At 41.1% G+C, this 69,769-nt stretch overlaps 7 protein-coding genes and 1 long non-coding RNA gene across 14 annotated transcripts in view; 4 read left to right on the forward strand and 4 right to left on the reverse strand.

Moving 5' to 3' along the window:
• Nucleotides 1–6,581: 6,581 nt before the first annotated feature.
• Nucleotides 6,582–12,332, forward strand: LOC133108077 (fish-egg lectin-like). Its single transcript, XM_061217500.1, has 5 exons — nt 6,582–6,654; nt 9,007–9,234; nt 9,332–9,549; nt 9,883–10,010; nt 12,044–12,332. The coding sequence occupies exons 1-5, from the start codon at nt 6,600–6,602 to the stop codon at nt 12,183–12,185; spliced, it is 771 nt and encodes a 256-aa protein (XP_061073484.1). The 5' UTR covers nt 6,582–6,599; the 3' UTR covers nt 12,186–12,332.
• A 3,943-nt stretch (nt 12,333–16,275) lies between these two features.
• On the reverse strand, nt 16,276–21,639 carry LOC133142545 (uncharacterized). The gene is made up of 5 exons (XR_009710193.1): nt 21,542–21,639; nt 20,952–21,005; nt 19,644–19,742; nt 18,507–18,581; nt 16,276–16,801 (listed from the first exon to the last, which is right to left on the reverse strand). It is a non-coding gene; the product is annotated as an uncharacterized LOC133142545 (long non-coding RNA).
• Nucleotides 21,640–23,121: 1,482 nt separating this feature from the next.
• On the forward strand, nt 23,122–27,006 carry LOC133133870 (fish-egg lectin-like). Of its 2 annotated transcripts, none has more exons than XM_061250139.1 (5): nt 23,122–23,253; nt 23,744–23,971; nt 24,077–24,294; nt 24,614–24,741; nt 26,608–27,006. In XM_061250139.1, exons 1-5 carry the CDS (start codon nt 23,157–23,159, stop codon nt 26,747–26,749), a joined length of 813 nt encoding a protein of 270 aa, XP_061106123.1. In that variant the 5' UTR covers nt 23,122–23,156; the 3' UTR covers nt 26,750–27,006. The 2 variants fall into 2 exon arrangements, with proteins under 2 accessions (XP_061106123.1, XP_061106130.1); XM_061250146.1 differs by lacking the exon at nt 23,122–23,253 and adding an exon at nt 23,430–23,516.
• A 1,482-nt stretch (nt 27,007–28,488) lies between these two features.
• Nucleotides 28,489–33,029, reverse strand: pafah1b3 (platelet-activating factor acetylhydrolase, isoform Ib, gamma subunit). 4 transcript variants are annotated; one of them, XM_061250507.1, is made up of 6 exons: nt 32,273–33,029; nt 31,513–31,602; nt 31,323–31,412; nt 30,935–31,051; nt 29,528–29,650; nt 28,489–28,863 (listed from the first exon to the last, which is right to left on the reverse strand). In XM_061250507.1, exons 1-6 carry the CDS (start codon nt 32,336–32,338, stop codon nt 28,603–28,605), a joined length of 747 nt encoding a protein of 248 aa, XP_061106491.1. In that variant the 5' UTR covers nt 32,339–33,029; the 3' UTR covers nt 28,489–28,602. The 4 variants fall into 4 exon arrangements, with proteins under 4 accessions (XP_061106491.1, XP_061106500.1, XP_061106473.1 ...); XM_061250516.1 differs by having other exon boundaries at nt 32,245–32,284; XM_061250489.1 differs by lacking the exon at nt 32,273–33,029 and adding an exon at nt 32,156–32,259.
• Nucleotides 32,854–36,911, forward strand: si:dkey-250k15.4 (uncharacterized). 2 transcript variants are annotated; one of them, XM_061250476.1, is made up of 4 exons: nt 32,854–32,893; nt 33,674–35,029; nt 35,609–35,772; nt 36,076–36,911. In XM_061250476.1, the coding sequence occupies exons 2-4, from the start codon at nt 33,685–33,687 to the stop codon at nt 36,664–36,666; spliced, it is 2,100 nt and encodes a 699-aa protein (XP_061106460.1). In that variant the 5' UTR covers nt 32,854–32,893; nt 33,674–33,684; the 3' UTR covers nt 36,667–36,911. The 2 variants fall into 2 exon arrangements, with proteins under 2 accessions (XP_061106460.1, XP_061106453.1); XM_061250469.1 differs by lacking the exon at nt 32,854–32,893 and adding an exon at nt 32,900–33,287.
• A 2,465-nt stretch (nt 36,912–39,376) lies between these two features.
• Nucleotides 39,377–44,294, reverse strand: tlr21 (toll-like receptor 21). The gene is made up of 2 exons (XM_061255913.1): nt 44,227–44,294; nt 39,377–43,111 (listed from the first exon to the last, which is right to left on the reverse strand). Exon 2 carries the CDS (start codon nt 42,783–42,785, stop codon nt 39,867–39,869), a length of 2,919 nt encoding a protein of 972 aa, XP_061111897.1. The 5' UTR covers nt 42,786–43,111; nt 44,227–44,294; the 3' UTR covers nt 39,377–39,866.
• Nucleotides 44,295–44,941: 647 nt separating this feature from the next.
• cnfn (cornifelin) lies at nt 44,942–50,289 on the reverse strand. Its single transcript, XM_061222473.1, has 3 exons — nt 50,166–50,289; nt 49,036–49,172; nt 44,942–45,145 (listed from the first exon to the last, which is right to left on the reverse strand). Exons 1-3 carry the CDS (start codon nt 50,287–50,289, stop codon nt 45,056–45,058), a joined length of 351 nt encoding a protein of 116 aa, XP_061078457.1. The 3' UTR covers nt 44,942–45,055.
• A 10,752-nt stretch (nt 50,290–61,041) lies between these two features.
• The window catches only part of cxcr3.2 (chemokine (C-X-C motif) receptor 3, tandem duplicate 2), a 12,583-nt gene continuing 3,855 nt past the window's right edge, over nt 61,042–69,769 (forward strand). Inside the window, exons 1-2 of one of the 2 annotated variants that reach the window (XM_061227997.1) lie at nt 61,042–61,082; nt 67,151–67,253. In XM_061227997.1, the coding sequence (XP_061083981.1) occupies nt 67,236–67,253 (18 nt within the window). In that variant the 5' untranslated portion in view covers nt 61,042–61,082; nt 67,151–67,235. Of the gene's footprint in view, nt 61,083–63,852; nt 65,219–67,150; nt 67,254–69,769 lie in introns of those variants that run through there. The other variant, XM_061228079.1, reaches the window with a different exon arrangement.

Below are 69,769 nucleotides of genomic sequence, written 5' to 3' on the forward strand. Positions count from 1 at the left end.
ACAGCAAAGTCAACAAGGGGTATTCAGAAGACAAAATACTGATAAATGTTTGTGGCCAGCTTCATGTCTTTTTGTTTTGGTAAAGCCCCCCTTTCTGGAAAAGTGTGTATAAGAGTCTTACTGTGTGATTCAAATCAGAAAGCCGGTAAGCTTTCTCACTTTCTGTCATTTCTTTGCAAATAAATGTGAAAGTTAAACTCAAGTATAGCTATCGTTGTTTTTACTGGGATCTCTTTCATCAGACGACGCTCACCTGTGAAATGTTAAAAAGGGCATCTTCCCTAACAACATATAGGAGCAATATTCACTTGTATCAGAGTGGTGGCACTTCATCCTATAGAAAGACAGTGGTCCTAAACAAATGAGTTGTGCTGGTGAGAAAACTTAAAGCAACTGGCCCTCAAAACAAGCAGGAGCTAAAAGATGGAGAGCATTGCAGAGCATCACCAGAGAAGATACTCAGTGCCTGCCAATGTCTGTGGGTCACAGATTTCAAGCAGTCATTGCATGCAAAGCATATGCCACAAAGAACTAAATAACTACTTTAAATGTACCTTTAAATCCCAAACCTGGAGCTTTAAAGGTAAAGGGATGTGCACTTTATCCACATGTGAATTGTTTCATTACAAATCTAAAATTGTGGGGTAGAGATCCAAATAAAGAAAAAAAATATTCAGTTCACTGTATATAGTTGGCCTTGAGTCTGCTCTGCATCGTTTAAAACAGAGGGAAATTTAGCTAGACACATTAAATGTACAATTAGTTCAAATCTTTCCAGAAGAAGCAAATGATGGTTCTGGGAATATGTGTGTTTTGTACAATGTGTATCACTCTTTCAACTTAAACTAAACAATAGTAAATACACTGTGCTTTCAAAACTCAAAATACATTTGTACTGTATCAGCTGACAGTAGAAACCATGTTCAGATCTGCTGAATCATTGTACAATAGTAGAAAAGATTTGTTCTGGAAAGTAACAAAGTATACATTGGAAGGCAACAATGTATGCAAATTTAGAAATACCACTGATCATAGATATCTATGCTTAAAATGTATAATTGACTGAATTCTTCCTCTTCCCAGAAATAATATACATTTCCATGTTGTGTCTACTGGTATTTACTCATTTATTATAGTTTTCATTTATTATGCATTTTCAGTGGAAACTGCAAGAGAAGTTAGAAATTAATCCATGCCATTGTAGGTTTCAAAGTATTTTAAGAATGTGTATCACAGTATCTTTCACCAAATATGGCAGCCCACTCAAGGTCCTTTTAAAGTTATTGTCTGATACATACTGCTTTGTGTTGTGTTGTTGTGGAGACTTGACGGTAATGGTGAGAACAGGCCATTCAGCCCAGCAATGTTGGCCTTTTCCTACCCCTTAGTGTATCTACTCTTTAATTTGCCTAAAAGTGAAATGGTATCTAACACCGCCACTACACCACTCCTTGGGCCTCATTTATCAATATTTTGGGCAAATGTATGTGAGATTGGAAACGAACAAACAACTTTCACCAGATTCCTGAAAGAGGCGTAGACCACGTGTGTATGTTGATAAATACCAAGTTATCGTAAATCAAGGGCGCGTGCACAAAATGTGTGATTAGCATAAATTGACGCCCTAAAACACCATATATGGAGTTTCGGCTTTTTAAAGAGATAGTCGAAAAAAGAGAAAAGGCTTCTCTGAACCGGAGATTGAAGTTCTGTTAATGGAAGTACAAGCCAAAAACATACACCGATCAGCCATATATACGATTAAAAATGCTTTAAACTGTATACACTTGTCTATAAACACTTAATAGTACTTTTCTTTGTGATTTAAATGTCTTGGTGCGTACGGGTGATCATGATCACGTCTCCAGGACCTGTAGAATATTTCATATAAAAAAAGCCCTCCATATTTAAGAATGCATGGGATCTATTCCGACATAAGTTTCACCACATGCAGTACCATGTAATTCCAACGGAGGGAGGAAGGGTGAAACTGATGTAGGAATAGAAGCCATGTATTTTCAAATATAGCGGGTGGTCTTTATTTCTTGTTAAATATGAAAACTTCTACAGGTCCTGGTGCATCTGTTAAAATAGACGTCATCGTGAACACCAGTACGTACCAATATATTTAAATAACAAAACAATGCACCCCCTCCCATCCCAATGAGCTTTTAAGACTTCCATTTTCATTTAAAAATACAAATTCTGAATGCAACTCACATATGATTATCTGCTTATATAAGTATGCATATCATAGATTCCAGTATTTTATAAGTGATGCAAGTTAGACTGGCAGGCCTGTAGTTTCCTAGATTGGTACGGTCCCCTGTCTTATATATTGGTATTATATTAGCTTGTTTCCAGTCATCCGTTATTTCTCCAGTTTCTAAAGACTGTGTGAAAACACTTTCCAGGCGTTTAAAAAGTATCTCTCTTAACTCTTTGAGTACCCTTGGGAATATGTCATCAGGGCCAGCTGCCATATTTGTATTTAGTTTATGTAATTTATCTAATATTTCTTTATCCCCTATCTCAATATTTGCAAAGACATTATAAGACATTCTGAGTATTGAGTATGCCTTCCGGCCTACTAGTAACCTCCTCCCTGGTAAAACTCTCGACAAAGTAGCCTCAGCAATAATCTTATAATGAATCTGTCCTTCCTGATGAGTTTATACACCTCTATATTATATTCATCCCCATCTTAATCCCCAAGCCATGTCTCTGTAACCCCTACAATGTCATAGCCCCCACTAATAAAAAAATGCTTCAACACATTCTCTCCTGTTCCCTCACTCCCTGCTGTCCCAAGGCACCATTACTTGAACTTTGCCATGAAAAGATTTTGTTATTGTACCATTAAATGTAGCCTTTACTGTTTCCATCTGGGCAGTCTATACCTCCCTGCCCATTACACTCTCTATCCTCACTGCCCCCAAAGTCCCTAGTTTAAGTAATCCTGTGCTACCCTAAGCATATGCTGACCCAGTGCAAAGGTTCCCCTCCGGTTCAGGTGCAGCCCATCACGCTTGTACAGCTCACCCCTGTCCCAAAAGGACACCCATAAACCTGTACCTCTCTCCTACAAAACCGTCATAACCACGTGTTAAACCTCCAGATAAAGTTACTCTGTTTGCACATGGTACAGGTAAAACAGTGCTCCTAATCCTTTCTGCTAACTCCACAAATTTGTCCTGTAGAACCTCAAACCTACCCATACCTATGTCATTGGTCCCGACGTGTACCATGACAACTGGATCCCTCCCTGCTCTGGCCAGGAGCTCCAAAATATCTCCTACATGGGTGTAACTATGGTAATTCTGCCAAAGGACAGACGGACCACATCTTGCTAAAACTCATTTATTCTCCCGAATGACAGAAGACATAAAACAGTTAGTCTTCAGAAAGTTTTGGAGCTATGCAATCAGCCCCCGAGCCAGCCCTCCAGATCAAGAATCTTGATGAAAGTTACTTCCCAAATCGAAACACAAAAACTAAAAAAAGTGTGAGGTGGCTCAGAACAGTTAGCAGCATAAAACCTTAGCGATAAAGCTTTTGTACTGGGCGGCGAGCTAACTAGCTAGTATTTTTATTTTATTCGCAGGACAAAAATGCACCCAATTGTCATCCGGAATCCGTTTACAATTAACTACGTTAACGCTAATTTGAGTTGTGTCTGGCATCCATTTTGCAACCCCTCCAACCCTAATTTTAAAGTCACTTTCTATCTGTATGCTCACATCATTCCTCCTTGTTCTGTGTCCTTTACATTTTAAAATTACAACTCTTAAACACCCAAGTGTTAAAATGGCATAATCACAAAGATTTAATATGCGCTGCCGCTATGCTCAGATGAAATAAATAACCCTATTACTTTCATCCAGAGATGTAAAATCCAAGAGTCAGAAAGTTAAAGTCCACTGATTTAACGAATTAGTTCTTACTCCTGGCTGAAGAATTATGCCAATTAGAAAATCCAGTTTACTGGAGTGGACTTTTACTTTCTGAACCAGGATTGTACACCTCTGCTTTTATCCAGGCTATACAGAATACTCTCAGATCCAATTTAATTTCCCTTGCCCAGAGTAAGTAAATTCAATTATTTAAAAGGTTTGGTCACACCAACAACTGTGTAACCCAACACTACATACACATGCATTAACTAATAATAATTATCAACAACCTCATTCCCAGGTAAGGTTGGAGATTTCCCCAAAAATTCCAGAAGCTGCTACCAATTCTGTGCTTTGATTACAATCAATATGCATGGAGCTAGTGCAGCTTCAGGGAGGTGTACAAATGCACCCGACCCTGACAGACCAGGGAACACAAGTATTTATTTTATTTTATTATTTTGCCCTTCAGACTTCTATTGTGTTTCTCCTTTTATAAACATACAGTAGTGTGCAAAATTTGGGCACCCCTGGTCAAAAAGCCTTTTACAATGTAATTGAACTGAGGTGAACCTGAACTCTAAATGGTTAAACATGACACATTTCTTCAAATTTTAAAGCAAGATGTATTTTTATTTTTTTACAGTTTTAAAATAATAATAAAAAAGACCCTGCACAACAGATTGGGAACCCTGTCAGTTAGTAACTCCATCTCAGGCAACTATAACAGCATGTAAATGCTTCGTGTTGCCAGCTCAGAGTCTTTAAATTCTCGCTTTTGGAATTTTTCCCTATTCTTCCTGGCAGAACACCTCTAACTCAGAAATATTCTTCGGCCTCCTTGCATATACGACATGTTTGAGGTATCGCCACAGATTTTCAATAATATTCAAGCCTGGGGACTACGGTGGCCATTCCAAAACCTACATCCGTCTTTCCTGGAGGTACTTCATGGTTGATTTCCAGTTATGCTTTGGATCACTGTTTTGGTGGAATACCCAACCATTCTTCAACTTCAATGACCTTTGAACATAAGCTTCTAGAATTTCTTAATATTTGGTGGAATCCATTCTTCCTTCCACTCGTACAATATTTCCTGATCCCCCAGGTACCACACAACCCAAAAGCATGACGGATTCACCTCCGTGCTTCACAGTTGGCAAGGTGTTCTTCTCTACAAAGGCTTCACTCCTTTTTTCCAAACATACCTTCTTCCAAAGCACATTGTACCAAAAGGCTTCAGACTTTTGTTTTGACTGAATGCATTTAGATGCTCGCCGTAGGTCACGTCACTGAAAATGCTATCTATTGTGTTGTCAACGGCGTTCTCACTGTTTTTCTCAGAAATATTCAATCAGATTAAGGAGTTTTAACACTTTCAAACGCCATATCTTGTTACCATAGTGATTGAATATTCAGGCTGAAAAGAGGCCTGAATAAAAAAAAAAAACCCTCACAGCCCCATCCCTAGGCTGCTGTGGCTTAAGTGGCTAAGGTATGCTGATTGACTTGGCCAGTCTAAAATCGTACACTTTTTCTCCCGAATAAAGTCCTTTGTTGTGTTGGCAGTGGTCATTGTCTTGCTGCATGATGTAGTTCCTCCCAATTAGTTTGGACGCATTTCTCCAAACTTCCTTCTTTCCTTTCCTCACCCTGTTTGATGTCTGTTGTTCAGTCCACCAGTGGTTTCTTTCTTTTCCAGGAGATTCCAAGTTGTTGTACAAGCTGTCCCCAATGCTTGTGCAATGGCTCTGATCGATCTCCCCTCTTTTTTAAGCTTCATTGTGGCTTTCTTTTCTCCCAAAGACAGCTTTCTGGTCTTCATGTTAGTTTTCTATTTATTGTTTAAACAATCAATGTATCAGGACACATCTGGACCACAAGAAACACCTGTTAGTCACATGTTCCAATACCTTTGCTCACCGTGATATGTTCTACGTTGTTTAACAAATCGAGATAAAAATACCAGGAAATGAAAGCTGAAATTCAGAGCTGTCATCTTATGTACATATTTTGACCTCATACTCAATTGTCTTCAGTGTATAGCAAAAACACAGGTATTAACCTTGCTGTTCCAATACTTTTGGAGGTGACTGTATCTCAAAAGTGTCAGTTCAGGTATATCATCCTACATTACACGGATATGTTGCATGGAGTAACCACAACATATAGCCATGTCAATAGGACAGGCTATTGCTTTTTAAATATCAGCAGAGTACCTGGCATATGCTCAGAACATTGAATGGGTCAAATAACATTTTCATGATACTGCAACCAATTAAACATAAATACATAAATAAGTGCTTAATGGTTTGAAGTTTTTTTTTTAAGTACACTATGCCCTCAGTCAATATTTAAACCCTTTCTCCACGCATGCACTTTTGTGAGGAATATATATATGAAAAATTATATATAATATATAAATAAACTTTATGATTTCTTTGCAAATAAGTGTTTTGTGTATTTTCCATCCCTTGGCACACAGTAGCATTATCCACACCCTGTTGATCACATTCGGGCTGTTCTCATGATAGAAGAATAATTTTTGAATATCGGATTAATCCTTTAAGTAAATATGCACAACAGTTTCGTGAAGCAGATGATGCAGCTAGTTATACAAAGTAAGGGTGGGTGACACAGGGTTAGAAGCTATTTAAACACAATATGGCCCTGAGGGTGACAGTTTGGACTGAGCTTGTAGCAGCTATGAGCTTGCGAACAGTCATCCTGTTGATCTCCTGCTTGCTGGGCACCAATCTAGGTAAGCACACAAAATGTTTGAATTTTGCTAAAGCCTTACTCTGTGCCCTTTTCAGTCAATAAGTTTCCGGCCATTCTAATTAATAATATAGACAAATCAAAGAAGAACAGAAGTATGCCGATTTTGGAGTGATTATGAAGTTGGCTCTATTCTACTTTTTGGGTGAATGTATTTTGATAACATTTGCAGTAAACTTTGAACTCATTTCAGAAAATGTACACCACATGCAACTGCTTTTACTTGTGCACTATACAAAAAAAGGTTTCAAAATAGTTTTTTGACCCGTAAATAGAGTATGGTGTGCTCTGAGCAAGTCACACACACAGTATTGCATGAGTATCAACTTCATTTATTTACAAAGTGAGTGGCTTTGTGAAGATTTAAGCTATACATTTGACTCAAAGTGCATTTTTTTCCAGATAACTGACACATTAAAATAAGAAACACAGGTTGACTGCCAAATTCCGAAATGTAGTAAGGAAGTAAAGTGTGAGGGTGTAGCATATACAAAAGGCTTATTACAATTAGAAAATGGGAGTGAATGTAACTACTGTTCTACAGACTTGTGGTGCAGGTAGAGATTTATTCAATTCATTGCACACATCAAATCAGTAGTTAAACTCTGGACAGAGCATTAGCCAGCACATTGAACTTATAATGGATATTTTGAATATCTAACTGCTAAGCCTCTTTTCCTGAGCATCTAATGTAGGCAGTACTTTCGTAAATGACATTCTTCTATGCCTGCCCCTTCCCTATTTCTTTTGTTGTGTGTGTGTGTATTTTGTTGGCGTGTGGGATTTATGTACAGTTTCTGTATTAAATATACTGTCAACACCAAAGGAAGAGCAAGGCCAATTCCTTTGTTTTTGCAATACGCTGAATACATGTGGATAAACATGAGACAATTTCAGATTTTATTTCCTGGTATTTACACCTAGATGTGTTAAACCACTTAGAACATCAGACCACCGAATAACTGCATCAAGCCTGCGACCCGTTGACATCAACAAACTGCTGCATCCTTCTTTTGTGATGCTTTTCCAGGCTTTCACTGCAGCCTCTGTCAATTTTTGTTTGTTTCGGGGGATTTTTCCCTTCAATCTCCATCTAAAATGCATGCTCAATTGGGTTAAGGTCTGGTGATTGACTTGGAGGTCTAAAACCTTCCACTTTTTCTCCCTTATGGTTGGCATTTATATAGCGCCTTTATCCAAAGCGCTGTACAATTGATGCTTCTCATTCACCCATTCATACACACACTCACACACCAACGGTGATTGGCTGCCATGCAAGGCACCGACCAGCTCGTCAGGAGCATTTGGGGGTTAGGTGTCTTGCTTAGGGACACTTCGACACAGCCCGGGTGGGGGATCGAACCGGCAACTGGGGGGGGACATGGCTCAGGCAGTCCATCCTTTCCTTTCCATCACTTTGGTAGAGGTTAGGTCTTATCTTGGTCTCCTCAGTCCATTAAAACCTTGTTCCTCCAGGCCCTGCGGACCTGAGATAGTTTGTGATGTCACTGACTGATATTTTGGGGTTTTTCTTTACAGCTTTCACAATGTTTCTTCATCAACTGCTGTTGTTTTCCTTGGTCGACCTATTTGATGTCTGTTGTTCAGTACACCAAAGTTTTATTTCTTTTACAACCACAAAGTTGTTTTACAAGTTGTTTATCAAATGACGATAAAAATACCAGGAAATAAAAGCTGAAATTCACATATTTTAACCTGGAAATAAATCGTGTTCAGTTTCTAGCAAAAGCAAAGGAATTGACCTTGCTGTTCCAATACTTTTGGAGTAGCCACGATAAGGTCCACACAGCTGTTGGAGCTTGAATAAGGCATTTAACCACGTATAAAAAAACAAAATATCTTTTACCTAAATTCAACTTAAGGCAAACATGCCCCACTGTGGCAAGACCACACTTGCAGTTCCACTGATAATTCCATTTCCATCAATTCTATTATGTCTGTCATCTAAATGACAACCCAAGCATTCATCGGTATCTAGGATTTCACGGGTTCATGTTTTGCAAAAACACGCTGGCTGTTTTGACATGCTGTGAACAAAAACAAAATGGTCTGTTCTCTGTTAAACCTTTTACCAGAAAACCTGGCACTGACGTTTTTACTTTGATTTATGTGGATGTAATTTCATGTTTCTTAAGGCTTCGTGTTACCTTGGAAAGCTCTGTCTGATCCCATCCAAGCTATTTTGCGGTTCCCTGAAATAAGTAATTGCCTCTAATTATGGTAGCCCAAAGGTTGACTACCAGACACACAGTACATGTGACAGTTACGTGTGTTATTGACTGGCTGCCTCCTTGCCTGTTTTTTATCTCCTCAGCAATGGATTGCCGGGAAGTTCCAGGGAAACTGAAGCAGATCGATGCAGGGTTGGGCCAGGTTTTTGGGGTGAATGAAAATGACCGCGTCTACACCCTTTACGGGGGATCCTGGACCCAGCTACCTGGGGCCCTAAAGCATGTTACCGTGGGACCCTCCGGGGTCTGGGGAGTCAACAAAAACAACCAAATCTACAAACTTGTAGGTGGTGGCTGGGTTCAGGTGGGAGGTGAGTAATGATATTTGCATGTTGAGTGTGTGAGAAAAGACATTCATTCATACAGTATATCACAAATGTCATCTCATGTCTTTATTTTCTCTTTCAGGCTCAATGAAGCAAGTGGATGCAGGAGGACACCAGTTTGTGGTGGGGGTCAACATGACTAATAATGTGTACTGCATGGGACGGTACGCCAGTGTGCGGTACAGAGGACCCGGGTCTCCTGCACCCTGGAACATGCTTCCCGGGCACCTCATGTACTACAGCTGTGGCCCCAATGGCTGTTGGGGTGTCAATTCAGCCCAGGACATCTATATGAGGAAGGTAAGCATGGAATCAGGCAGGGAGGCAAAGCAGGTGGCAGAGGAGAGGAAGGCTGGATGAAGAGTGAAATTTACAATCCTGCATTTAGCACTGTTAAAAAAAAAATTCAAAAAAATAGATGTTATAGGGAACAGGAATGAGCAATGCAATGTCAGTTTGCACTTTCTTGGTTTGGACCAGGGATTATCGGCTACAAACCATTAGAGCAGCCTATGTGCTAACCTAGGGCTAATAAGTACAGCATGTTTGGTTACCTGTACAATGGCTTATCAATACACAAGTGTGCCTCGGCGTATGCTCATAAGACATTAAGTTGAGCCTGTGTACTTTCAGTGGGTGACTCCGGCAGCATGTGAGGACAACACAGATTGGCAGTTGATTTCAGGGAAGTTGGCAATGATTGAAGTGGGGACTGATGGCAGCGTTTATGGAGTCGATGCAGTTGGAGATGTATACCGCAGGTAAGATGGTGATTCACACAGAAAAGGAAAACATACACGCATGTACATATGATATTCAAGATATGTAGCTTCTGTCCATTAACATACAGTAGATTATCTCGAAAAACTATAGGTGTAAATTGCATCATGGTAACCATGGCTAAAACCCTTGTTTTATGTTCAACTCTGAATAGCAAACAAACTGTATCAAGTGCATTATCAGAGATAGCAATGATCAAATAAATCACTTTGATTGGCACAGCAACCAATTCATCCAACCTTTCTGAAAATGTACAACTCACAGCCAGATTAATTTATCTTGTGGTATAGCCTCAAAGTAGTCAAACGTCTAAGTCTAAAAACGAAGGTCAACTACCTTAAACAAAGAATGTTAAAGACATGGACAGGCCACAAATGAGACGAATGCAACCAACAACTTGTTTCTCTCAAGATTGCCTCAATACACAGCGTGGTCACTCGTGGCGGCCATTTAGAAAAATAGAGAATGAGCGGGTGGAATCACACCTGTATTTGTAGCCTACAGGTGGGGGGAGTTGTTAATTTCTTATTCTGTCTCGTAACAAGAGACTTGCGAGACTTGACACATACGGTGGCATGCTGACCTTCATTCATAGGACCTGGGTTACCTACGCAACTAGGGTTGCCGCATTCGATTCGTAAAAAAACCGGGACATTTGACGCGCGACGTGGGGCGTTAAACCATATTTGCAAATATACTATGTTAACAGTTATAGGACTCCCTATTGCCTCTGTTACCTCTATTTGCCTTGACGTAGATGCACTCTGTGGCAACCACAGAGTGGGGGAATCAGGGAGATGTGCATTTAGAAGTACAAAGAAATGGTCATTTTCCGGGGCAGTCGCTCAAATAAGAGAACAATCAAGGGGAAAACCAGAACGTGTGGCAACCATACACACAACCATTAGTTCTGCTCGGAACACTGTCTGTTACCTCCGAGTTTCCGTTCCGCTCAGAAACCGTCGTCTGGGCCTGGACTGCCACAGTGTTTTAATTAACTTTTACATCCTTTAAGAACTCAGGTGTCTTCGACCTACTCACCTGTACTTTGCTATTTTGAACATTTTGAACTTGCAGATTACTGTATTATCGGTGGAGTTCAACTGAGTATCAACTGATTTTACGAATAATAATACCACGCTAATATAATGTGTGTGGCATTGCATTGTCTCAGTATCTACCCAGTAGTCTGCAACTAAACTGTGCATTTGCTATCAAAGCTTATATTTAATGCATGCTTGATTGTGGTTCCTCTCTCATGCTGACGGAATAATCCACCGAAGAAGTTTAACACGTGAAGAAATTAGACATGTGAATTCATTAAAGCGGAGGGAGAATTCCCTCTAAATAATATTATGCCTTAAAGTTTTGGTGGAAATGGCAGCATCTGTGATTTAAAAAAGTTCCTTGTCCAATGTTCGTTTTTTTTTTTCCTGGAAAGAAAATTGCCTCTCGACAACAATGTGCGATTTTAGGCGCTTTGCTTGTTTAGCAGTGTGCAGGCAAGTTCCTGTGCGTGTATCATCAAATTTCAATAGGTGGCGCAATTGCTGCACCCAACATGAACAGTGAAAAACAACACATAGAGCTACAAAAATTCCATCCGGAGAAGGTATCAACTGTTATTTTTTTTAATGAAAAAAAATGTTAATTTAATAAAACATTCAACAAACCACGAATACAAGGCGAACTCAAGCAAATAAGTTTAAGAACATGCTCAACGGTGCACATGTAGATTAAAAGTGTGTCTCAAGCTTTTTTTTTTTTTTTTTTTTAAGATGTTTTTTAGGCCTTTTTCAGCTTTATTGGACAGTATAGTATAGAGAGACAAGAAGAATGGGAGCAAGAGAGAGGGGAAGACATGCGACAAATGTCAGACGGTCCGATTCGGACCGCTGACGTCGCGGCTCGCAATGAGCATGCGGTCAGTGCTCTACAGGCTGCGCCACCGAGACACTCAGTGTGTCTCAAGCTTTGAGCTGTCCTGCTCATGTGTCCATGCCTCTCCCAACAGAGACGGGATCACTGCCGCAAACCCAGCAGGAATTGACTGGATATACGAGAGCCCATGCACCAAGAGCAAGCACGTGAGCTACGACGCTGGACACCTGTGGGTCGTCACCAAAGACAACAGGATCCTGGACTGTGTTGTCTAAGAGCTTCATCACATAATCACCACATTATAATCAAAAAAATGTTATGCATCCTTGAATACCTCTATGAACCTTCATACTGTTACACGGTGCCTTTTGCTTCACATGGTAATGTATCGTTTTTCAGATAGGCTACACAGAATCCGTGGTTGTTATGAGATGTGAATGATAAGATCTTGAACAAATAAAATTCCCCCAACTCTGGTGCCATTATTTCTCTGGTTTGTTTTTCCAAGCTACACCCTCCCTCTTCATCAGTAACTTGTTTTCATCAGCATTTCATCTCACTTCAACGACTCTTCGGGAACACTGACATTGGATTATCACTTTCACATATTAGGTTTCTTTGGATTTAATAACATCCGCCATCAGATGTTCAGCTTTTCCAACATTTCTCATATAGACAAGTCTTTACTTGTAAAAGGACATGGCCTTGTCCTTTTACCCCAACACACCCAGTATGACCACAAGAGCATTTTACACCATTACAAAAAAGCAGCAGTTTACTTACTAAACATGTAGGGGGCTGTACTAGGAAATACAAGAGTCTTATTGAAAGTGCCCAACCCTGTAAAAGTACCAGCACAATTTTCAAGAATAACAAAATAAATTCAAAGGCTGGCAGGTGTCACAAGATTCTCACCTTATTGGAATAAAAAGAAGAGCTGCTACATGAGGTGCTGCTACACGGTAAAATCAATTGCACGCATGTAATATCAATTACAAATACAAACAAAAAGGACTAAATACTTTTGTCATTGGAGAAATTATGTGCGAGTAGCAACAAGGGCTTTGTGGCCCATCACAATTAGAATGTACTGCATATGCAGTATAACTCTGTCTATCTGTCCTCATCGTGTCTCAAGTGTGGGAGGGAGGAGAGGTCAACCCTTTCCTCACCGAACGGATCATTCAGAAACCCAAACTCTGGGTTCATGCTCTTGCACATGAATGCAAACAAGCTGGATGGAACCACTTCCAAAATCGATGAGCTCGTTCCACGTGGGAACATGAATGCACAGGGGCCCCCTGGGTATGCTGGTTTTTGTTCCAACCACAATTTCAATCTCAGAATTTTAGCAAGTTAATTTGGCAATTCTTTGGACAAGTGAGAGGCCGGGGTTCAAATCCCAGCTAGGACTCAGGCAAATCTTTATCAAATCATCACATTGGTGCTGTGACTCGGATCTAGGTGGGTCGCAAAGAAAAAAGTGGTTGTTGCGGAGTTTTTACATTACATTACATTATTGGCATTTGGCAGACGCTCTTATCCAGAGCGACGTACAACAAAGTGCATACCCATAACCAGGGATAAGTTCGCTGAAAGACCCTAGAGGGAAGTACAATTTCATTTCAACTGCTACCTGTACAACAAAGATAAGGACGAGGGCCCCTTTTTTTTTTTTTTTTTTTTTGAGAACAAACAAACCAACAAACAGAGCAAAAGTGACCAACGTTAACTATCCAAACACTGCTTACCTAGCCAACTAAAAATTTTGATACACAAAGCAAGTCACAGAGACAACAATTAAGGTTCACAGGGAGGTAGGGAGGGATGGGGAGAGGTGCTGCTTGAAGAGGTGTGTCTTCAGCTTGCGCTTGAAGGTGGGGAGAGTTTCTACAGTTCTGACCTCAACGGGGAGTTCGTTCCACCACCGTGGAGCCAGAACAGACAGTAGTCGTGAGCGTGATGTGGAGGTTCGGAGAGGGGGAGGTGCCAAGCGGCCTGTGGAGGCTGAACGAAGAGGTCTGGCAGGGGTGTAGGGTCTGATGATTTTTTGTAGATAAGCTGGGGAAGACCCCTTAACTGCTTGGAAGGCTAGCACCAATGTTTTGAATTTGATGCGAGCCATGACAGGCAGCCAGTGGAGGGAAGTAAGCAGGGGGGTGACGTGTGAGTATTTGGGAAGGTTGAAGACCTGACGAGCTGCTGCATTCTGGATGAGTTGAAGGGGTTTGATGGCAGACGCTGGGAGGCCAGCCAAGAGGGAATTGCAGTAGTCCAGGCGGGACAGAACCATCGCTTGGACCAGGAGCTGGGTCAAGTAGGAGGTGAGAGTCCCGTAAGCACAGTGAAGTGCAGGAAAACTCAGGCTCAGGCAAAAATATCTCTCTTCACATTGGGGGCACCCCAGGACTGAGTTTGGGAACTACTGATATACATAACCTCCTTGCTGTAAGTAATTATTAATGTAAAGCACCACCACTGATCAATTCCAACTTTATTAAGAAGCGGACTTCATTTACCCTCTCATTTGGAGGTATGGTCTTGATTTTCTAGATACTGGGAAACATTACAAAATGTCAATCAAATGAGAATTACGAAAAATATCTAACTGCACAGCTGCAATGCCAAGAATTAAGGAAATATTTAAGATTAAATTGCACATACGCGTGTCTATTTGTCTTTTTTAAGCTTTTACAAGGGGAGGAAAATAATAGTAAGATATTCAAGTATACTTTAGCCAATGAAAGACTTTGAAATGTATCTCTCGTGCTGAAACACACCAAAAACCAGCAGACACTGCGGCCCTCCAGGACTGGAGTTTGACACCCCTGGGCTAATGTGTGCTGTCCTAACGTGCCACCATATACCTACCTACCATACTTGCTTCTTCACTGTGCCAGTTCCAGTCCCCTGCCAGCAGGTGTCCCCATCTCTCCAGTCTTATTGTCTAATGTGTTTTGTTTTGTCTTCCCTGTGTTTTCTTGGTTAGGCTATTGTCTGCATCTGTCTCCCCAAGTATTTCAGTTCCCCGTTCTCCACCTGTCAATGGTTTTTTTTTTTTGGTAATGTTGTCGTTGTAAATAGATGTTAGGTCATTTTTTTCTTGATTTGAAACCGTAGCCAATCGTCTGCTTAGCTGTGAATATTGTGCTTCTTGTGGGAAATATTTTATTTTCAATATCCTTTTCACAAAGCCGCGCGAATCCTAATTTGACGTCCACCTTATTTTCCATCCATCCATCCATTATCTTAACCCGCTTATCCTGAGCGGGGTCGCAGGGGGGCTGGAGCCTATCCCAGCATACATTGGGCGAAGGGCAGGAATGCACCCTGGACAGGTCGCCAGTCCATCGCAGGGCACACACACCATTCACTCACACACACACACACACACACACATACCTACAGGCAATTTAGACTCTCCAATCAGCTTATCCTGCATAACCTGTCTTTGGACTGTGGGAGGAAACCCATGCAGGCTCCACACGGAGGGGCCCCGGCCGACGGGGATTCGAACCCAGGGCTCCTTGGGGTGGCAGTGCTGCCCACTGCACCATCCGTGCCGCCCCCCACCTTATTTTATGTCCGTCAAATCGACTCCCCGGCCCGCACTTCAAAGGTTTCACCGAAAGATCCGTTTCATTCTTGTGTAATATCGCGGAAGCTAGTGCTGCGCTTTTCATATGGTATCAATTTTCAAATCTGTGTCAAAAAGATCTTGCTTTCATCGTATCTTACACCAGTACTGCCGTTAGCCAAAACTAAATCAAGTATTTGTGTCAAATTATTTGATCAATTTCGTAAGGCAATTGTGCCATACGTAATGCTGATAATGTATTTGAATAGCACAACTAGATAGCAAGCTAGCTAATTTGAGGCAGATTACATGGCTAGCTAGTTAGTGCTGATTAAATACTCTTAGTTTATTTAACGGGGCTAGTCTATCTGTGCTACTAGACTAAGTTCCATGTACGCGCATTCCTGTTTTAGACGTTTTTCCTAAACTGGCGATGTAGCGATAAAGTATCCATGGAATACCATTAAAAAGCTTTATATCAATTTCGGCAGTTTCACAAAAGTGATTTAGTATGTCACTTGGTCCAGCAGGGACCTAAACTAATGAGTATGGAAAGAAAGCAACTTGAAATTTCAAAGATTGCTATCTCTCATATTTCGCCACATGGAAATCCATAGTATGTAAACCCCGTCCAAGGTTTAACTGCGGTTTTCAGTCAGCCTCTGAAGGCGACTGCTTTTTTTTTACTCATCTCTGGATCTGTGAAGCTTCCCTTTAGAGTGCCATGAACACCAATATGTGTGATGCATCCAGTGTGGCTTGTCAACAATGATTGACAGGGGAATTGATTTAATTATCCATTTAATACACATATGTAATTATGTACTGCTTAGGAAATGTACAGTATATCCATGTATTAATGCAGGTAAGAGACAGCTTCTCTTATTGCTATAAAACAGAAGAGCGCAGCATCTGGAATGGCAGATGTCCAGTAGCCGACAGTAAACCTGCATTCAGAAACTTTTAAAAATGTACACGAAGTAGAACAAACAGTAGCGAAGAATGTGAAGAGGTGCTTATAGGTAATACACAATAGTTACAAAATATAGTAATGACAGCAATGAATTCCACGGTGACTGATGCTAGTACATGGCTACTACAACATGGTTCGTTGTTTACAAAACAAGTGCATACAAGAAACATGGTTGCATGTTAATTAATGGACAGGGGTTATAACTTGAGATAACATCAAAGATAGATCAGGTTGCATGCTTTAAATGGGGGTGCTGATGGGACGTCTGGAAATACGTTTCGTCCCTCTACGACGATTTATCGGATTCCGGGTCCTTTTCATTGGATTTTTCTTGACTGCCTCTGGAGAGTGGATTGGATTTAAGATAAATGAAATGGGAAAGCAGTATGGTCCAATTAATTAGGTAAATTGTATTGATGAATGATTTAGGATGCGTTCGTAAATTCACGTAGAAAATCTGCGTCAACGCCTACTCGTTAACTAACGTTTTAAAATATATTCAAATTAACGTTAATTCATCAGATGTATAAACATGATTATTAGGCTACCTGTTTTGTTACACAAAGATGCGCGTTGAATAATACTGGCTGGAGTACCAATCAAGCCGCAACCATCGCATTTTGCTACGACTTCCTCCGTCATTTTTAGATTGGAATGTTCAGATGCTCGGATGAACCGACTTTTCAGTTAGAGCACAGTGCTCAAACGGGGACGCTCTGAGCGCTCTGAATTTCCGAACAACCAGAGAGCAACCCGGGTGCGCTCCGGCGCTTTCAGAGCGTATTTACGAACGCACCCTTAAAGTTAGATTTTGTAAATTACTCCCATTTATCAGTTGATATTTTCTATATTAAGATAAATATTTTAATTTTGTTTGAAAAATAAACAACATTAGTGAATAAATGAACTCTACTGTAACCAAAAAATAGAAAAAAAATAAACCACAAATTTTTTTATTTGTTGGGGGGGCGGAGCCACGGTTTAAGATTTCGAGTGCTTGCATATTGAGATGTAGCAGAACATGAATTGTAATTATCAAGTTTTTAAATTTTAATCAGAGTGGTGGCAAGAGCAAAGTAGGGAGGACAAAAGGAACTGCCCAAAGACCCCATAACAGTGAAACGTGGTGGAGGTGGGGGCATGTATGGCTGCCACAGGTGCTGGTTCACCTGTCTCCACTGATGATGTAACTGCTGATAACAGCAGCGGCATGAATTATGATGCGCACAGAAGCATCTTATCTGCTCAGGTTCAAGCAATTGTCTCCAAACTCATTGGATGGCACTTCATTCTACAGAAAGACTGTGGTCCCCTAAACATACTGCCAAAGCAACAAATGTGTTTTCCAAAGTCATGCTGAAGAGAAAACTTAAAGCAAGTAGCCCTCAAAACAAACAGGCATTGCAGATCATCACCAGATAAGATACTGAGTGCCTGCCAATGTCTGTGGGTCACAGATTTCAATATGCAACAAAGAACTTAATCACTACTTTAATTTACCTAAGGTTAATCTGACCCAAACATTATGGAGCCATGAACTGGGGAGGGGGTGTGCACTTTAGCCACATTTTAATTGTTTCATTACAAATCTAAAATTGTGGGGTAGAGAGCCAAATTAAGAAATATAATGTCTTTGACCCAAAGATTATTTAGTTCACTGTATATAGTAGGCTAAGTCTTGAGTCTGCTCTGCATTGTTTAAAACAGAGGAAAATTTAGCTAGACACATTGGGTCCATTCAATTTCATGATTAAATGTACAATTAAATGTACAATCTTTCCAAAAAAGCTAATTTGCATTTGTATGTAGGATATTCCACTCTGTAAGTATTGCTTAAAAGAGGGGTAATCTAGCTATACACAGACATGGATTTGTTTGGTGATTAAATGTATATTTATTCTCTTTTTTTCTGACAAAGAACTGTGCCAATTATCTACACTGATTGGGGGGAATTTTAGTAAAGAAAAGTAGTGGAAAGGGTATGGATAAGCTGGAGCAATTCATTTGCGACCATCAATAGAGTAATCTGTGTGCTGGTACACTCACTGGAGGTCCTGCGCATTACAGGGTTGGGGGACTGCTTGCAGCGACAGCCTGGTTTCAACCGTCTGTTCCACTTCCCTGCAGTAAATAGACAGGAAAGAAAACGCATTGCATAGGAACGCAGAGATCAGAGAGTCACGCGGGAGCACTGGAAAGAGCCACCCACGCACTGTGACTTCCAATTATGAATGAGGACGCAAATCTTGCGTTTCGAAAATGGACAGAATGGATTGCTAATCTGAACACCACCTTTACTATACAGTTTACAACAGGCAGAGTGTTGGTTATGCAAATAGAGAGATAACGGGTATGTTTGCCTGACCTATGACATGGTTTATACTATGTTCCTTTTTGAGCTTTTCACAGACTATGACAGTGCATTGCTGCCACAATGAGGTACTGATATTGAGTTTTCACTCTTTCTTTTTTTTCTTGTATAAACGAGAAATTATCTCACTGTCGCCAGGCAGACACTCAAGCTAACCAATGAGATCACACCATTAGGAGTTACCCTGATTCTTTCTTCTGTAGGCCTACAGCCCCATACATTTCAGAATTCTTCTTTGTGTACACATACTTCACAATATCATAGCATGTGCCAACCCAAGACAAAAGTAAAGCTTGAATAAGTCATGTACACAAGCCATTCTCTGACATATTGTCCTTCACTAAACAAGTTCTGCATGTCATATCCGTTTAATGATATCCCTTCTCATTATAACAAAATATGGAAGTTTTTTCTTATAAAGAGAAAAACAGGTCTTAATTAAAAATAAAACTTTAAATTTTTACACATTGTTAATTTCCAAAAAGGTCTAATAAGGTTTGCATAATGTTTAGATGATTGTCATATCACCTCTGCAGCTTTGTATTAATATCTAAAATTGTATTAAACTGGATGGATAAACATACACTCAAGTTAATGGAAAAGGAGACTGTTTTTGTCAGTTTCAGATTCAATGAAAATGTGCTTTGAGCAACAACATCTGAGTGTTACTTCCCAGATTAAGTAACACACAAATCAGTTAATATACTGATTAATTTCCATTCAGCTAACATTTATTAAAAAGAATCGCATGCACGTGTGTACGCTTGCACATACACATACACACACACACACCTCACTCATCACACACCTACCATTACAGTAGCACCCTGTCTTCTTTTGTCCAGTTTTCAAGACTTGGCTCTTGTCCTTGGGAGGCCTCTTCGTGTCAGACTGAGCAGATAATGCACAAGCTGCAATAGTCAATATGGTACAATGTTAGAGCCAAAATGGCGGGCATTACATGCTGTGTTTTAGTCCTCAATTTATTTATCATTGACAATGAATTGTACAATATGGTGACGTTCAAGGACTAACTGAGAAGGTGGAACTGGTAAACACCATCAGGAGCCATTGCACTTCCCTGAACACTGTTGGATGAAATGATGCCATGATTTCAAATGTTTCATGAAAATATTTTTGAAGTTATGGGATTTTAAAAGTAATCCATCCATCCATTATCTGAACCCGCTTATCCTGATCAGGGTCACAGGGGGGCTGGAGCCCATCCCAGCATACATTGGGCAAAAGGAAGGAATACACCCTGGACAGGTCGCCAGTCCATCGCAGGGCACACACACCATTCACTCACACACTCATACCTACGGGCAATTTAGACTCTCCAATCAGCCTAACGTGCATGTCTTTTGGACTGTGGGAGGAAACCGGAGTCCCCGGAGGAAACCCACACAGACACGGGGAGAACATGCAAACTCCGCACAGAGAGGCCCCGGCCGACGGGGATTCGAACCCAGGACCTCCTTGCTGTGAGGCGGCAGTGCTACCCACTGCACCATCCGTGCCGCCATTTTAAAAGCAATCTTTCTACCTAAATAAAAAAAAGATGACAACAAATCCACTGTACATTGAAAACTCAAATACATTTGTACTGTATCAGCAGACAGCAGAAACCATGTTCAGATCTGCTGAAGGAAAACCCCCCCAAAAAAATAAAATAAAATAAAGAAATAATAATAATTGTACAATAGTAGAAAATAACACTGTTGCATTCCCACAACAATGTATGCAAATTTGAAATAACACTGATCATGGATACCGCTAAAATTAGTATCATCCAAAATCATTGACTGAATTCTTCCTCTTCCCACAAATAGTACACATTTCCACCTAGTGTCAACTGGTATTTACTTATTTATTATAGTTTTGCTTTGAATTCTGTAAGCATTAGAAATTAATCCATGTCACTGTAGGTTTCAAAGTATTTTAAGCATGTGAAACAGACTACATGTATCTTTCACCAAAAAGTTGAAACTCAATGAGACTATTAAGAGCACATGAGAGTGGACCCTGGGGAAGAACTCCATGAGCTGAGGATACTGATGATGGTCAGACATCAAGCTTTTATCTGTATTGTTTGTTTGTAGTTGTTGCCTGATACGCACTGCTTTGTGTTGTTGTGGAGACTTGGGCTGTGTCTGGCATCCATTCTGCAACCCCTACGGAAGCACAGAAGACTTGTATCTTGATTATTATTTAAGTTTAAAGTCACTTTCTATCTGTATGCTCACATCACTCCTTCCAGTTCTGTATCCTTTACATTTCATAATTTCAATTTACAATTCTTTTACAGGTGTTAAAATGGCATAATCACAAAAAATGTGTGAATAGCAAGTGCTGCCGCTGTGGTCAGATGAAAAAAATAAATAGCTTTTTATTCAAAGGTGAAAAGTCCAAGAGTCAGAAAGTGAAAGTCCACTGATTTCACTAATTAGTTCTCCTGGCTGAAGAATTATGCCAATTAGCAAATCCAGTAGATTGGAATACTGGAGTGGACTTTTACTTTCTGAACCAGGATTTTACACCTTTTACTATAGAGCTATAGAGATTATTCCCAGATTCAATTTAATTAAAAAATTTTTTTTGTTTTGGTCGCACCAACAACTGTGTAACACAACACTACATAAGCTTGCATTAACTATTGACTAATAATTCACTGTCCATGGTATCATAAAAGTATTTTAATTTACTATACCTTGATTTTGTTCAGTAATCGTTACCAGGATACAAGCAACAAGCAAGAGAATTTTTAGAGTCATCCTGTAATTTGTTACTGTCTTCACCGCTGCACTGCAGTTTTAACAGTTTGCCCTGCCTGTTTTAACACTCAACAACATAAAAGCCTGTCATCTTTTATACTGCAGTACCCGCCCCCCCCCCTCCCCCCCGCTACCCCCCCTAACACCCTCATTCCCAAATCAGGTTGGAGATTTCCATAGAAAATTCCAGAAGCTGCAAACAATGCTGTGCTTTGATTACAGCCGATCTGCGTGGAGCTAGTGCAGCTTCAGGGAGGCTTACAAATGCACCTGACACTGACAGACCAGGGAACAGGAGGATTTATTTTATTTTTTTGCCTTTCAGACTTCAATTGTGTTTCTTGTTATATAAACATAACTTCTCAAGAATATCGTAAAATGATCTCTGGCAATGTCTTGTTCTGTGATGACAAGATTGGTCATCTCTTGTGCATGACAAGATGCGTCATCGCTTGTGCATTCTATTTTTTGGTATGCTTCCATGTTGTTTATATTTTTTAACTGAAGTGAAAAAGGTTAGACAGGGGAATTAAGGGATTTATCATCCTAATCAACATATTCAATCTGTGCATTTCCGAGAAACTAAAGTATGACAGCCATTTCTCATTCTTCTATGAATTAGTATGGAGGCATGATGGTACAGTGGGAACAACGTTGGGGAAACGTCCAAATATTACACAGCAGGTTTGGTCTGGCCCAGTGATGGCCCACATATGAAAATTATGGTCCATGGGTTGCCAGATCTGGTTGCCAGATCTGAACCACTTTTTGAGCCATGACTTCAACCATTTGAGACCGAGGGTGATTTTGATGTTTTTAACTATTGTCCATTTTTTACAGATTAAAAGGGTTTATCTAATAGATAGCCCCTCATGCTACCCCAAAACATTTTTCACAAGATCTGTCCCTAACAGAAAATGCCAATTGTAGGCCTCTATATGATATGTTTAGTTCACTGATCTTCATTCCTGGTCCTGGAGGGCTGCAGAGTCTGTTGGTTTCTGTGTTTTCCTTCCTTCAAACCCCAGGAACCAGGTGAGATGACTTAACTGTGTTGATCATTGATCAATTAAGAGCTGATTAACAACAAAAGCCAGCATACCCTGTGGCTCTTCAGGACCACGAATGAAGAGAAATAAGAGATACTGCAACCAACTGAAAAAAGCAATGAATAAATAAGTGCTAAATGGGCTGAAGTTTTACGGAACACTGAAATTCCTTAGTAGACTATGCCCTCAGTCAATATTTAAAGCCTTTCTCCACACATGCACTTTTGTGAAGTAATCCAAGTCTTATCCCAGCCAAAAAAAAAAGTTCAATAAACTTTATGCTTTCTTTACAAATAAGTGTTTTCTTCATTTTCTATTGTTCCCTCCCTAGACACACAGTAGCATAATCCACACCCTTTGGGCTGTTCCCATGATAGCAGAATCATTTAGAATATCTGATTAATCCTAAGTAAATATGCACAAGTTTCCCAAAGCAGATGATGCAGCTAGTTATACAAAGTAAGGGTGGGTGACACAGGGTTAGAAGGTATTTAAACACAATATGGCCCTGAGGGTGACAGTTTGGACTGAGATTGTAGCAGCAATGAGCTTGCGAACGGTCATCCTGTTGATCTACTGCTTGCTGGGCACTAGTCTAGGTAAGAACACTGAAGGTTTCATATGCTATTTTGTTTGAATAATGATAAAGTCTGCATCCTTTTCAGTTAATACGTTTTAGGCCATTCTAAATCATAAAATATAAAAATACAAGTATGCTGATTTTGGAGTGATTATGAAGTTACCTCTATTATATTAGGATTTCATGGGTTCATGTTTTGCAAAAACAAGCTGGCTGTTTTGACATGCTGTGAACAAAAACAAAATTGTCTGTTGTCTGTTAATACTTTCACCAGAAAACGTGGTACTGACATTTTTATTTTGATTTATGTGGGTGTAATTTCATGTTTATTAAGGCTTCATGTTACCTTGGAAAGCTCTGTCTGAACCTGTCTGAGCTGTTTTACTGTTCCCTTAAATAAGTCATTGCCTCCAATTATTTTCAGGTTGACTACCAGACACACCATATATGTGACAGTTACGTGTGTTATTGACTGGCTGCCTCCTTGCCTGTTTTTTTAATCTCCACAGCAATGGAGTGCCGGGAAGTTCCAGGGAGACTGAAGCAGATCGATGCAGGGGTGGGCCAGGTTTTTGGGGTGAATGAAAATGACCGCATCTACACCCTTTACGGGGGAACCTGGACCCAGCTACCTGGGGCCCTAAAGCATGTTACCGTGGGGCCCTCTGGGGTCTGGGGGGTCAACAGAAACAACAAAATTTACAAACTTGTGGGTGCTGACTGGGCTCTGGTGGGAGGTGAGAAATTATGAATATGTTGTGTGTGTGAGAAGAGAATTCATACAGTATATGACAAATGTAATCTGTTTACCATCCATTATCCGTCTTTATTTTCTCTTTCAGGCCTACTGAAGCAAGTGGATGCAGGAGGAGACCAGTTTGTGGCGGGGGTCAACATGAATGATAATGTGTACTGCCTTGGACGGGACCCCACCATCCGGTACAGGGGACCCGGCTCCCCTGCACCCTGGAATATGCTTCCCGGGCGCCTCATGTACTACAGCTGTGGCCCCAATGGCTGTTGGGGTGTCAATTCAGCCCAGAACATCTATGTGAGGAAGGTAAGCATGGAATCAAGCAGGGAGGCAAAGCGGATGGCAGAGAGGAGAGGAAGGCTAAATGAAGAGCGAAATTTACAATCCTGCATTTAGCACTGTTAAAAGAAACAAATTGATGTTATAGGGAACAGGAATGAGCAATGCGATGTCAGTTTACATTTCTTGCCTTGAATTATCTGCTACAGACCATTAGTGCAGCCTATGTGATAACCTAGGGTTAATAAGCACAGCATGTTTGGTTACCTGTACAATGGCAAATCAATACACAAGTGTGCCTCGGCATATGCTCATAAGACATTAAGTTGAGCCTGTGTACTTTCAGGGGGTGACTCCAGCAGCGTGTAAGGGCAACACAGATTGGCAGTTGATTTCAGGGAAGTTGGTGATGATTGAAGTGGGGACTGACGGCAGTGTTTATGGAGTCAATGCTGGGGGAGATGTATACCGCAGGTAAGATGGTGATTCATACAGAAAATGAGAACACACACCAAAAAATATAGTTGCGTTCAAATAAATAGCAGTGCGTTAAAAAAAGCGAATAAGTGCTAATATTTTTTTAATGGCTTTTAGTTCCATATTTAAAATGTAGTGGAAACATTACACATTCAATTCTAATCATAGTGTTAACTAATTTTATCAAGTCTGCGTTATTCTTTTACAGGAAGCAAAGAAAATGAATATTATTCTGTTCAAAAAAATGGCAGTGTCGACATTTTTCAAACTCAAACAAGTACTGTATAAACTAAAGACATTTTTCAAGATTTAAATGACTGAACTAATATTTAGTTACATAACCAGTGTTTTTGATAACTGCTGTGCATCTGCGTTGCATGGAGTCAACCAACTTCTGGCACCTAGAAACAGGTATTTCAGCCCAGGAAGAACAAACTACATTCCACATTTCCTGTGAATTTTTGGGCTTTGCTTCAGAAACTGCATTTTTAAAGTCACCCCACAAGTTTTCAATGGGGTTGAGGTCGGGGGATTGAGCTGGCCACTCCACACCTCAATCCTTTTTGTCTGGAACCAAGATGTAGCTTGCTTACTCGTGTGTTTGGGGTCGTTGTCTTGTTGAAACACCCATTTCAGGGGCATTTCCTCTTCGGCATATGGCAACATAATCTCTTCCAAGTATTTTGATGTATTCAAACTGATCCATAATCATTGGTATACGAACCCAACACCGTAGTCTGAAAAACATCCTCATGCAATGATTTTTGCACCGTCATGCTTCTCTGTCTTCACAGTGTACTGTGGCTTGAATTCAGTACCCGGGGGTCGACTGACGTACTGTTGACTACCACTAAACCCGAAAAGAACAATTTTACTCTCATCAGGCCACAGAATGTTATACCATTTCTCTTTGGGCCAATCAATGTGTTCCTTGGCTAATTTTAACCGATTCTGGACATGTCGTTTTTTCAACAATGGTGCTTTACAGGGGCTTCTTGCTGATAGAAGACATTAGATTGAAGCTAAGCTAACTGTAACAGGACTTGCAGGTAATTGTAGATCATCTTTGATCTTTCTGGAGCTGATGAATGGCTGAATCTTTGCCATTCTGACTTTTCTTAGTTGCTCGTTTTCTTCCGCGTTTTGGGTTTTTGTTGCCATTTTGAAGCATTTGAGATCATTTTAGCTGAGCATCCTATAATTTGCTGCACTTCTTTATACGTTTTCCCCTCTCTTACGAAATGACTTAACGAAATGACGTTGTTCCTCCAAACAATGTTTGGAACGGCCCATTTTACTTAGCAATTCAGAAGGAAATATGTTTTATAACAAGGTGTGAAATATTTGCTTCCCTTCTTCCTTAATAAAGGACAATTAATGACTCCTATATATATATATATATATATATATATATATATATATATATATATATATATATATATATATATATAGAATTACACGTTTCTGTAGCAATTTATAACATAAGAAAATAGAATCTAGATATTTTTAATGTTTCACATTAAATTTTTCAGTTGGTCATTTTCTTCCTCAATGTTTTCCCTCTCCAAATTGGAATGCTAAAATACACTTGGGCCCGTCTCATCACCTTTGTCCCTTCCGGTGGGCACGCACAAGCACCCTTACAAACATCACTGTTCTGGCTGTGGTACATGGTACTCATGAGGGCCCCAAATTTCTATATTCTAACCTGAAATTGTAATTAAGCATTCAAATGCCCATGAATAAAAAGTAGAGAGAACACTGTTGTGAAATATGAACATATCCAAGAGTGCAAATGTAGTTTAGAGCTGCAGCTTGTAATGCACATGTGTCCTGCTCATGTGTCCATCCCTCATCCAACAGAGATGGGATCACTGCCGCAAACCCAGCAGGAACGGCATGGACTTTTCTCAGCATGTGTGGCAAGTGCAAGCACGTGAGCTACGACCTGGGACGTCTGTGGCTCATCACCAAAGATGACAGGATCATGGAGTGTACCGTCTAAGAGCTTCAACACATAATCACCACATTATAACCAAATAAATCTTATGCATCCTTATGAACCTTCCTACTGACATTCTGAAATTGACACAGTACCTTTTGCTTCACATGGTAACACTGTTTCAGATACATCTTTTCCCACCCAGGATGGTGCAACTGACAAATGGAACAAATGGAATTTGTAACAACACTGTTCCAGCTGCCAAGGCTTGTTTTACACACCATCCCTAAAATTCCACCAATAAAATGTTTTGACATGCATTCCATTCTGCACCATCAGCTCTTGAGGACCACTAGCATAGGATTAACATGACTCGCATTACTGTAGGTCTCCTTGGTTTTAATCGTGTTTTTACACCTGTCATTACATATTCATCTCTTCCAACATTCCACCTCCAGACAAGTTAAGGCTTTGGTCTTAGTCTTGTTAATTTACACCCTCAAGCCCAATCTAACCACAAGAACATTTTACACCATTACAGTAAAAGCAATTCACTTACAGAACATGTAGGAATCTGAAGTCAAGAGCATTACTGCAGTCAAACATCAAGAGATACCCCAGACTCAATGGTGTTACGGATCATTTGATCATGATGTCAGATGTTTTCAGATTCATGAAAGCCTGCAGGCCTGCAAAAGTGCAACCACCACAGTATAAAAAAATGAAATAAAGACAAAGGCTGGCAGGTGACGAGATTCTCATGCAATTAACATTTTTCAACCATAAAAAAAATGACTAATCCACTGCTACTTGGGGTACAGCTACATAGTGCAATCAAATAGTGTTCAATGCACATAGCAAAGCAACATGGAATGTCCACTTTCTCAGGCATGCAATTGATGAGAAAATTACAATACATACAAAAAAATTTGCTCTGGCTAAAGAGTAAACAGTTTGCTCATTGAAGAGCAGGTGAAAGTAACAAGGGCTTTTAGGTACATCACAATTCGGTTTAGTGCATATATAGTGCATAGATCATTCAGCACCTCACATGGTAAATATCTGTTGATAAAACTTCATAGTGTCACGAGTGTGGGAGGAAGGAGAGGTCAACCCTTTCCTCACCGAACGGATCATTCAGAAACCCTGTCTGCGCCAAACTCTGGGTTCATGCTCTTGCACATGAATGCAAAAGTTGTTTAACAAAACCCGTTCCTATAAAAAAAGATATAATAATACAAATAAAAAATATCAAAAGGAATAAAACATAAGAGTTGCAGGCACAGAGTGCCTCCCCATATCCGCTTGCTTCAGAAGCCCTGAGAGACAAAGAGAGAAACTGACAGAGACAGACAGACAGACAGACTGTGGAATGCAGGGCTATGACCTGCACCAAGGCGAGCAAACAGGCCGTACAGGAAGTCACAGAAGCCCTTGTTCTTCCCGCCACACCCCCGACTACAAGAGAACACATCAAAATCAATCAAACTAATGCAGTGTGTCAAGACCTTAAGGCTGTTTTCCCAGCACTCACCCAGCTCCCCGCTCTGTGTTAGAATGTTTAAGGCAGTGGTCCTCACACCTGGTTCTGGAGAGCTGCTGGGTGTGCTGGCGTTTGTTGTTACACAGCAAGTAATTGATCGATGAAAGCAGTTAATGACACAGTAAACTCACCTCACCTGGGTCTGATTTGGTTGCAGACATTACAGCAAAAACCAAAACCAGCACACCATGCAGCTCTCCAGGACCAGGGGTGAGGACCCCCCCCCCCCCCCACCCCCACCCCCCACCCCCACCCCCACCCCCACACACATAGGTTGTCATTCAACTACTTCATACAGACACCTCAATTCCTCCACCTTACTCTATCAGTCGCTCAGATGAAAACTGACAGACTTCAACGGTATGATTAGCACTCAGTTCGCCCCTGGGGCCTCCAGCAGAGCCTTGATAGCAGCATGCAGGGGCCGACACACAGCCTGGTAAGCACCTTGGGAGAGGTGCAGGTAGTCGTACATGTCCTGGTGGGATATACTGCCATCAGAGTGCACAAAGCCTGGGTCCACATCAAGGTAGGAGGCCCTGGAGAGGGTGGGCATAACCTGCTGAACCAGTTGGTTCACCTTGGCATTCTTCTCCCGGAGAGGGTTGGGGAGCCTACCCCGGGGAAGCAGACCCTGAGGGAGACACAAGAGGGCCGACAGCTTTAGCACGCCACAGCAAACAGGAAGACACAGAGCAACTCAAACCTGCACAAATTGTAATCATTTAGAGGATACATATGAGATTTAAAGGCAATTCCCAGTGTGATGTATAATAAATACCACAAATTAATAAACCTTCAAACGAGTACAATGAAAATGACAGTGTATTCATACACTTTTTTTAAATCATTATGCAACAGAGAACGAAAGAAAATGCTGTAGTCGGGATCCTTCTTACTTTTGAACTAGTTCGTGAATTTTCTAAAATCAGGAAAAAAAAAAAAAGAAAAGAAAAAGAAAAAAGGCTGAAATTAGGAAAAGGGTAGTTTAGGAAAAATAAAGATGGATGATACCAGCGGTGCATCCGAGTCAGCCTCCGAGTAAGCCATCTACTGTGTCCTGTGTACTGTTATACTGTATACTGCTTAATGAATACTGTTTAGTAAACAATATGCAGTATGTGAAGAAGTCTCATGCAGTTTCAGAAAATAATTGTGGAAGTGTCACCTATAATCATAAGATTATGGTTAACTGCAGCATAATTACATGCTCGGTCCAAATGTGCATACTGCTTGAAGCATATACAAATTGGAATAAACTAAGAGAAACAGAGAGAGTGCGAGAGAGAGGGACTGACCAGTATGAGAGTATGAGCAGAGGGGAGCTTGCTGTTGATGAAATGGACAATGGCAGTGATGCCCCCACAGATCTGCTCTGGAGTGTGGTCATGGTTGTTGGTGCCCACCCACAGCACCACCACCTACAAAGTAGAAGTGATTACATTGGGCTCTTCAAACTCACACATTCTAAAACATGCTCTGGAAAACAGCAATTTAAATACTTCTGGTAAAGTAAAGGCAGAGCAGAATCTTTACCCCAGTGGCTGAATTTTGAAAGAAATAGCCAACTCCAAGGCCTAACTTTGGCCCACAACAGGGCAAGGTCAAAGCAATGTTTGTCCATCAGTTATCACTTCTGTTTTTGTACATTTTGTCATCCTCTAGCCATGGCTTGCTGGAGGCCTTCTCAAAGGAAGCAGTCTAAACTATATCTGACAGCACAGATGGTAAATGTTGGTGACTTTTGGCCACATTTATAAACATTGTTAAATGAACCTGAAAATTCCAGAACTGAACCACATACTTCCAGTGTTAAGCCTGCATGCGAGGTTTGGAGATGGAGCTAACATGGTAGGGTACATTTTTCCTCTTTCCTTCTTAAACAATGGTTAAAAATGACCATTACGATCCACAGCCACTGGCTGTGCTCATTGATAAAAATGCAGCAGCCCATTTCTTGCAAGGTCTTCAGCCTTCCAAAGTTCCCACATGTCACGCCCCTGCTGAAGTCACTCCCCTGGCTACCAGTTGCTGCCAGGATCAGATCCAAAGTTCTAACTGCTGCAGCCAAAAGAGAGCCCCTCCCTACAGAACATAGTTCATCCCTACACACAAGCACGACCACTCCGATCTGCTGGCACAGGGAGACTTGCACATCCTGCCAGCCACATCAGCAACTCTCACTTGCCAGGTCCGATTGACCTTCCAAACACAGATCACATCAGGCGGTGACTCGAGAACAGTTTTGGGAATCCCTGATACAAGAACGCATTCACTAAATTTAAACCTAATGCAAGGCAGCATCATTCAAAGCACTCGACTAAAGGTCAGTGACTTAAGTCAAATATAAAATGAAACCGAATAGCCAGAGTCTTTGTTACGTAGAAGTGCAAACAGTAGTTCCATCAGTCCACAAGTCAGGTCATAACAATTACGATTTACGGTTCATAGTTCACAATGATATTGTTTTAAGTTCAACATAGTGCCAATATCAGTATGCTACTCCTAGGCGATACAAGGTTAGCAATGTACAGCGCACGTAGCTATGACTGAACCCATTCAGGTGTAGTTTGGAGCAACCTAGAAGGACGGAAAAGACGTTTGCCACATTTGACTGCACTTAAGTCAAACTTGTTTACACACAGCTGGTATAATAACACAATAAGCCTGAGGCGTTTTGAGACTTGTCTTGTATGGATTTGTACCTTCGGGCTGATGTGGTCCAACTCTCCATTAGCAAGTCTCCAAAGGACGTGCTGCGTGGCATCACCCCCCACCCCAAAATTCAAAGCATGTAGAGGGCGGAACAGCTCTCGCCACACCTGCAAATAACACATACACAATATATATATATATATATATATATATATATATATATATATATATATATATATATATATATATATATATACACACACACATATATAAATAAAATAAATTAATTGAAGTGTCCTAGAAAATGACCATGGCCATGGATGCATTATCAAACTTTTGTGGCCCAGCACTGGATCAATCCGATTACGCACAACACGAAAATGGAAAAATAAATAAATGCATATCACTGATTGATACTTCCATTGAATAGAATGTTACCTCAAACTGGTGCAAGAGCTGCACCAGCGAGTCTCCCACAAACAGAACATCGGGTTCCTTGTCTTTACTGTCAGAAACAAAGCGGTTGTGCTACAGGAAAACAAACGCATACAACATTACTCCTCAAACATAAAATAATGACACGGCCGTACATCTGTCAAAGAAAGTCACTGTTTACACACGCACACACCATTGCCATCCAACGCCCATCTCCTTGAGGGTCCAGGGAGGGTGTAGGAGTTGCTGCTGGGTTAGAATCTCCTCCTGCACTCATCATTATCTGAAAGAGACATAACCACATAAAAACAAACGTGTTGAGTCTTCTGCAGAAAGCGTTGTACAAATAAAATCGACTTGAATTGACCAGTATTAGGTTAAGAAAACGCTGAGACCAAGTAATTTACTTGTAACAGTCCCTTCCGGTGTTTGTTGTTTTTTTATGTAGAAGTAACGTTATGCAATCGAAGCTTATGCATGTTTAAATCTTAATTTGCTTTTATGAAGATCCCATTTATAGTAGATACCAGCGAGTTCAAATATCGATAGCTCTAGACTGTCTAGGCGTTAACCTGGGGCTAGCGCTAATTCAGCTAAACCACAGATATGACTTGTGCATCCTAAACAAACATGATGGCTGTCCCATTGTTTTTCACCAACCCAACGAAAACTACTTTGCAGTACCAGCAGCAGTAGCAGTAGCAGCAGTAGCAGAAGCAGCAGTAGCAGTAGCAGTAGTACGGATGCTCTCGTCTTTTTCGACATTTGTTGGAGCTAGTATCATATAGCTAGCAAAAGAACACGATTAGCGCTAGTCACGTAAGCCAATAATATACCTAGCTTGTACGGCTAAAATCGATAACGAGTTCGTGCATTCGTCAACATGTTGAGACATTTGAAGGAGCTATACGCGAACACATATTACCTATTATAACAGCAATTATACTAGTTACCTCTTCTGGAGCAGGTCCGGCAACTCGAGTTGGAAGCCGTTCAGACAAAAATTCTGGGCAAACCATTTTCCAATGGGTGCGTTTCTTCACATTAGGTTATATGAATTTAACGTTACGTACCAATAAACATTTAAAATGAGTATATGGAGTGGCCTACTACAGTAATAACAGTTATTAAGTTATAAAATAAGTGTGGCAACAGAAAAAAAAAAAAGTTTTAGAATAACTTGCTGTCGTTTAGATAACCGCCCCCCATTCTTCCATCTTTTAGGTAAATCCAGGAAGTAGACGAGTCTTTCCAAATATAACCAGTCCAGCGAGTTTTTTCTTTCTCTTTTTTTCGAGTCCAGCGAGTTTAGTTTGACCACTAAACTCTAAATGACGTGTTTCTTATACGTTATGAGTTTAACGGGCTTTTCCCGATTAGCTTTTTAGCGCATATTAAAAGTCATTCAATAAATGTTCGTTACTGTGCTACACACGTCAAATAATTGAATTAGTTAGACTAATTGGCGCACCTTATTTGTGCCAATTAGTCTAACTAAACGTTCAAACGATAGCTCATTTAACTAAGTTAGTTAAAAGGCACGGCGGTTCCTAGCTAGCCGGACTCAATTTAAGGTAGGGCTCAGCATTGTTAACAGCTAGCAGCATCCCGCCACGGATCAGGTGACATGATTAGCTGCCATGGTTACTTTTTTCTACAGTCTTACTAGCAAGCTACTAAACCAGGTAGCTAATTAGCAATATAAGGCTAGTTTGCTCCTGGTGAGTAGTCTGGAATGTTCAATACGTTCCTAACTAGCTGGAAACGCCATGTAGCTTAGCAACTGAGTTGCTTAAATACAAACAGACTGAATTAACACCAGAGTACTAGCTAGATAGTTAGCTCATATTTGATCAATAGAAAAAAAGGTAGATAACGTTAGTTGCTCATTTGCTGAAGATCGCCCACAACGTACCGGTGCATTCCTTAGCTAGCTAATTAGCATTTTTTGGGCTAAGCAGTTGGCAGGTGAGGTCAAATTTTGTTTGGGGATCTAAATAGCTATTAACTAACTTAATTAACGTTAGCTAGCTAACTAATAATGTGTTTACCTTAACATTTTGTAATACGTTACCTTGCAATATTCAATTAGTTTAATAGCTTTGCTTAACCAGTTAGCCATTTGGTGATAGTTTAGTTAGCAATTGGGTATATATGAACTTTTTATAATATTATTACATTACATTACGTGGTATTTAGCAGACGCTCTTATCCAGAGCGACGTTTTTTTTTCCGTTTATTTGGACGACGATAGGTACTTATTTTAAGATTTATTGTAGCTAAGGGGGCCCAAATGAAATATCTCCTCAATGCCTATTGATTAGTTGTAAATTATGCTGATTCCATTTTTGCAGAACCCTTCAGGATGAATCATAAACATTGCAGACTTTTGACAGACAGGCAAAATGTCCTACATGTTTTTGCTAAACACACCAAGTCCCAAAGAGACGTCCGAGTCGTCCCTGATTGCAACTCGGATTCTAGTCGTGCCAAGAAGACAGCACGGTCTGGGAACACAAGCAAAGTAAAGCGGCTTAAGACGCGTAAGGAGAGGAGCCGCATGACAGGAGAGAGACGTCAGGACATACACCCCCCCTGCTGCCACCAAAGTAGGAGAGAAAATAAGATGGAGCATTCCAATAGTTGCAGTCACAATCGGCCATCAAAAGAGAATACATTTACTAAGGCTGACCACGGTCCAGGACCCTGTATCATTACTCATGGCCGCCTCATCGGGCACCGTGGCCTCTTCAACCGCGAGGTGAAGTCTGTGGACATTGAACGTCTGGTGAGCGACGAGATGAAAATTAAACTATACTGCCTTGGGGCAGCTGGAGTCCACAGTGGGGGCAGCGAAAACAGCAGGGCTGTTGCTTTGCCTTCTTGTCCTCCATCTCCTGCTCCTGGTCGACCTGACTTTTTTGCTTCCAACCTTGGCGAGGAAGCCTGGCTTCCAGAGAAAAAAGCTAGGACACAGACTGGTGAGAAGGCAGGGCTGCCTATTGATTGCAAACATAGAGCAAGGGCCAGAATTCAGACCAGTGGAGAGTTGCAAGAGAATGTGGGAAAGAGCAAAACATCCATTCAAGTTTGTGTGGGAAGTAATACAAGTGATAATGTGTCTCACAGCAATGCTAATGTTAATAATAGTGCTACGTCATGCGCCACACCACTGCAGAGTGCAGTCCTTCTGTCTTCTAATAGTGAACCTGAGCTTCCCTCTTCAGCTAGCTTCAGAGGTCAGTTAGTGAGTCAGAGAGAGAGGTCACAGGCTCAAACAGGGGACCAAGAGTCACCCAAATCTGCAGCTGCTGAGAGACCAACGGAGCAACATGCTGACTCCAGGGGAAGGGAGCATGGCTGTACACCACAGCAGCCCTCAAAAGACCGTAGGCCCTTAAAATTTCATGGACCGTCATGCCAACCTGTCGCCGGGCCCACTGCAGCGCCCGGAAGGCGAGGCTACGCGGAGGACAGGCCGCGGCCCAGGGCTGGCGACTGCGCGGCCCTGGCGGCTCGTCTCTGCAGCGCTCTGCAGCTGCCCATGCTGTGCAGGAGGAATCTGCTGTCAGAGAGCCGGGAGGCCCTGCTGCAGGCCCTGCAGGGGAGCCACGGCCCGCGGCTGACGGAGAACCTCCTCAGGCTGCGGCAGCATGTCAGCCTCCGCCGCGGCCCCAGTCCTGAGGTCCATGGTGGGGACCATGGAAACGGTAGGATGCAGCCCCTCACACTCGCAAAAAGGACTCCGTTTGTAAACCCGGACTGTTCTCTGCTCATCCGCTGCTTGACACAGGCCACAGTGGTAGCATACAGGAACTTACATTGCATGAATCACATGCAATTTTTATGGTCACATTGCATAGAAACAATGTTATATTGTTACATCAACGCAACACAGAACCGAACACAGAACAGCAAGCATTAGTGACCCACAAACACTAAATCAGTATTTTGTAAGTGAAATGAATGTTACCAAGTTGACAGCATTTTACATGTAACAGTTACGTGCTGCCCTGTCCCTGAAGACTTGTTTCAACCTGGGTTTCATCCTTGCAACAGACATGACTGACTATCAACTGAGAGAGATACCTCCTCATCCCAGGCTCAATAGTGCATAACTCATTATATCCCGTGTCTAAATTAGATTCTAAACTCTATAACATAAACATTATAGAACTGTAAATTTTGCAATGGGAAATTCATAATAAGCATGATTGTTGCCATGGAGGGGTAAAAGAAGTTTAAATTAAGTTAATGGAATTAGTTATACAGTTTCATCATGTCCTCAGACTCTACCAGTGACACACAGACGAGTGGTTACAGAGAAGACGTAGCAGGGTTGAAGAAATCAAGGCCCAGTGCACACAGGGCAGCCTCTAGCAGGAGACGGAGAAAGCAGCTGTTCCCTCAGAAAGTGGAGCCGCACCATCCAGAACCCCAGCACAAGGACACGGTGAGAAGTGGGACACTCCTGTTCCTGGCAGAGACCTCAGCAAGCAGCCAAATATCAGCATCAGGTGTCTGTCTTAAAGGCAATATAGACAACTGTCAAAATTCAGCTGGGGTATCTGATTCTTGCTTAAGTGAGTTGTCTGTAATTATGCCTGGGAAAGCTACGTATGTGTAAGAAAGGTTATGATGCAAATTGGGGAAATGAATTGCCATTGTGATTCATGGTAATGTCAGTTGGGATCCAGCTGTTTAACATGAATGAATTGATAATTGCTCATCAGTTTCACCTTTTTTTTCCGTCTAGGCAATGCAGTGGAATCCAAGCGTGATGGAGCTGGCAGGCGATCCCTCAGGGGAATTCCCACAGACTGACTCCCCTCCATTAGTCCTGGATTTCCTGCCTTCGCCGACCTCATCGCCGCCGACATTCAGGCCTTCTGCTTGGGGGGTGCACACTAGGCAGCAGCTAACCCACAACAGACCGTTTTGGAACGAAGAACATATACAGAACGTTGCGTATAGTCCAGAGATGCGTTTTTTCAGTCAGTCAAAAAACCTGGAGGATGCCAGGCCACCTTTCTTTCAGTATTCTACCTTTCCAGTGGAGGTATCTCAGAGAGATGACACTTTTTGGCCCCAACGACCAGCTGACTGCGATGTAAGCGACTTCAAGGCCAACTCCCTTCCTCCGCTTCACCGTCCCCATGGTCATATTCACCTCCAAGCTCACAATTCCATTCACCAGCCTCCTCCAGTTCTTAGGTCTTATAGCTCTGGCAGGATATATTACCCCTGCTCTGATATGCAGGAGAGGGCGTTATCACCCCCGCTTTCCCTCTTGCCCTCATACCCCAGCCCAGACCACTGGTCCTTCCCCAGGATGCGGCTCTACTGACTCACCCTCTTGAGTTCTGCATTGTGAGGAACAGAAGAAACACTTGATGCATTGTTTCGAGCCATCAGACTTTATTAGGTATGCCTTATTAATGCTACCTCTGTATATTGTTATTGGTCACAATGTTGCGCGTAAAGCGGCACATACTGTACAGTAAATGCATTCAAATATTAGGCACTGAATTCTGACTAGTTTTCTGCAAATGTATGGTACAAACATTGAATAAACATAATTTAGTATCATCATGGTCGTGAGCTTGGATTTGCGGAATAGTATTCTATTATAATAATATTTAATTCTGATACATTGGGAAAGCTAAGAAGAAAATTTACAATAATTGAAGGAGGTTGTTCATATTTAACTTGTGTATTGATGGCCTTCCAAGTAGTGATGGCAAGATGATGGTTCTTGAACTGTTGACGCTTTCCAACCAATTGTGTTGCAAACACAGTCGATGGTTACAAATAGGTGAATTTTTTGTGGCCTCAAGTGCACAATAGTGATCCCTGCTGGGAAAATAATGCACAGCTGTAGAATAATCATGTTCCATGTGCCGTAGGGCAGCTGCGTCTTTTTGTCAGCAAAATCCTGCATAGACACCTGCCCTCCAGGAATGAGTTGCCCATCCCTAGTCCAAAGTCAGAGTTGTTCCAATGAACCTGTTTCAGCTAAGATTGCCTTTTCCCAAACCCCTTGGACTGAGTTATAATTTGTTATTGTTTTTTTTTGAGTGAAACAAAGAGGAGAGTCTTGAACCCTGGTCTATTGCAGGACAAACCGTTACGCTAACCACAACACCTAATCAATTGAGTGAATGTTGTTTTCCCTTGACTGATTAGCAAACACACAGGGGCGACATGGCTCAGGCAGTAAGAGTAGTCGTCTGGCAGTCGGAGGGTTGCTGGTTCGATCACCTGCCCGGGCTGTGTCGAAGTGTCCCTGAGCAAGACGCCTAACCCCCAAATGCTCCTGACGAGCTGGTCGGCGCCTTGCATGGCAGCCAATCACCGTCGGTGTGTGAGTGTGTGTATGAATGGGTGAATGAGAAGCATCAATTCTACAGCGCTTTGGATAAAGACGCTATGTAAATGCCAACCATTTACCATTTACACAGGCACAAATTGAAACAGCTTTGACCAGTAGCAAAGTACTGGTTTAAGCATTAAGGATTCTCATGGTATCTGTTCATGATAGTTTATGATACAGTTATCATTAGGGTACGTTTGCTGATGTAAATTTGATGTAATTATTCCCTATTAATCTATATGTAATATATTATGTCTGATTCAACAAGTTAGAAAATAGATCAATAATACAATTATGTTAAGTGACTGTTGACTACAAAATGGAGAACATTTAAAACTGAAATGAAGAGGGGTTCAACTGGGCAGTAAAAGTGTAACTGGGGACACTCGCCACTTAACGACCACTACGACAAGCCGTGCGTTAAAGTGGGGTTTTGCTTCCTCATTTCGACAAGCCGAAAGTCAAACCAGAGAAACCTGATCTGAAACCAACCCGAGCACGTGGTTCTACAGAGAAGGCATCCGTCTTGTGATTTCCTGAAAACAATATAACCCTCGAGCGGTGAAGTGCACTGACGTGCTTAGCCTGCACGACACATTCGCTGTCTTTCATGACTCGGGAATGCATGTTCCTGTGCCCACTGATGTACGTCCTGTACCTGTCCTATTTCACTGCCGTTGAAACTGCATTTGATACATCTTAGTTATCTTAGAAGAAGAGTATGAGACCTAACCTCAGCATTGTGAAAATGACAGTCATTCTAAAGCAAATTTAAAAAGCAATAAAAAATCAAATCAAACTCGGAACTAAGAAAGCGCACCTTAAAGCACATCATAAAGCCCATAATAGTATGTAATAATGAAGAGGGAAACATTTTAATTCAGATACAAATAGGTTTGAATGCTAAAGGCTCGTGTGTGTGTGTGTGTGTGTGTGTGTGTGTGTGTCATTTAGGTTAGTTGTGGCTTTGCCAAAGTACTATTAGTTTAATGTTATTTTGTAAACGGACAGTGTAACCTGCTTGTAAGTGTACAGGCTGAATGTGTAGTGCAGATGTAGCGAGGAAAAGCAGTGAGATGGAGTAATTCCTGTTCAAATGCTGTAGCAGAACTCCAGCGTTCATTTGACCTTGTTGTAAAAAGGTAATACTGAACAGCTAATATATAGACATGGCCATGTTGTAGCAGTTGACAAGCATGGGTGTGGCATGTTGTTTCAAGACAGCGGTGTGAGATGCAAACTGGCAGGCTGTCAAGGTAAGCTCACATTATCTTTCTCCTCAGCTAGCTTAACATTTTCTTTATCATTTGTCTTACTGGGGCGGCAAGGATGGTGCAGGGGGGAGCACTGGTGCCTCACAGCAAGGAGGTCCTGGGTTCAAATCCCCGTCGGCCAGGGCCTCTCTGTGTGGAGTTTGCATGTTCTCCCCGTGTTCGCGTGGGTTTCCTCCGGGTACTCCGGTTTCCTCCCACAGTCCAAAGACATGCAGGTTTGGCTGATTGGAGAGTCTAAATTGCCTGTGGGTATGAGTGTGTGAGTGAATGGTGTGTGTGCCCTGCAATGGACTGGCGACCTGTCCAGGGAGGAGTCTTCTCTGTTCCATAATGGTGGAAGAAATCACCGTGCTTTGATACCCTGTATGAATTGATTTTATTCAGAATTTTTTTTTTTAAGGAAAAAATCTGTACATTTTATATTTCACTGCAGGTGCAAAAGAGGCAGGAAAGTATTAGAAAAAATAAAGAACTCAATGCAACAACTGCATACTGCAAAAAACATTTGCGTTTTGGTGCTAGACCTTCATCAGACTGTGGAACACTGCAATGCACACATCCTAGAAACATCAGAACATCATTATCAGTCATACAGATTGACTGTAAAAAGGACATGACCATATTTGGTAATATTTATAACATGTACAAAATAAGCTGCCTCAGTAAACATTTGTGAATATAGCAAAGTGGCAAATAATCACACACATGGTTTATAGATATAACAAATGCAACAATCAGATAGTGAATGGACACAACAAATAGTTCCCATCATCATTTTACAACAGAAGGAATTAATTATTCAAACTCTTGAAAGAAAAAGGCTTAAAATCCAGGTTGGATTTGCAGATGCATGTGTGGGCGCATTATTAATATGTAAAATGTGTATATAAATGTTCACCATTAAGGCCTTAAGTAGCATGTTTCATCTTCCACAGGCCTTGGATTCGCCACACGTTCCCGCTCTCCCTCTGCCTCAACTTGGTGACTGTCACTGCCACCTCTCAGCGCTCTCCGCAGCTGGTTCCAGAACAGCTCTTGTGCCTTCTCGGGGTCTGTGCAGTCATGTCCCGGCCACTGGAGGTAGGTCTTCTTGAGCATGACTTTCCGCATACGATGATAGGCTGACAGCTGCCTCTCGGGGATGGGCTCCAGAAGGACCAGCAGCAGCACATCCCGGAGCTCGTTGAAGAGACGATAGCTCGCCAGCTGGATCTCTAGGGAGCACCATTCGCTGTTCAGGTAGTGCTGGCTCACCACGCACACTGTCTTGCGGCTCCCATACACCGCCGCCACGATGTTGTCTACGATGTCTCGTCCTGGTTCAAAGTCGCGATGATGGAGGCAGAGCCGGAACGATGACCCTCTTTCCTCCAGATTCGGAAGGAGCTGCTCCAGCACCCACTCCTCATCAGCAGAGTTGTATGAGACAAAGGCGTCATACTGACACTCCTCCTCCTCTTCCCGTAGTCGCCTCCAGTGCTCACCGAACCAGGCGCGGAACACATAATAACTGTATTTTAGCCTCCAATAGAACTTGACATAAAGCAAGGGGATTGTAGACAGCAGGATAATTATGGTGCTAGTGGAGGCAAAAAGGTAGGCACCGAGGTCCAAGTAACAAACCTTGGTGTCAAAATTGTAAAAGTAAGCACCATGAACATCGGCACACATAAGATTGTAAAGGTACACAAATTGGACTTGCCGGTTATTGTTGGTCCAGTTCTGAAACCAACTATTGGGACAGGTGCAGCTGATTGGGTTAAGGCGCAAGTCAAAGTAACGGAGATTGGAGAGGCCCTTCAGAACAGTGGCATCTACAGTCTGCAGGGCATTTTTGAGGAGCATCAACGATCGCAGCTCAGTCAGGTTACCAAAAACCTCAGCTGACAACGAACGTATACCCATATTCTCTGCACTGAGTCTCCTTAGTTTTTGTTGGTTTTTGAAGATCCCTGCCTCGAGCTTCTTCACTCCGCTATAGTTGTCGTCCAATGAGAGATGCTCCAAGCTTCCTAAATCATCAAATGTATCCGATCGAAGATAGGATATTTTGTTGTTTACAAGGTACAGGGCTCTGAGATTCTGAAGGCCTCTGAAAAAAGCATTTGGCAGCAGTGTAATTCCAAATGGCCGCTGCCCATCCAGATTGAGGTTTCTCAACTGTGTCAAATTAACAAATGGGGACTGAGTGCTCATCCTTAGGAACCTGATGAAATTCATCTTCAAGTCCAGGACTTGCAGTGTGCCCCCTAGGCTCCCAAATGGACCACTGTCAATTTCCTTGAGGTGGTTGTCATCCAGATGGAGGTTGGAGAGGTTGTGAAGCCCAACAAAGGCTTCCTGCTTGAGGTGAGTAATCTTGTTCCCACCCAGATCCAGAAAGTGCAAGAGGTTGAGAGAATGAAATGTTCTATTGAAAATGACAGAGATGCGATTGTTCCGCAGGCTGAGTCTCTTCAGACTGCTCAAATCTGAAAAGGTGCTCTCGTAAAGGTCCGTCAGAAGATTGTTGTCCAGACGGAGGGTGATGAGATCGGTTAGCCCCGTTAAGGCTTTACGATCCAGATGGGCAATGTTGTTTATATTGAGTTTAAGTGTGGTTAATCTGGGGGTTTGACTGAAAGCAAAGGCATTTATATCACGAATGCGATTGTAGCGGAAGCTTAGACTAGTCAGGTTTGGGAAAGACACTTCTTGCTGACCACGGCAGGATGTAATGTGGTTTAGCAGGTTATGTTCCAAAATTATACTTTTTAAGTGATTCTGTCCTCTCATGAATCGTAGGCAGGATGTATCATTTAGGTGATTGTGGGAGAGGTCCAATGTACGAATGACAATAGGACAATCTTTGAAGGTTCCTCCACTCAGAGTCACAATGTTATTTCCCTGGAGGGTCAGTTTGTGCAGTTTCCTTTGCCCCTTCCTCAATAGTCTACATAGTCTCATCAGATTGAGGCTGCTGTTCAAAGCCAAGCCTGAGAAGTCTACATTGCCAGGTTTCACATTGCTGAATTTCAAAAGTGCCAAGGCTGAGACATTAGTACTATGCAATCGCAGGCAAGAAATAGCCCTTAGGTCTAGGCCTATGAAGCAATTTGCTTGCAGCTTCAAGTTGTTGGAAAGGTCTAATGAACGGATTCTGCTCAGGAATGTACTGTTACACTCTAAAGTGTATAGACGGTTTTTACAGAGATAGAGGGTGCTGAGGGACGGAGGCAGGCTTAAGTTATGGTGAAGGGAATTCAGGTGGTTATCACAGAGGTCTAACTCTTTTAAACTGTGCAAGTGAGCCACAGATTGAACAATCTCAGAAAAACTATTTAAATAATTAATCCGTAAGTTTAGAGTTTTTAGTTTTTCAAGATCCAAAAAAACTTTGGGCTGGAGGTTCTGCAGAGAGTTTTTGCTCAGCACAAGCTTGGTTAGATTTAGCAGACCACTAAATGCTGAGGGCTTGATTATCTCTATCTTGTTAATGGAGAGATTCAAAGTTTCCAACTGAGTCAGATTCAGAAAAGTGTGACTGCTCACATTTCTCAAGTCGTTACAGTCAATTCTCAGGGTCTTGAGATTCCAGAGGTGAGACAAGGCCCCTGGGGGAATATGCAAAAGATGGTTATGGGAGATGTTGAGGGACGTGGCTCTACCTGGGAGGTCTTGTAGAAGTGCAGAAATGTTTGCCTTCCCTCGATTGATGCAGTTAAACCTGCAGTTTGTTGGGCTCTCTATACAGTTTTGGAAGCTGTATGCAGCTGTGAACAGCACAAGCTGTTCACCTAAAATTATTGCTACAACCAGGGCTATGATCGTGGACTTCATGTTATAAAGTCTGATAAGAAGAGGTATTGGTCAAATTAATTAATTGAGTTTGTTGTTCTTTTCCAGTATTTCAGATTTGTTCTTTGCTGGAGGGAATTCTTCCTCACCTATATTATAAACACACTGTTTTAACGTTGGTGTCTAAATTGTCCATAGAAAGAATGTGGATTGTTTTTTTTTTTTTTTAAGATATCAGTGATGAAAATATCTTATCTGGAGAATAATAACATCCATGTTCATAACAGCAGAATTTCACAAGCAACCATCCCATCAGAGAAGAAAATGTAATCCTTCAGGCAAGTATCGGGTGGAAATAACAATACAAGCTGCAAAATAAAAAAAATTATGTCACTTAATCGTTTACAAAGCTGTGTAACAATAGCACATGAATGTGTCTATTCATGTGCACATACAGATAGTGCAGATAATGGATGGTGACATGGTTCAGGCAGTAAGAGCAGTCGTCTGGCAGTCGGAGGGTTGCCGGTTCGATCCCCCACCCGGGCTGTGTCGAAGTGTCCCTAAGCAAGATACCTAACCCCTAAATGCTCCTGACGAGCTGGTCGGTGCCTTGCATGGCAGCCAATCGCCTTTGGTGTGTGAGTGTGTGTATGAATGAGTGAATGAGGAGCATCAATTGTACAGCGCTTTGGATAAAAGCGCTATATAAATGCCAACCATTAACCATAATGTCATTTTATTCCATTGTTAAATCAGATGCTTCTGCAACTGTTTACGCAGACCTGATTTATTGTGTACTGTACTTCATTTCCTGGCCCCAAAAGCTTCTTTGGTGGAATATCCTCAGTAATGCTCAGCTATTAACTTCATGATGGCTAAGTTTGTGCTTTCAAAAGGGACTACATACAAATATAAAAGCAGTCATCTGAATATACATGTTAAAGTAAGTAAACACTTAATCTCAGATTGAATTTGGATTATTCCAACAATCCAAAATAGTGCTGAATTTACACATTACCTTGGATCAATTCATTAATTATACAAAATTAAAAATATATTCAGCTCAGTTGTCAGGAGAATAGGCTCTTACTCATGGCAAGACTGATTTTAGGTTGTCAAACATTTTACATTAAACGTTTTTGTCTTATTTCAACGTACAAATTGTTTTTGATCATTTTACTACATTGACTGTAAGAATAAAAGGAACTCGAACAGGAATAACAATACACAACAAGACTGCATAAGAGGACATACAAATGCATAGGAATACCGTTCTTCTATGTTTAGCAGTGTTTAGGTTAACTGTATAGTTTTTATGGAATATTACTTGACTGTAGTGTGCTACACAGGCATTATATTGCATGGAGAAAGTAATAGATTCACAAGATGAGACCATGTTAAACATGCTGTTTCGGTTGAATTTCAGTCTTTTCCTTTCAGTATAGGAATGAATTAAGTATGATTTAATGTAAAGACTCACCTGTGTGTTAAAGCAGAATTGGACCAGTGTGCTGCTCATACTGCATCGGAGTGTGCTACTTGCTTTTTATGGCCAGCTGACACTGAAACATTTTCCTGCTCTTTCCTTGGAACAGAAAGAGGAAGATGTCCAAGATCATGTGTGTATGTGGCTGTGTACCTTTGTCTTTTGAACATCGAGAACGAAAGAATCAAACCACAAGACAAGTGTAATGCTGGGGGGGGGGGGGGGGAGGACTTTCTTTATCGAGAATAATCATTAGTGTTTTCAACATAGACTGACTGTTCAGTTTGAACATAATTTAGAAAAACATTCCAAACAATGTTTATATTACTAATAATATAATAATCATCCTCAAATCATCATTAATAAGAACCAGATTATTAGTATTATTACTATCATTATTATTAATAATAGGCACCTTTATATTATTATTATTATTATTATTATTATTATTATTATTATATATAATTATTAATAATAACTAGCACAAATAACTATGAAGATAACAATGATACAATAATAAAATATTAAATTTTTGCTTAAAGTCAGATTGACTAGGCAAAATATAATAAAATAAATCACAGAGTTTCTTAAAATCTTAGTTCTGTATGTGTATCACATTTTAATATTCCGGAGGATGGAGATGTCATACAGGGAAAGGTTTCTACAAACAGAAGGTAGGCAGGGACTATGGTAGCCAATTTGTGTCATGTTTTGCGTCTGATTGTTTTCAGTGACGTTTAAGGTCATTCAATGTGAAGTTCCCCATGATCATATTGATGTGAGAAGGGGTTCTTCTTTCAGATTTCTTTGCCAGATCACATGGTCAGCCCTTCATCTTTTGCTCTCTGGCCATCTGACAGAGTCCACAGAGAGGCAAACAGGACATGATCACCCAGTCATCACAGATAGAGCCCTGGAAAAGGAAATGGTTATTATATTTACTGTAGTTATCACTGGAATTGCCAATAGATAATACATAATTGCTGAAATGAAGCTATACTTGGAAAGGGGGGTGGAGGGGGTATATTTGCTGAAGCAATATTTACACTATACGTTTTCACAGGTTCCTCCTCATGTTAGATAAATAATACACAGATTCAGCAAATTTGCCATGCATCTCACCCACACCATTGCAGTTCTACAACTGATGTCCCTCTAGGAACAATAACCAGTTAATTTTTCTGCACTGTGCACATATTGCATGTTGATATGTATGAATGTAAAAACAAGACAAAATTACTTTAGTTCTCATTGAAACATTTTTGTATATATTCACAGCTACTGGCTTGCCAGCTGGCTAATTCACAGGAGACACCATCTTTGTTTCCATGTTTGTATGTTTTGAACTACAATGGCTGACTTCAGCAAAGGGAACTGAATAATTTCATGCTGTCTTTCTCAAATATTACTGCACAATGCTCTGGGCTATTGTAATATTCCTGTGTTACATTTGTGTGGGTGTAGTACTTGAATTAAATTCATGTCAATTGACAAAATGTACAAATGACCCTTCCAATACCGATGATCAAAAAGTGACAATGATAAGTGATACTACTGCGGTGAAAGAAAAGTGAAATAGTCTTAACATCATTCTGCAGGTGGCTGATCTGCAGTACTCGGTTCCTGATTATTTTTGTGGTTCCAGTGACCACAAACGCCTCCGTAGGTATTTCTGTGTGCCTGACTAGCTGAGCTAAATACAGCTGAAGCAGTTTTTTAGTCGTGAAAAGCAGTAGGTGGGTCACATTCTTCTAGTAAGTGCATTTTTTCCACTAGCCGTGTGTAGTTGAAGACCTCCAGGGAACTTAAGTATTGTTTCTGTGTTTTTTGCGTGTGAGCATTAGGTAATAAGGAAACCATGTTGGTAGATTTGTTTGTCAAATTGCCGTGTTAGTTAGACCAGGTGTGTCGCATTTTGTTATTAGTTAGCAAATCTAGTGTGTTTTTCACCAGCCGCCGGCAGTTTCGCTCCGTTCTGTTATTCTGACTAGGTGATCAGAATCAGTTAGATACTTTGGATGCTGCAATTGTTAGGATAATTATTAGGTCGCTAGTTTGCATTAGTAATTAGCAGTTTATATAGGCATGCTCAGAGCGACACTAGAGTCATTTGGAAATGGTATGGTGTGTCAGTACCCCATTACAGTTTGCTCTCTCCCCTTCAGAATTCGCTTCCAGCGACGTGGACCTCCTCGGCGACGGAACCCCACCAACCTCTGCTACCCCTCACTGACCCCCTCTGACAACTTCACAGTTGCAGGGGGGCTATGGAACTGTCAATCTGCCACACGGAAGGCTGACTTCATTACTGGTTATGCCTCCCTCCTGTCCCTACAGTTCCTTGCCCTCACCGAGACCTGGATTACACCAAAGAACACCGCCACCCCCGCTGCCCTCTCATCCTCCTTCTCCTTCTCACACACCCCCTCTGGCCATGAGGTGGCACTGGTTTGCTGATCTCCCCTTCCTGGAAATTCTCTGCGTTTTCCCTCACTGACCTATCCCTATCCACATTTGAATGCCACGCTGTCTCAATTACTCACCCTGTTAAACTTTATATTGTCGTCGTTTATCGTCCTCCAGGTGCCCTGGGAAGTTTCCTTGATGAGCTTGACACTCTACTCAGCTCGTTCCCTGAGGATGGCACCCCATATATCCTCCTGGGAGATTTAAACATCCACCTGGAAGCCTCCCAGTCTGCTGCCTTCTTACCACTACTTCACTCCTTTGACCTCTCTCTGTAGCACTCTCCCCCAACTCACAAGGCTGGAAACCTTCTCGACCTGATCTTTCTGAGGAACTGCTCCTCTTCTAACCCCACTGTTACGCCTTTACACAAGTCTGATCACCACTTCATTTCCTTCTCCATCCCCCTAGCTCCTCTGCCTCCCTCCCCTTCTCTCACCCCCACTGTTTCTGTCCGATGTAACCTCCGCTCTTGTTAACTCCTCTCTGTCCTCTGGCTGCTTTCCCTCATCATTCAAGAGGGCCTACATCACCCCACTCCTAAAGAAACCCACTCTAGACCCCTCCTGCATTCAAAACTACCATCCGATATCTCCTTCCTTTTCTATCCAAATCTATTGAACGAGCTGCCTCCAACCAACTCTCTTCCTTCCTCTCACAGAATAACCTGCTGGACCCCCACCAGTCCGGCTTCAGACCTGGCCACTCGACGGAGACCACACTCCTCTCCGTCAATGAGTCCCTTCAGGCTGCACGAGCAACCTCTCTCCTCTGTCCTGATCCTTCTTGACCTCTCTGCGGCGTTCAACATGGTCAACCACTCCATCCTCTTAGCCTCCCTGGCATCTACAGGGATCTGTGGCACAGCCTTAGAGTGGATTAAATCTTATCTCTCTGGCCAGTCCTCCCAGGTGACCTGGGCTGGAGGAGTGTCAACCCCTCGCCCCCAGGGCTCAGTCCTCAGGGCTCAGTCCTCAGACCCCTCCTGTTCTCCATTTACACGAGATCCCTTGGTCCCGTTATCTCTGCTCATGGCATCTCCTATCATTGTTATGCCGATGACAACTCTTTCTCTCCTTCCCCCCATCAGACACACAGGTCTCTACCCGTATCTCCGCCTGCCTGAGAGACATCCAGAGCTGGATGGGCAACCACCATCTGAAGCTCAACCCAGGTAAGAGGGAGGTAATCTTCATCCCTGCTCTGACCTCATCCCCTAGTGCAAGAAACCTTGGAGTGGTGATGGACAACAGGCTGTCCTTCTCCGAGAACATTGCTACGGTGACCCGGGCATGCAGGTTCTTCCTGTACAACATCTGGAGAATCCGACCCTTTCTCACCACCTACTCCACTCAGCTCCTTGTTCAAGCAATGGTCCTGTCCCGCCTGGACTATTGCAATTCTCTGCTGGCTGGCCTTCCAGCATCTGCCATCAGACCCCTACAACTGATCCAGAATGCTGCAGCCCGTCTGGTATTCAATGTTCCCAGACATTCACATGTCACCCCCCTGCTCAGCAACCTCCACTGGCTGCCTCTTATGGCTTGCATCAAATTTAAAACTTTGGTGCTCGCATACCAGGCAGTTAAGGGATCAGCCCCTGTATATATTCAATCCCTTATCAAGACCTATACACCAACGAGACCCCTCCGTTCTGCCACTTCGTGCCATCTGGCGCCTCCCCCTCGCCACACCTGCACTTCACGCTCACGACTGCTGTCTGTCCTGGTCCCACGGTGGTGGAATGACCTCCCGGTAGATGTCAGAACGGCAGAGTCTCTGACCTCCTTCAAGCGCAGACTGAAGACTCATCTTTTCAGGCTACACCTTTCCCTCCCTAACTCATCACCATGATTAGCCTTAGACTGTAACTGTAAAACCAAGAATTTTCCCCACTCTAAACTGTTTTCAGTGGTTTAGCAGGAGGATCTCATGAAACAGTTGAAAATCCATTCCTTAAGGCTAGCAGAATAGGCAGAAATATTCAAATAGTTTGGCCAGCAGATAACTGTGTGGATGCGAACTACCTACTGTAGGTGGGCATTTACAATTAGGTGGGCATTTACAATTAGCCCCACCCATTACCGGAATGATGGAATATCACTCTCTCATCACTGCTGTAAAGCATGGAGACTGGTATTGTCTCCTTTGCTGTACTGTGGTTATCAGGCTTTGTGATGTAGTAGGCTGGCATGGGCACTCAGAGAGATATTTGTGATCTGGTGTTCTGGTATGTGCACTCACAGAGATGTGGTATTTGTGATGTAGTGTGCTGGCACGGGCACTCTCAGAGATGTGGTATTTGTGATGTAGTGTGCTGGTGGCATGGGCACTCACAGAGATGTGATACTTGCTGCGTATGCTGGTCCTCAGGGCAATGAAGGCTCCAGGGAGGCAGGCCAGGCAGCAGCTCTCCCCATGATCCTGTGCCACCTTGCAGCCCAAAATACAGGGCAAGAAGGTCCCGCACAGACCTGCATCCACGAAGATGGAGTGAAAAAAACTGCTGTCTGTTCCACTCTACTAAACTCTTCTCACAGCTGCACCAGTAAAATCACTAATTTCGGCCCTGATCACAATAAATAGCCAGCCCATTGCACAGCAGGTCAGTTTGTCTCCCTGTTGTAGCATTCACACACATTTTGTTAGAGTGACAGGAACGGTTAGAGATCCGGTAAAATAACTCTTTTGCTTCACGTGGTGAAATAATAATACACATTTTTATGAGTAATTTACTAATTTTCTAAATACTAATTTGTCAACATTCCAAATTTGATGCCCCAAGATGCCGGTATCTTTTATCCAGGTTTTTCCTTTTATCTTTTTACCTTCAGGGTAAGGCAGGCTGCATGAAAGGTTTAGCTAGAGTTCATAGTGTGATATTATTAATTAATTAATTATATTAATATTGTACTTTGCACTGTATCCTTCAGGTGTTTTTACATTACATTAATGGCATTTGTGTTTATCCAGAGCGATATAGAGTTGGTTAGACTAAGCAGGAGACAATCCTTCCCTGGAGCAATGCAGGGTTAAGGGCCTTGCTCAAGGGCCCAACGGCTGTGCGGATCTTATTGTGGCTACACCGGGGATCGAACCACCGGCCTTGTCCCAGGCATTTACCTTAACCCAGGGGTGTCCAATCTTATCCAGAAAGGGCCGGTGTGTGTGCAGGTTGTTGTTTTAGCACAGGACTAGGCCAGCTGATTCTACTCACCAAGGTCTTGATTAAAGACCACAATTAGTTCATTAGTATAATCAGGTGTGTTACTGCTGGGTTAAAAAAAAAACCTGCACCCACGCCGGCCCTTTTAGGATAAGATTGGATGCCTCTGCCTTAACCACTACGCTACAGACCGCCCCGTTTTGACTAAAGATCTTGGTAGGAGGTAGTCATAAGAGCAATAGGCCAAGGCACATTTTAGCAATGTAATTCCCACACAGAAGCAGAAAGAGAAGGGACTCACAGATTCCACAGTCCTCACAACAGTCACATACTCCAGAGCTCCAGTCGGTGGTGCTAGAGGACAGGGTGTAATTGGTGACCGTCACTCGGGGCTGGGAGCTGATCATTTCAGCCTGGTATGCCATGCCTGAGAGTGGAGGGCGTACAGTATTTCAGTAACTACTTCAGTGCAGACAAACATCTTCTCAGCTGTAGATTCTCCAAAAGCACCTCAGATAATATATTAATAACTATTCCTTACTAACAGTGTAAGGAAGTAAAAATTATGATTAATCTTGTGATACTTAGATTAATGTCATGCAAAAGCCTCGTAAGTTCCATTTTCTCATTATTACAGTCTTGTAATACAATTTTTTAAATCAATACATTTGGCAAAAAACTAAAAATGTTTTAGATGTTCCTGAAAATTAGATTATTATTCTTTTTTTTTTTTGGAGATGCTGGGATGCATTGAAATGTATTTGAACACAGACACTGCTATACATTTCATAATTACATTTTCCCAATCAATGTACCGTACATGATCAAGGACCATTTTTATTTGTTGTCCCACAAGATACGACAGCCTTGTAAGTTTGTCTCTGCTGAAATAACCCTACTCTGGCTGAGATGCTACTTAACTTTTATAGATTCTTGTATGATTGTCTTCTTGAACAAAAATTTAAAAAAAATTTAAAAAGCAACTAAACAGCAATATTGCATTACTGTACCTGTTCAGTTCAGACGCAGTCAATCAATGTGTCCCGGATCCAGTCAATCAGTAGTAGAACAGCATAAGCTGGATGATAGAGAATCTCTGGAAGCTCTTGTACTGTACTTAATATGGTTCCTGGGTTTATAGTGGCCCACAGTGCCGCTATTGCTATGGAAAATGTGGAATCACTGTGAGTACAACACAGCAGTGACCTGTCGCCCTCTGTGCAGGATTCAGCACCAGATCTATCTGCATTAAGGGGGAAAAAACATCAAATGTTTGATATTGGGGCGTACCACTTTCCGCCCTGATACGGCCCACTTTTCCAATCTAGGCCCTGACATTGTCTCTTATCACACGAGAGGCGTGGCACCACCCTTCTGAAAAGGGACAAAAGTTTTGTTAATTTGATTAAGCAGGCTGTTCCCTCCGAACAGGTGTGGCTGTTGCTTTTTTTAAAATTCTACTTTAGTATTATTCTTTATGTTGTCAGTATGCACCTACAAACCACAGAAAATTCCTTGTATGTGAAAGCTACTTGGCGAATAAAGCGATTCTGATTATTCTGATTCTGAGTGCATCGGTGAGAAGTGTGAGCCATGGGCTTTTCTGTACACCTACCGGTTATAACCACAATTACATTTTGACAATGAAAGGTGTCAAAATGAGCGTAAAGCAAAGTGCACAATGCTATGGTCAATTCCTACAGAGCTAGTCAGAATCTCGTAAGGAATGTTCACTAGGGAGTTTTCTAGAAATTGGCAGTGGAAATATTGCATTGGAAATACCTGCATGAAAATATTTCGGTACATCTCAAAGTATGAGTACCAGATATCACAGAAAGCCCATGTCAGTTATTATGTTTTCATAATAACTGAAACTAAATTCAACCTACCATCTCTGGCAAGACTAAGCCTAGCCTATATGAATTAGGCAGACGTCACTTCTGGGTCAGTGGAAATATAGCATTATTGCAACATCAAGAGCACAGAATGACAGGCCCACATAGAGTGTGTGGCAAGTATGAGGCAGCAACAGACATTTGGCAATATCAGGATATAACAGATCATCATCATTAAGATCAAGTCATCATTCAAGTTAAAGAACAAAAAAAAAAATGATTCAACAAAATAATATTTAGCAACAAGCCGTAATACATGGGGACCAGATTTGACACATGCATTAAATATGACAAAACCAAATATCACAAATAATCTAAATTAGTTTATGGGTTATTACAAATGATAGAATTACACACACAAATAGATATGCATGTGTGTTATCCTATATGACAGAATTACACACACAAATAGGTATGCATGTGTGTCATCCTATATGACAAAATACTGCCCTTTCTGTATATTTACCTTACACATACTTGCCACAGACAAGATCCACAGAATTCCAGATGCTTGTAGACTGTATATCAGGGCTAGACTGGTTCTTCATATTACACTCATGAGAAGCAAAGCAAACCGATTGTATAGTAATGTACATAACAATGAAGTGGGAAACATTTTTAGTTAAGATGCAAATACATACTTCTAAATGCTAAAGGCCACAAGACCTTTCAACATCTGATAATATTTTATCTATTTTAAACATCTGAAAATGAAATGCAATTATGTCACTTGAGTGCAAAAGCACATTTAGTCATTCTTGCTTAAATAGGTAGTCGCTATAGTGCAGATGTAAATATTTAATATTTTACACATCTTAAACATTTTTCCCTTTCAGGCCCCTTCAGCTTCCTCAGTAATGCTCAAGTATTAATTTAATATTGTCTTTTATTATTCTACACACACAAAAGGGATTTTACATGTAACTGTAAACAGAAACCTCTAGCCTAACCATAACCTCAACCTAAATTTCAAGTATTATTTATGCAATATGTGTAGTGTAAAAATTGTCCTGAACCTTTCATATTACCTTGGATGGATTAATGCATCATGATGAACAAAGAAATCATTCAGCTCAGCTTTCAGGGAAATCGTGTTATCAAAAATAAATACTGACTCATGGAAAGCCTACGTTTCACTGTCAAACATTGTTTCACACCAAACATTCTCACAATGTATGCAAAAGCATGAAAACATTCTTACTGCACCAACTGTAAGAATTAAAATAACTCAATAGGAAATGTAACCACGTGCTGCAATTGAGTGTCATTTTAAAATACATTTACATTTTAATTTAATTAAGTGAACGAAGTCAATTGGTTTGCATGCATTTTAAAACTCATGAACTATATATTTGTTTTGAAATATAACGGCATTAATACCTGAGGATGAAAGTTGAATTAAGTCTCTTATCATTTTTAGTGGCCAAGCTATAAGTACAATTGAACGACATACTTACTTGTTATGAGGACAGGTACCTTTTCTTGTTATGAGGTCAGTATCTTTGATGAACATACAATAGTGACCAGTTAAATTGAGTTTGATGCCTATAGGAAATAGCTTTTTATGTGATAGATCATGACAAATTTCATAAATACCAACTAAAAATGGAAATCCATACCCAGAGAGGGCATTTAATCAAATTCTATAGAGCCTTTATTGAGGTTTATGGCACCCACATTAGATTTAGAAATAAGATGAACGGTCAATGAGTTATGACCATTGATGTGATAGACCTCAGCCAAATGCAAATCCATCGGTTCATGGCTTCCATAGTTATGATCCGATACAACTGGTTTATAATAACCAGGCATGGTCAGGTACATTAATGCTATGTGAGAATTGGTCAAGAAACAAAAAGAGGCATATACCATCTCACAGGAAACAAATTTGTGAATAATAATAATAAATTTGCATGTTCTCCCCGTGTCTGCGTGGGTTTCCTCCGGGTACTCCGGTTTCCTCCCACAGTCCAAAGACATACAGGTTAGGCTGATTGGAGTCTAAATTGCCCGTAGGTATGAGTGTGTGAGTGTGTGCCCTGCGATGGACTGGTGACCTGTCCAGGGTGTATTCCTGCCTTTCGCCCAATGTATGCTGGGATAGGCTCCAGCCCCCCTGTGACCCTGTTCAGGATAAGCGGGTTCAGATAATGAATGGATGGATGGATGGATGGATGGATGGATAATATAATAATAATAATAATAATAATAATAAACATTTTGTTCATAAAAAACTGTGAAGATAATGTTATGATTGTCTTCATAATGTCATGGAAATGTCATGACTATTAAATCAATAGTCATGACATTTCCATGACATTGTGTAGACTCAGTGAGCACTTTATTAAGTATTTATTAAACAAATTTTTTAGACTTATTGGTCTTATTGGTGGCCTGTCCTCTTAGAGGTTTGACGCGTTGTGTGTTCAGAGATGCTCTTCTACATACCACTGTTCTAATGTGTGGTTATTTGCATCACCTTCCTGTCAGCTTTGACCACTGTTTTTTCTCTCTCGCACCATTCTCTACAAGCTCTAGTGACTATTGTGCAGAAAATCTAACAATAATTCACTTAGATCACATTTCTGAACCTCTTGACCATGCCTGTATGCTTTTATGCATTTAGTTGCTGTCGCATGATTGGCTGATTTTTTATTTGCATTAACAAGCTGGTGTACAGGTCAACCTAATAAAGTGGTCACTGATTGTGTATGCAAGAACGTGCTGTGTCAGGTGCCTTACAATGGGAAGGTCAAACCTATCTCTGGGGTTGGACTTAATCGTTTTGTTTTAGTAAACATTAATTATAGTCTTTATTTATTTATTTATTTATTTATTTTTTCCTGTTTTTATCTCCATGTACAGAACATTGCGTTGGAGAGCTGTATGAAATGTGCTAAAGAGGGGGGGGGGGGGGATGGGGCACTGCTTGCCTGCTTGTTGTCACAGGGTCTGGCTCATGTTAGAAGTATCATTTGCAGAAAATATGGCACGCTTGCACGTCGACAGTATGTCACCCATACCGTCGCCGGAAGCTCTGCTACTGTTTCAGGAGGAACACAGAGGCCGTGAAGCAACTTTCTTTCATATTAATTTCATGTTTGTAGATAGCACTAATATACTAATCCCAACTAACATAGAATTTGTACAGTACTAATTATATTAACACACTAATATGTTCGTCAAACTAACAAACTAACATTCACTAGTTTTGGGTATTTGTAATTTAATCTCGTAACTAACTTACTAACGCATCTCCAGTTTCAATTCTGTAACTCTGCCTCCCTATTCTATCACTGATTACTTGCTTAGTTTCAGCGAAGTGTTCGCACCTGTCTCTCCCCTATCACTACGTTCTGTGGAATTGTCCACTCCCTAGTCCGAAGCTGTTTGTATTATATGTGTGGCTTTGTGAATCCAGTCTGTGTTTTCGTTTCCCCCTCGTTATTGTATTATTACCCTTTCATGTGTCTCATCGGATATTTATTTGTTAGACCGCCCTCACTCCCATGCCCCGTCTAGTTTGTCTCATTCCCCTGTGTATTTATACCTGTCCTTTTCAGTTGCACCTTGCTAGGTTGTCTTGTCCTGTTTTCTTGTCCTGAGCCCTTGATTCCCTCCCCCAGTTCTAGCCTCCTTGTTTCCTTGCCCTTGCCCTTGCCCTTGCCCTTGTTTATCTGGTTTTCTGGTTTTGACCCCTGCCTGCTTCCCTGGACTCTTCTTTGCTTTTTGGATATTTGTACCTCTGCCTTTTTGGACTGACCCCCCTGGATTTTGACCTTGGCTTGTTTTTTTTTTTTTACTCCGCTCTGTCTGCCCCTGCTGTTGCTATTAAATCCGCCATTTTTTCTTCACCCCAGTGTGCTTTTGGTTCCTCTGTTCCCCCCGGCATAACACAGGGTGTGTTTGCTGGTTTTTGTGTCCACCTGTTGTTGTGGCTTAGATTTCAGCAGCAATTGAGTGAGATGGCCTTCATATAACCAAGAATGGGTAGAGATATCAAGTGCTATAAGTGACCCTCTGCAGCCAAAAGCAAAATATTTTGATTGTAGTTTTATATATTGTATTTGCATTTGAATTTATCTTGGTTTCTTAGTGACTTGGCCTATTTGCTATGTGCACTGGACATAATGTTCATGGATGTACAACTGATTCTTTGTGAATTGTACTGTATCTGACCTGTTCTATAGTTTGTTCTAATGACCTTGATGAGCAATTATTTCTACGTTGCTTTGAATAAAAGCCTCAAATAAATGTAATGTAATGTAATGATTGTATGTAAGGTTGACATTGGCACTCACAGATATGTGGTATTTGTCATGTAGTGTGCTGGTATGGGCACTCACAGAGATTAGGTATTTGTGATACAGTGTGCTGGCATGGGCACTCACAGATATGTGGTATTTGTCATGTAGTGTGCTGGCATGTGCACTCACAGGGATGTGGTATTTGTCATGTAGTGTGCTGGTATGGGCACTCACAGAGATTAGGTATTTGTGATACAGTGGGCTGGTATGGGCACTCACAGATATGTGGTATTTGTGATGTAGTGTGCTGGCATGGGCACTCACAGATATGTGGTATTTGATACAGTGGGCTGGTATGGGCACTCACAGATATGTGGTATTTGTGATGTAGTGTGCTGGCATGGGCACTCACAGATATGTGGTATTTGTCATGTAGTGTGCTGGTATGGGCACTCACAGGGATGTGGCATTTATGATGCAGTTGGTACAGTGCTATGCTCCTGTCTATTCAACCATTTAAAACTGTCCTCACACCTCTGTAGACGGATGCACTGGTGAAAACAGTGTTGCAGTGTTGATGCTCTGTGATGTTTTTCTAAAGGTATTAATAGTTTTAGGGTATGAAAAGTTTAGTTATTGTTCATTGTGATACTGGATTCTGCTTTATGCCATTTTCAAAATGATATTAAAATGGCACATTGCACTGTGTCCTTCTGTTGCTTCAACTAAAGTTGAAGTGTACATAAGCAGTTTTCCTTTTGCATTTGCAAATATTGACATTTTATCAATGTTATTCCCATACAGAAACAGAAACAGAAGGGACTGCACCACAGTCACATACTCCAGAGCTCCAGTCGGTGGTGCTAGAGGACAGGGTGTAATTGGTGACCGTCACTCGGGGCTGGGAGCTGATCATTTCAGCCTGGTATGCCATGCCATGCCATGCCATGCCTGAGAAGGGGGGTACCAGCTACAGCTGCAGACTGCAAGTGTATCCTAATGATATTACTGTGTCAAGTACAGGCTTGAACCAGGGTAATTCATAGAGCTGTCAGCAAATTACAAAAAAGGCCAGTACGCAGACCAGCCCTCGAGGACTGGAGTTGTGCACCCCTGATTTACAGTAACTATTCACCACTGCAATCATATAGTTTCGCAAAACTATACTCTCCAAAAGCTACAATTATTTAATAGTCTTACAAGTGTATATCTAGAATGAAAAATATATCAGCACATTAGGATCTTAAGTTCGACTGCCATCCAGTCATCCATTGACTGCCATCTTTTCCATGTTTAATCGGAGTAAACAGTATTTACTTTGGATGAAATAGGCTACATATAATTTCTGTGCATGTTCGTTCACAAGGTAGGTGACACCACCGAGTTTCAACCCAGCCGGAGAAATCTTCAGATGTCTCTGGCAGACTCGTTTTTTTTGGAATCCGTTCGATTGTCGAAAGGCTCGAAAGAATACACTATTGCGGTAGATTGCGGTAAAGCTGCTCTGTAGTTGCAAGATAATTATATCCAGCTGACGCTGCTGCCTGCATCAGAAATGCAATTATTGTACCTAATGCACAACGCATATTTGGAGACGTGTATTGTGTAGCTGCGCGAGATCAATTTGCACTTGATAAAATGTTTTATTCTGCTTACATGCTTGGCATGTGAACATACACCTTGGATCTAATTTAATCAGCGTGCATGTAAACGGTTCATTTGGAATCTTCAATCGGAACAAATTATTCGGAATGAAGACATATTCTACGAACGTGGCTAGTAATATGTCATGCAAAAGCGTAGTACAGTATATATATATATATATATATATATATATATATATATATATATATATATATATATATATATATATAATATCCAGTACTGTGATTGTCATCAATACTTTAGTGTCATCGATGTTGTGCGAAATCCTTGTATCTCTAAATAAAGTAAAGCATTGGAGTAATAAAGTATAGACATTGACAGTAAATAAAAAAAATTAAAAACAACAACAGCACTACAATTTGTACCTTATCCCTTCAGTCAGAGTAGGACAACATGAGCTGGATGAAAGCCTCTGGAAGTGCTTGTACTGTACTTACTGTAGGTTGATGCAGGGGTTTGCAGTGGCCCACAATACTGCCATTGCTACTTTTGGATATTGGAGCATGTCAGTTTCTGCCCTGATATGCCCCGCTTGTCCAGTCTAGGTCCAGCCATTATGTCGTCTTATGTGAGGGCGTGGCACCACCCTTCTAAAAGGGGACAAAACTACAATTGTTCATTTGATTAAGCAGACTGCTCCCTCAGAACAGGTGTTGACTTGAGTGCTCTGTGCCATGGGCCTTTCTGTACACCTACCAGTCTAATAACATTGTATTGTAAGATTTACATTAAGTGGAGTTGCATTCGCCTAACACAAGTGCTATGGTTGCTTCCGTAGGAGCTAGCCCCAAAATGTAATGTTTGGGTATTCCAAAAAGTGGGATTGGCAAATCTGAATCTATTTAATCTAAACTTCAGAAAATCCAGAATTATCAGTTCCAAATACAGAGAAGGCCCATGCCAGTCACTATGGTAACATATACTCTGAAACTGAAAGGTTAATTTGAACTGACCCCAACCTCTTGAGGAGGCATGGGGAGGGAGTGGAGGTAAATAGGGTTAAAGTAAAAGAGATTAAATAAAATAAAATGAAATAAAATAAGGATAAACAGAACAACAACAGACAATAGAGACAACTCACTTATTAATGACAAGAGGGCCAAAAGGATATTCAAGGCAGGGCACAGGTAGAATAACCCTGTTCTATGTGATGGCACATACAGTCTGCACTGGCCGCATAACAAGTCATTGTTTTGGTCTTTCCATTTTTTGCTCACTGCCTATAGTTTGGCCTGTCATGTAATGTATTGCAAAACATTACAATATGTCAAGTACCTGATAAGCTTAGAGATGTCTCCTGAAGCCCCTTTGGAAACCTACAGCTTATTAACATACTGAGCAGTGCTTTGAGCATTTTAACTTATGCCAACAGCTTATTAACACGCTGAGCTGTGCTTTATGCTAACAGTTGTGGGATGTGTGTTAGTTTTGAAGTGGCTTGTGATGTCCAGACTGGTGGGGGATAAGCAGAGAAGTTGCAGCTGCTTTTTTGGCTATTGTGAGTTTCCTGTTCCTCAAAATCCTGTGAGACCTTCAGGGAAATTGACAGTGCGGCCCCACCAAGGAGATAGAGCAATACTTCTGTCTTATTGCCCCATTCAATGTAAATTCGGGTGAGCATATATTGGATTTTAAAAAATAGAGAACTTAAATATCATACCCACAAGCTGTTTAGGCTGTTTATAGCATCATACCATGAAGGGGTGAGGGTTTCCGGGTTCAGCTCTTTCTAAAACATTGACTCTGTTCACACAGGTATTGCACTGTGTTGTCTAAAAAGGCAACAAGTATTTTGTCTCTTTTTTAAATTGTATTGAAACATAAGAAAATAATTTCCCCCCCATAACAAATGGTGTTGTGGGGACATTCACTCCTAAAATTGGCTGTGCAATGTGGTGCCTCTGGCTTCTTGTTTGAACAGCCCTCGCAAAGACGGGAGCACTCGGCACGTAGTGGTAGGATGCACACCAGCTTTCTGCTCTGGCAACCCCCGGTCTACTGTCCCAGTGCTCTCACTTTTTATTTTTATTAGCTGTTTCTGTCTTTCTTGCTATGACTTTAGTTACTAATCCCCGGAAAATGATGAAATCAGCAGGCTTGTCAGTCATTTCTTTTAACGGAACTAACACCCAGCCTGTGGCCAACCAAAAAAGGCACAACACCCTCAGCAATTGAAGATTGTGAAGTTAAGTATGCCATGGATGTACTATTCAAAGTTGAATAAAGAGTCGAGGTATTTCTCAAGAGTCAGTTTAATCCGCATGAGGGGAACTTTTCAAACACACGCTAGCTCTAATTAAAAATAGTCTTCACAGTGGATTTGATATCTGTGCAAATAATCTTTTGTGGTTAGCTGGGGCCTCTCTGTTTAGAGTTTGCATGTTCTCCCCGTGTTCGTGTGGGTTTCCTCCGGGTACTCCGGTTTCCTCCCACAGTCCGAAGACAGGTTAGTCTGATTGGTCCAAATTGCCCGTGGCAAACATCCTCTTCATTGAATGTGAGAGAACGTTGCCAGTTTATTTGCAGGATATGTTTTAGACATTAAAATGGTCTATAGAAAAACACTGAATTGCAGACCAAAGTGATACTCAATAAAACTATGTTTAACATAAAAAAGCATTTTAAAACATTGTTATAAGTAGAATAATAATAAGAACAGTACAATACATTAAAAAGTGAATAATTAACACAATAAGAACAGACATAAGTCATTGTGATTTCCAAATAATGTATTTAAAAGGTGTTCAATCCTGCATGTACATTGTTGTACTGATGGTGCCTATGATTTCTTGAGTATGACTTAAAAAGTAAAGGTAAACATCCAAGACCATATCTGGAAAAAATGGAAAGTACATGATATCAGGTATGCAGTAAAATGCTGAGTGTTAATTCAACTCAAGCAAAGTACATATGAGTCCAATAGGGACAATGCACTCTATAAGAGTTACATAACATTACATTACATTTATTTTGCAGACACCTTTATCCAAAGTACCTAATAAGTGCATACTGAAAGCCATGAACATCAAGTATAGTTGGCATGCTAAATATAGGCTTATTTAAAAGGACTACGTTATGGCTTGTCATACTACAAGAGATGCATCATTACAATAATCATGGTTAAGAAATATAACATTAAAGGGTTTGAATCAAGATCCTGGTGACACCAGATATTAAATCTTGTAGGGGAGTACAGTGTTAGAGCTATTCGAGGTACAGTCTGAGGAGATGCATCTTCAGACGGTGAATGAAAACGGGCTATTAGTAGAGGAATGCAAAGCTAGGGTGGTAAAGGTGTGGTTAAGCGTTGAATATTTTACGGCGTGATGGGCTATATACTGTGTGGTTACTTTCAGAAACGTTATTCAGGAAGTCACTTTCAGCAAACACATCAAGAGCCAGAGGCAGCCGGTGAGGTCCTTACACCAGTGCATTATTCATATTAAATAATGAAATCATTTGGAAGGTAGAATTAGCCACAGCCAAGTTCTCTTAATTTCAGCTAAGCATAATTTGCCTTATAGGCTGAATGATGTGGCTTAAGGATAAATTGCTATTTGATTATTATTGTATATATATATATATATATATATATATATATATATATATTTTTTTAAAGGCATTATTATTATTTATTATTTTGATTGTCTTTTAAAATGCGTTGTGATTTTAAAGAGCCATTGTGTAAATAGACAAATCTAATGTTTTGCATTCATGCTGTTCCATGAAAATGAAAATTTGAGCTGGGGAGTTTGATTGTTTTTTCACCACAAAAGGTAATCAGAGATGAGGGTAAGTATAGTTTTGCAATTTGCCCACATTTGTATTTGTGTTGACTACTGCTAAGTTAATAATGGCATGGCTAATGGCATGCACCATATGCACTGAAATCATTGATGAATCACCGAGCATGTGGTGTGGCACTGTTCAAATTGTGCTGTTGTCCAGTCTGTTTGTGTGCCACCGGCTGACTGCAGCCTTTACCCAGGAATAGTTTTTAAACTGAAGCAATATTATCCTTTTGGAGGGATATACACTCAGTGAGCAATTTATTAAGCAGACCTATACACCAGCTTGTTCATGTAATATTTAATCAACCAATTATGTGGCAGCAACTAAATGCATAAAAGCATGCAGACGGGGTCAAGAGGTTAGGCAGTTGTTCAGAATGAGGAAGAAATCTGATGAAGTGACTTTGACCGTGGAATGATTGTCAGACTGGTTGGTTTGAGTATCTCAGAAACTGCTGATCTCCTGGGATTTTCATGCACAACAGAGAATGGTGCGGAAAACAAAAAACAACCAGTGAGCAGCAGTTATGTGGGTAAAAAATCTTGGTAATGAGAGAGGTCAGAGGAGAAGGGCCTCAAATGGTATACAACAGTGGTGTGCAGAAGAGCATTTCTGAACACACATGTCAAACCTCTTAAGTGGATAGGCTACAGCAGCAGAAGACTAAGAAGTCTAAAACAATCTATACCTAATAAAGTGCTCACTGAGTGTAGTTGGTCCAAGAAGACACCCAGTTGGATGGAGGATCTTAGGTGTGGAAGCAGATACAGTGGTGTGAAAAAGTGTTTGCCCCCTTCCTGATTTCTTATTTTTTTGCATGTTTGTCACACTTAAATGTTTCAGATCATCGAACAAATTTAAATATTAGTCAAAGACAACACAAGTAAACACAAAATGCAGTTTTTAAATGAAGGTTTTTATTATTAAGGGAGAAAAAAATCCAAACCTAAATGGCCCTGTGTGAAAAAGTGATTGCCCCCCCTGTTAAAACATAACTTAACTGTGGTTTATCAAACCTGAGGTCAATTTCTCTAGCCACACCCAGGCCTGATTACTGCCACACCTGTTCTCAATCAAGAAATCACTTAAATAGGACCTGCCTGACAAAGTGAAGTAGATCAAATGATCCTCAAAAGCTAGACATCATGCCGAGATCTAAAGAAATTCAGGAACAAATGAGAAAGAAAGTAATTGAGATCTATCAGTCTGGAAAAGGTTATAAAGCCATTTCTAAAGCTTTGGGACTCCAGCGAACCACAGTGAGAGCCATTATCCACAAATGGTGAAAACATGGAACAGTGGTGAACCTTCCCAGGAGTGGCCGGCCGACCAAAATTACCCCAAGAGCGCAGCGAGGATCATCCAAGAGGTCACAAAAGACCCCACAACAACATCCAAAGAACTGCAGGCCTCACTTGCCTCAGTTAAGGTCAGTGTTCATGACTCCACCATAAGAAAGAGACTGGGCAAAAATGGCCTGCATGGCAGAGTTCCAAGACGAAAACCACTGCTGAGCAAAAAGAACATTAAGGCTCATCTCAATTTTGCCAGGCTGAAAGCTGAAACGAACTTGGGTTCTGCAGCAGGACAATGATCCAAAACACACCAGCAAGTCCACCTCTGAATGGCTGAAGAAAAACAAAATGAAGACTTTGGAGTGGTCTAGTCAAAGTCCTGACCTGAATCCTATTGAGATGCTGTGGCATGACCTTAAAAAGGCGGTTCATGCTCGAAAACCCTCCAATGTGGCTAAATTACAACAATTCTGCAAAGATGAGTGGGCCAAAATCCCTCCACAGCACTGTAAGAGACTCATTGCAAGTTATCGCAAACGCTTGGTTGCAGTTGTAGCTGCTAAGGCTAAACCAGTTATTAGGTTTAGGGGGCAATCACTTTTTCACACAGGGCCATGTAGGTTTGGATTTTTTTTCTCCCTTAATAATAAAAACCTTCATTTCAAAACTGCATTTTGTGTTTACTTGTGTTGTGTTTGACTAATATTTAAATTTGTTTGATGATCTGAAACATTTAAGTGTGACAAACATGCAAAAAAATAAGAAATCAGCAAGGGGGCAAACACTTTTTCACACCACTGTATATTTATGATATAAACATTCCACAAACTGTGGTCCATAAATATCTTAATAGTTTCAGATCAGAATTTGATCAGGTGACCCTGTGCCTGCTGAATGGTGATTTAATCAGAAAAATGCACAGGAAGATTCCAATTTTGCTGTGTGGCTCATTTGGTTAAGGTTCATTACTGTGGTACATGGATGAGCCCAATGGTCTTGGATTGAATCCAGCCCAGTGCTGATGGTGGCTGGTAGCACGGTAGTGTTCAGTTAGTTAGGAGTCTGTGCTCATAGCTATCTACCGGCCCGTCTCGGCGATCGAACACCCATGACTGCGTGCTAAAGGTGCGGTTGAAAGGTCTTCCTCTGGCCCCTGAAAGCTTAGCTGTGGTGTGAAAGGAAGTAGCTAGTGATGACACATGTTTTGGAGTGGAGCAACAATGTCAACACTCACTAAAATTGCCAGTAGGGTTTATGCATGATTCCAGCTGGCCATTCCAAATTATGGCAGGAAAAAAATTGAAACAAACAAAAAAAACCCCACAAAGGTCCCAATTTACTGGGGAGAACAAAAGACTAAGACCATCTGGAACTGTGAGAAGAATTAAAGACAAATGATAGTTTGACAGGAGAGAACCCAAAAACCAAGGTAATTTATTGGGATAAATCTGTACTGTACATATACTGAATAAGATCCTATAGGGAGGGATTGCTGAACAGAGAGGTGTGCCATATATGACAATTGACGATGCACATTATGTGTGATCTGCCATCAGCTTACCAGGAACAAAGAGGTTATCATTTGTCCTGTTTCAGCAACAACAGGATGGCCACAATGCAAACACAGCGCTTTCATTTCCTTATTCAGGAAGCATTCTGAGCAGCCTAGTCAGACCGCCTTCCTATGAGCCCACGTTTCTCCTTACACTCCCCTCATGTAAATGGTAAATGGCAGGCATTTATATAGCGCCTTTATCCAAAGCGCTGTACAAGTGATGCTTCTCCATTCACCCATTCATACACACACTCACACTCACACACCGACGGCGATTGGCTGCCATGCAAGGCCCCGACCAGCTCATCAGGAGCATTTGGGGGTTAGGTGTCTTGCTCAGGGACACTTCGACACCGCCCGGGCGGGGAATCGAACTGGCAACCCTCCGACTGCCAGACGACTGCCCTTACTGCCTGAGCCATGTCCCCTCTCTGCCAGAGCCCCCCCCCCTACCTGGAGGAGTCTTCCTGGGCCCCCTGGGGAGCCCCCCTTCTCTGACATTTGTAGGAACTACAACTCCCACAATCCCACAGGACAATTCCGCAATGTCCACCCCGCATGATGTCTAGTCTTGGTTCAGCCAATCCTGTAATGGGATCCCTCGCTTCCTTCTCTTGTTCATTCCCTTCTTCGACGCACCCTTTTTGGCCATTCACTTCAGCACATCTGCTCCGAGACTCGGACAGAGGCTGAATGCTGCACAACGCACTACCAGGCCTACGGACACACCTAGTTACCTTGCGGTAACTTTGTGGCCTATAGCGAGTGGAAACTGGTACGCGGAACGCTACATCAGTTCACCCCTGCAAAGCTCACCAAGGAACAACATCAACAAACCTTTCCACCCGGAAGAAGGACCAGCGAACATCCTTCCAGCAACTGAGTGGACCAGACAGCAATTTGTGGTTAGATATTTCTGATAACAGTAATTTTATGAGACTGATTACTTTTTGCAGTTATACCGCTATATAACATTAACTGGCGCCCCGGTTTTGTAGACAGTAAAATCTCTACATTTATTTGGTGGCCCATGCAAGGACCCTACACATTCCTTGCAGGTTTAGAGCACAGGAATACTGGTGATGGCATAAAGATGTTTCATGATAATCCCTGGTCAGTGTGACTGGTGTAATGGTCTAGGTTTTGTAACAATCTACCTTTGATATCATAACCGTCCAGGAGCTGAGGGGAAACTGGGCAAAAGTTGTCTCTGTAGAAGCCATTTGCTTTAGCCCCCTGACCAAGGTCTCACTGCCTGGTGGGAGTTTGGCTCTAAATTCCACATGGTTGACCCATTTTTTGGGTCAAGAACAAAGGCCTGGATTTTGAAGATAAGGAGAAGAAACCAAGCAATCTGGGGTTTTGTCTCCTTTCCTTTAATTCACCCAAATCAGGTTTATTCACAAGGTATATTACCATGAGAGGTACAAAACATATTTATTTCATAATATGGTTGTCACGAAAACTCTCAAATACATCTCTCTCCAGGTATCTTCAGTAAACTCTATGATTCGGACTTCCTTTGGGGGATTCAGGCCATTGGCTCCCAAGAATGTCCGCATCTAGAAAGACTGAGATGGATTGTGGTTGGGTGTGTTCTGGGGGCTTTTAGGTCATAGGAGGTCATTCAGCCCTGGGTAAAAACCATGGGAAAAGAATGTCTCTGTGACCCACCACCTGGTCACTTCCTATGGGAAAGACTCAGGACACTCCCACAGTGCCCCCATTTGGACACTTGTGTCATTTCACCCTGGACTTCTCCACTGGGTTAATGGTGGACTTTTCGTGACAACTACATCATAATAAAACATAAGGATAATCTGTTTGGTATGGATGTGATTCGGTAAAATCAAGGAATCGGATGAGATACATTTCATACCAAATGGAGTTTAATAAACCATAGTTTCAGTAACTCAAGGGAAAACCTGCATGTCCTCTCTGGTAATCATCTAATTTTCCCTACTTAACAACCCCCAAGGGTGGGGGTCTAAATTCCAGATTTGACCACCCCTCCAGGTTAATTTGTGGCACTGCCGCCTGGTTCAAACGTATGATTTGGCATAAAAGCAAGGGAGATAGACCAATCTGGGAAGATCGCAATCAACTTCCCACACAGTGCACGTTGTCCTGGGTATGCATAGGGAAGATCGCATTCGACTTCCCACACTGCATATTCTGTGTATGTACAAGTCCTCGGTATGTATAGGGAAGATCGTAACCGGCTTCCCACACTATGTACGTTCTGTGTTTGTGTGTAGCCAAAGCAGGCTAGGTATGATTATTTACTCTATCTCTATTCTTAATTTGTGTATTTTGTAATTGACTATTGTATCTAAAGCTAATAACCTGCCTTTATTATTATTTTGTTTATTTTGTTGTAACTATGTAAAATGTAGTGCATGTATTGTGTTGGCTAGACCCTCAGCCTCTGAGTTCTTCGCCAAACTGAGATTCAGCAATAATGCTAATCCCGAGAGCATATATTGAGTAATCCTACTCCCGAGGTTCGCGTATGTTTCAAAACCAAATTTCGAAATTATATCTTAAATGGAGTCAGATAACGAAGGTGAATGTGTTGGTAGAGTTTATTGAAAGTATTGAAAGTAGAGTTGCACCTTCATTCCACGCGTCAGTTCTACTTGAGTCTGTAGCCGGGATGTTCCAAAAGAGAAGAGACGGCAATAATGGGCCTTAATTTGTCTTTGATGAGGTCCATTGTGAAATGTGTCTGTGCACATTGACAAAGTATACTGATTTGTATAACCAGGAAGATGTGAGTATTCGGTTTCCGGACTTATTAACATAGCTTCCCCTTTTTTTTCTTTGACCTATTGAAGCTCGAAAGGTGGGAAGACAGAGAAGAGTCCTTCTTCAGACATCTGCAGAGTCTCTGGTACAGCGTTGGGTGTACCATAGGTAGCCATGGACGAGTATGATGAAGTGAGTGATGTTTTTTGTTTTTTTCTGTTGAGCCCACACTGATGTCCTGATGAGATTAATTTGAAGAACATTGTGGTGCAATGGAAGGCGCCATTAATAAAACTCTAGTAAAAATATAACCAGAATGTAATTGCAAGCAAATAATATTTTAATAGGGTGTATGTTTGCATAAAGTTATTATGATAATTGTGAGTGGCAGTATGCAATATGAGTACACAATAGCCGGAATAGGCATAATACTCAACATGAAATTACTTCAGGGAGAGAGCGACGCAAAGATATGTTTGCTGCCATGCCTTACTGGTAACACAAATCACAATTGTGAACCTGGTGTTAGGGATGACTAAGAACTCATTGGGCTAAACTGAGGAAATGGATGTGGAGTGAAAAAAAAAACACATTAAAAAAAGATAAGCTAAGTACCTTATCTAGTTCTAGATGCTGAAACTCAAATGACTAAAGCAAACAAAATCTTTGCGTGCAGGTTATTAATCACTGAAATTGGAACAATGCACCGGCTGAATTATTACTTCAATTAAACATAAAGGTTTTGAACAATCTTTTTGCATTAAATTAATTTTGTTCATTATTTTTGGCATACTTTTACCCATTGGACTAATCCTGAACTACAGCTTTGTAAGTATATATAATATACAAACATTATATTTTATAACAAAAATATAATATAATTATTACAGTAAATCCTCAAATTGTGTCCAGGAGTCTATTTGAAGCCAGGCCTCGGATAATAGCCGGGTGCATGCTCGATTCGGACAAATAAAGGCCGGCCCCCAAATACAAGCCGGGGTAATATTGCTAATATTGTATTAAGCTGTTGAACTCTCACTTGTGCAGAGCTGTTATTGTGTTGCAGATTTGTATCCAACATAATGCCCTAGCAGGGATCCCTCTGTAATAAAAAAGTAAATCCCTAATTATATAATTTGTCCTATAGGATAAATTTAATTATATAGGCATAGGCCAAAAGTATAGTGCATTTTGGTGCACCATATTTGTTTCCTCTGTTTTACTTTGTGTGCTCTAGCTACACCACTGTGAATGCAGAGGATTTACGTTATTATAATACGCTATACTGCATGTCTGTGCATGCCATTTAGGAACTGTTAGATAACACTAACATACTTACTTGGGTGACGGTTAGCTGAACTGAGGTATGTGTGTACCTAAATCTAATTGTATGTTTCTAACACAAGGTTTATATATATTAGAATATTCCCTAGACCATAGATAAACCAGGCAATGCCATAAAACGAACCCTTTCAAGTTTTCACTGATCTAACAGTGGCCTGCAGTATCTCTACCTGTACGGTGAGATGTTAGTGTCAAAAAAAAAAAAAAAAACTGTAATTCACAAAATGGATCAAAACTACCAAACCACTGTGAACATGTCTCAAAGGAAAAGAACAATGATCTAAAAAATCATAGAACAATGATCTAAAAAATATTAACAACCAGTGGCTTGTTAAATATTAACAACCAGTGGAAGTCAATGCACTATTTTCTGTTAGTGATTTTCAAATTGGCCTGTAGAAATGTATAGTTGTTGGTGGTTCAGCCTGATTTTTTGTAAAAGCAATGAAAAATTCAATGAGTTTGGTCCACATACAGTGCTGTGAAAAGTTCTAAAAATCAAAAAAAATGCTTGTTTGCAATTGTAAAAACAACTGTGAAACAAACAGTATGTTATAAAAAATATTTTCAATGATTCCACTCTCTTCTACTGTTTCCACTATTCCCTTTATTTAGAACCACAAAAAAACCATAGTGAAACATGTATCAAGTATTTTTTCTTGCTATAGTAAAGTATTGAAAAGGCAACTAAACAGTGAATCTATAGGTATCTATGTGGGTGATCTAAACAAATGTTTCTATCCTATTTCATGAAAAATTAGGAATTTGAACCAATGAGTTTGGAAGGGCAAGATTTCTTCAAAGATATGAATGCATAATGCATGTTTTGAACAGGAGAACGGGCATAAAAATACATAATAAAGTGCTCAATGAGTAAACTGTATGACAGAACAACATTATCGCTTTGTTATGTTTATTATATATTATTTTTGTTATATAATATAGTAATATACCGTAAATCCTCAAATTGTGTCCGGGGTCTTTTATTTACTTAGGCTGCACAAAGCACAGGCCTTTATTTGGGGCAGGCCTTTATTTCTTATTAGGCTTCTGTTGTAGAATTTTATTCTTAGAAATAAAGTAAAAGGCTACACTTAAAGTGGGCCAACACTGTTCAACACTTCCTGTAACCATTCAGAAACGTAACTTGAGTAGCTAAACCATTAATGAAAGCCAAAACAGATGCGTCTTCATAAAATACCAATTTGCCAGACACGCCTTCATGAACAATAACAAATTAGCGTAGATAACAGCAAGTTAAGGATCTTTTTTTCCTAAAGTGCGTTTTATTGTGAGACATGCGTTTCGTTTGGAGCAGCATACCGTGCATATCGGGTCCAGCGCTTCCAAAGCGGAGAACAATG

This window comes from Conger conger, chromosome 1 (assembly GCF_963514075.1).
Source record: "Conger conger chromosome 1, fConCon1.1, whole genome shotgun sequence".
Lineage (NCBI taxonomy): Eukaryota > Metazoa > Chordata > Actinopteri > Anguilliformes > Congridae > Conger > Conger conger.

What these genes read in the sequence shown, in the direction of transcription:
- cnfn (XM_061222473.1), bottom strand. Translation starts at nt 50,289, where the DNA reads ATGGCATACCAGGCTGAAATGATCAGCTCCCAGCCCCGAGTGACGGTC. An exon ending in TTGTGAGGACTGTGGAATCT is followed by an intron (nt 49,173 to 50,165) that starts GTGAGTCCCTTC and finishes TCGTGGATGCAG; the next exon opens with GTCTGTGCGGGACCTTCTTG. An exon ending in GCAGCAAGTATCACATCTCT is followed by an intron (nt 45,146 to 49,035) that starts GTGAGTGCCCAT and finishes TTCCTTTTCCAG; the next exon opens with GGCTCTATCTGTGATGACTG.
- LOC133108077 (XM_061217500.1), top strand. Translation starts at nt 6,600, where the DNA reads ATGAGCTTGCGAACAGTCATCCTGTTGATCTCCTGCTTGCTGGGCACC. An exon ending in AGGACATCTATATGAGGAAG is followed by an intron (nt 9,550 to 9,882) that starts GTAAGCATGGAA and finishes GTGTACTTTCAG; the next exon opens with TGGGTGACTCCGGCAGCATG. An exon ending in GTTGGAGATGTATACCGCAG is followed by an intron (nt 10,011 to 12,043) that starts GTAAGATGGTGA and finishes CTCTCCCAACAG; the next exon opens with AGACGGGATCACTGCCGCAA.
- pafah1b3 (XM_061250499.1), bottom strand. Translation starts at nt 32,084, where the DNA reads ATGTCGAAAAAGACGAGAGCATCCGTACTACTGCTACTGCTACTGCTG. An exon ending in ATGGGCGTTGGATGGCAATG is followed by an intron (nt 31,413 to 31,512) that starts GTGTGTGCGTGT and finishes GTTTTCCTGTAG; the next exon opens with CACAACCGCTTTGTTTCTGA. An exon ending in TGGACCACATCAGCCCGAAG is followed by an intron (nt 29,651 to 30,934) that starts GTACAAATCCAT and finishes TCTACTTTGTAG; the next exon opens with GTGGTGGTGCTGTGGGTGGG.
- tlr21 (XM_061255913.1), bottom strand. Translation starts at nt 42,785, where the DNA reads ATGAAGTCCACGATCATAGCCCTGGTTGTAGCAATAATTTTAGGTGAA.
- LOC133133870 (XM_061250139.1), top strand. Translation starts at nt 23,157, where the DNA reads ATGGCCCTGAGGGTGACAGTTTGGACTGAGATTGTAGCAGCAATGAGC. An exon ending in CTTGCTGGGCACTAGTCTAG is followed by an intron (nt 23,254 to 23,743) that starts GTAAGAACACTG and finishes TAATCTCCACAG; the next exon opens with CAATGGAGTGCCGGGAAGTT. An exon ending in GGGGGAGATGTATACCGCAG is followed by an intron (nt 24,742 to 26,607) that starts GTAAGATGGTGA and finishes CTCATCCAACAG; the next exon opens with AGATGGGATCACTGCCGCAA.
- si:dkey-250k15.4 (XM_061250476.1), top strand. Translation starts at nt 33,685, where the DNA reads ATGAATCATAAACATTGCAGACTTTTGACAGACAGGCAAAATGTCCTA. An exon ending in TGGTGGGGACCATGGAAACG is followed by an intron (nt 35,030 to 35,608) that starts GTAGGATGCAGC and finishes TCATGTCCTCAG; the next exon opens with ACTCTACCAGTGACACACAG. An exon ending in AACCCCAGCACAAGGACACG is followed by an intron (nt 35,773 to 36,075) that starts GTGAGAAGTGGG and finishes TTTTCCGTCTAG; the next exon opens with GCAATGCAGTGGAATCCAAG.